This window comes from Jaculus jaculus, chromosome 1 (genome assembly GCF_020740685.1).
Source record: "Jaculus jaculus isolate mJacJac1 chromosome 1, mJacJac1.mat.Y.cur, whole genome shotgun sequence".
In the NCBI taxonomy this organism is placed as follows: Eukaryota; Metazoa; Chordata; class Mammalia; order Rodentia; family Dipodidae; genus Jaculus; species Jaculus jaculus.
The window spans coordinates 41,986,502-42,058,590 of NC_059102.1; the positions used below are offsets into that span (position 1 = coordinate 41,986,502).

Sequence of the window (72,089 nt, forward strand, 5' to 3'; positions counted from 1 at the left end):
TCTGAGTTCAATTCTGTCCTCTTTCAGATAAAAAATATTACAATATGAGAGAGAGATAGAGAGTGAGAATGGGCATGCCAGGGCCTCCAGCCACTGTAAATGAACTCCAGATGCATGTGCCACCATGTGCATCTGGCTTACGTGGAACCTGGAGTCCTTAGGCTTCACAGGAAAGCACCTTAAGCAACCTCAAGCTAAGCAATCTCTCCAGCCCCAATATTCTCTCTCTCTCTCTCTTTTTTTTTAATGAGTGAAGGAACACCTCACTTTTATTATAACTTTGCTGACAGAGACAATGTGGCAGGATTGCTTCATTTTATCATTCAGAGATGTGTGACTTCACTGACTCAGTAAAGAGATATTCTTTCCCATAGTGTTCCCTGCACAGATACAACCACTGACCACATTTCAACAAAAGCAAGTTCTACTACAATAGAAGTAATCAATGCTCCTCAGGGAGAATGCACCATGAGTTCTGCTGTATTCTGTGCTGGGGAAGAGTGCTGTTGGTTCTCTGCTCTGGGCATTTGAGCACTCCCTTACTGTTAGACTCTATGCTTGTAAGGTCAGAATCCCCTGTGTTTTTGTTCCACCTCTTCCAGAAGCCTGCAGACATCCTCAGCAGCCATAGAGCATGAAGAGATGGTACACAGGCATCTTCTTCCTAGCCCTGTGGATTGCTGCTTCTACAAAGCAGTCCACCGCTGGGTAATTTCACCAACTGAGAGAAAATAATGGAGTGGGCTAATATAGCTCCCAGTCAGACTTGCTATCTGTATCTAAAATGGAGGTTTTGAGAATAATCACTGTTTCAGTTACTTCCTTGTTGCTGGGCAAACACCCAATCAGAAGCAGCTTATGGGAAGAAAAGGCTTATTTCAGGCTGATGGAATCCAGGGGAAGTTCCATTAGGACAGAAAAAGCTGGCTCACTTCCACAGATTTTCAGCAGAGGAACACCACCAAACAGCCAGCACACCTGAACATCCAGAGCTCAAACTGCTCTGAACATACTTTAGAGTTAGATTACTAGATGTGATCCCAGTTACACCTTTTCCAGCAGGCTTTTGGAGGCTCAAGTAAGAAGTTTAACCTTAATCAAAAATCCCCAAGGCTGGGGGCTGGAGGGATGGCTTAGCAGTTAAGGTCTTTGCCTGCAAAGCCAAAGGACCCTGGTTCAATTCCCCAGAACCCGTGCTAGCCAGATGTACAAGGGGGTGCATGCATCTGGAGTTCATTTGCAGTAGCTGAAGGCCCTGGCATGATCATTCTCTCTCTTGCTCCCTCTTTCTCTGTCAAATAAATAAAAATAAAATATTTAAAAAAATCCCCAAGGCTGTGGAGGACATACACTCACATACAAACCACCATAACCACCTTGTGGGATGATCCTTGGGCTTTGATTCAATCTACCAACCTGCTCTGTAACTATCATTACATTTTGTAGCATCACACTGATTAAATTGTATATGGTCATAAAACTAGTAAGAATCCATATCAAGATGCAAACTCAGGTCTGCCCAATTCTAAAACTGCATGTTACCACTATGTCTTCTGCTTCAGAGAGAGAGAAATATTTGGGACACTGTAGTAGTCAGCTTCAGGTCACTGAGAGGAACCTCCAGACCAGATACAGTTATAGGAGAAAGAAGGGATTTATTTGAAGCTTATAGATCCAAGGGGAGTCCCATAATGACAGAAGAAGCTGACCTGCTTTCAGAGACCAGAACTGAGAGAGAAAACACCATCACCAGCACAAGCAAGCACACTTCAGGAACTCTGGGCAGAGTTCAAGCACTCTGTACATTTTCAGCCTGGAATTCCAATCCACTACCACACCTTAGGGCTAGATCCTACTATCAACCCAGTGACACCTCTTCTAGCCAAGTGGCTGCAGATCTAAATTACAAACTTTAATAAAATACTGAATATATTGGGGGCCATCTATTCAAACTACCACAGATACCAACAGAATTCGCAGCAATAAAAAAGAACGGGTTGTGATGGTTAATACTGTCAAGTTGACAGGATCTAGAATGATGTAGAACACAAATCCCTAGGCATAACTGCAAGGGAGTTTCTGGATTAGGTTAATTAAGGTGGGTAGAAGACCCATTATAACTGTGAGTGACACCATTCCATGGGCTACGGTCCTAGACTGAATGAAAAGGAGAAAGGAAGGGCTGGGGTGATGGCCAAAGGACCCAGGTTCGATTCCCCAGGACCCATGTAAGTCAGATGCACAAGGAGCGCATGTGTCTGGAGTTCATTTGCAGTGGCTAAAGGCCCTGACATGCCCATTTTTTCTTTGTCTGTCTGTCTTCTATTTCTCTCTCTCTGCTTACAAATAAATATATAATATATAAAATTTTTTTAGAAAAGAAAATAAAAGGAGAAAGGAAGCTAAGCATCAGAATTCATTGCTTTCTGCTTCCTGACTGTGGATTTAATATGACCACCTGCTTCCTGTTCCTGCAGCCTTGTCTTCATACCATGGTGGACTGTCTCCCCTCAAACTGTAAGTTGAAATAATCCCTTCTGCCCTTAAGTTGCTTATTTTCTGACAGCAACTAGGAAAATAACCAATACATGAGTCATGACTCACCTCCATAGAACTTATTTTTACCTTGTAAATCCATATTTTACATGTTCACATTTAGAAATAAGCATAACTAGCTTGTGAATCCTTGAAAGAAAGGAACAACATTTTGCTCATTTTGTTTTCTTTGTAGCAGCTACCATAGTGCTTTGTACATAGTAGATGTCCCATGAGTGTCCTCCCTGAGATTTACCTTGTTGTGTTCATAGGCATAATTACTTACCAATAGTCCTGTGTTATCGGGGACACTTTATGTTACTGAGTGTATGTCTATTTGGCAGTTCTGAATGTAAAAATAATTTGATTCATTTATTTATGAAAGAAAGAGAGAATATGGATGCATGCCAAAGCCTCTTGCTGTAAATAATAAAACACTGAATATAATGTGGGCTATGGCTATCTATTCAAACTACCACATCTATTATACTTAATTCTTAAAGAATGCATCCTATGTTATAGATTTTTTATTTAGAATCATTAAACATATATAGGTATACAGGGTGAAACGACAAAGGGCAAATATTCCAGTGCCTGGGATGGGGCACTATTAATGACATGGGAATTTGAGGTGTCTTTCAGATTGACAGAGCCATTCCTAGTGCTTGGTTGGGCTTCAGCCAGGAGTTACAGTGCCACACAGTCATACTCACACAAAACTTACACTGACTTAGTGGCCTCCAGGACTCCATTAGGGAAAAGAGATAACAAAAAAAAAAAAAATCATATTTTTTAACTGGACTTATGTGTGAGTAGGAAGAAAACTCAGTAGCAAAGGCCAGTAAGCTAGAAAAGAGCTATAAAGGGAAGAGAAAGGAAGGGAGAGGTGTATTTAATAGGATGGTATTGTATATATGTAAGTAGAAGAATAGATTAATAGGGTAAAAAGGCCCAAGTGAGGTCAGGGAAAGAGACTGAGTACAGGAAAGGTGGAGGGAGGGCTAATCAAAATCTAAGAGGATATAAATAAATCATATGGAAACCTTTTTTTTTTTTTTTTTTTTTTGAGAATGGAACACTCAGGAGCCATAGATTGTTGCTAGAAAAATTTCAGTGCCAGGGATGGGATAACTTCCAGTGAATTGTTAGCCAGGGAGGTCCCTGATGCCCCCAAAACATTATAGGCCATTGCTGAGGCCCTTGGCTTCCCACCAGGAATAGATGGTATGACCCTATTGCTGAAGACTCCACATACTTGGGCTGCAAAGCCACTGAGAAATCCTGCTGGAACTGAGCTGATAAACTCCTCCATGTAGACCAGCTGACAGAAAGCTGGAAGAAGCCATTCTGCATGCTGTTCAATGGGAGAAAGAGAAATCACCAGTGAAGATACTCAACAGTGGACACTGTAAGCCTTATATTTAGCAAGCCAGGCCAAACGAGCCAATGTATGCAATAGTGGCATGTCTGTCATGGTGGAAACCAACTGCCCTATAATTGTACTGGAGGCCTGCTCCATGGGAGGGAATACATCCCTGATACTGAAAACTTAAAAGAGGGTAGTCATGAGCCCTAAGGGCTAATGTCTGCTGCTATCTAGCTAAATGTATATACTATGCTCATCAAACTGCCCAATAAGCACTTCTCTTAATGTTTATATCCATATATTAATGCTACTCTCACTTTTGGCAGAGAATCTTCTCTTTTCAGATGGCAGTGACCTTGGGATGACTCAGAAGGCATAATGGTGCTGGAAAGAAGTGACAGGAGTGCTCAGCACTGCAATGTCTCTATCACACCTTCCAAGGCTCAGGGTCTATTGCAGAAGAGTTGGCCAAAAGAATGTAAGAGTTAAAGGAAGGGTAGGACTCCTTGCAAAGTGCTCCCCCAGACACAAAATGGCCTGGATATCCATTACCTCACAGTGCCTGACACTACCTACACAAGGCCATCATAATAGGAGGAAAAGATCATGACATCAAAATAAAAGTGAGACTGACTGAGAGGGGGAGGGGATATGATGGAGAATGGCGTTTCAAAGGGAACTTGGGGGAGGGGGAGGAAGGCATTACCATGGGATATTGTTTACAATCATGGAAGTTGTTAATAAAAAAATAATTGAAAAGAAACAAAAAAATCAGATTATTTTTTTCCATACAGGCTCAAGGACATTTCCCACTTTAAAAATAAACTAAACAAGCTGTGAGTGCAAGGCTACCCTGAGACAACATAGTGAATTCCAGGTCACCCTGGACTAGAGTGAGACTCTACCTTGAAAAAAACAAAAATAAAAATAAACTATTTACTTTGTGTGTATGGGGATGGATGTTACTCCGAGCTGCTTAGCCAATTTTTATCTTCTATTCTTTATCATTGCCCCCACTGAAGAGGCAACCCTATATGCCTCATCAATAAGACAGATTGCTGGGACTTGTTTTACAGACCCTCAGCCAGTGATGACGCTGCCTTTGGCCTCTTTCTAGCTGAGCATGGATTTATGTTCCTCTCTGGGAATAACCATTTTGGAGGACATAGACTTTCTGAAAGTGCCTTTATCAAGTTTCCTAACACCTCTGCTCTCTGTGAGTTTATTAAATTTTTCATTTTTCAGTTTTCTACACCAGGGTGTAGGTAGATATATAGTATTTTCTTTTGTTGTTGTTGTAATAAGGATTGTCTCAGGAATTAAACTGTATCTCTTTTTCCTTCCAGTCTATTTTGTTTACCCTCAGGGAGCCTGCAGCATGCCTAGTCCCGTTCTTTTGGGAATCCATGGCTAGTGTTCTCTGAGGGGCTGAGAACTCACTGTAGGTGATATGGCTGTACCTTGTCTGTGCCAACAGGAATGGTGAAGCTTCTGGGCTTCAGCTATTTGACTTCTGCCAGCTTTATGGACTTTCTACCAACAGTACCACTCTGGGGGGGTTTAAGACTGGTGGTGTGGCGTGAAAATGTCCTAAGTGTTTAGGGCAGTCTTGACCTCGGGCACATGAAGCCTGGTGGGAAAGATGGATATATCAACAACCAAACATATGCAAGGCTAGCTGAATAATGAGTCTTGCTCATAGTAAAAGCCATGGGCTAGGAAAGCTGGAGAAAGGAGAAATCATGTGTAAAATCACTGGCTGGCTGTGGACTAAGATGTCAGAAGGTATGAAAGTGGGGTACTGGTCCTATAGACAGTTGAGTTGGGCAGCCTAGTCATGGAAGTGTGCAGTGCTTAAACGATCCTGGATTGGAAAATTTTGAAGAGCACTAAAATATGGGTGAAGTGGAGGATGCTGGGTAGGAGAAGAAATACCATTTTAGGTCTTTGTGGTGGTTTGAATTTAATATGCCCCCATACGCTCAACTGTTTGTGATTAAACCTCTTACTTAGGTCTCCTGCTGGTGGAGCCTTGGGGAGGTGTGTCACTGGAGTTGGACCTTGGGATTGTACAGTCCAGCCTGACTTTTCAGTGCTAGTTCACTCTTGATGCACCATCCCTGCTCATGTTTTTTTTTTTTAGCTTTTTTTCTGATTTATTTATATTTATTTATTTATTTATTTATTTGAGAGAGAGAGAGAGAGGGAGAGAGAGAGAGAGAGGATGGGTGCACCAGGGCCTCTAGCCACTGCAAATGAACCCCAGATGCATGCACCACCATGTGCATCTGCCTTACATGGGACCTGGGGAATTGAACCTGGGTCCTTAGGCTTTGCAAGCAAGTGTCTTAACCATTTAGCCATCTCTCCAGCCTCCTCCCTGCACATGTGACAAGATGCAGTGCCTGGCTTTCTGCTCATGCCATGCCTTCCCTGCCATGATGAAACATCCCTGGAAGTGTAAGTCACAATACACCCTTTCTTTTCATGAGGTGTTTTGTCTCAACAATGAAAAAGTAACTGCTGCAGTCTTCAAAACATGGCATCCATGGAGGACTAAATGCCTTCTGAACCAATCACATTAAAATGCCCTCACAGATGACTTAGCAGTTAAGGTGTTTGCCTGCAAAGCTAAAAAGGACCCAGGTTCGATTCTCCAGGACCCACATAAGTCAGATGCACAAGGTGGTGCATGCATCTGGAGTTCATTTGCAGTGGCTGAAGGCCCTGGTGCGCCCATTCTCTCTTTATATATATATCTGCCCCCCTCTTCTGCTTTCTTTCTCAAATATAAATAAAAATAAACTATACATTTTTTAAAAAAGATGCTCACAATCCACATGATGGTGGACATATTGCTTTAAGAGCTGAGCTGAGCTATAATTAATTGGCTACGGCAGTATGCCTGTGGATGAGCTCTGAGGACCAACGCAAGTCTGGAAAGAGTTTAGAATCAAGTTGGGCTGAGATAACAGCACTTGAGACATGACTACAAATAAGCACATGATCAATTTCCTAGTAATTTCTTTTAAATAGTAATTTCAAAAACAACTGGTCTATAATACAATTGAAAATGCATTCCTCCAAAATACATCAGGAATCTTTTCTTTTCCATGGCCCAAAATGTATTAATACATTAGAATTTGGTTTTTAAGTTTGAAAAGCTCTTGTCTAGTTTAAATAATAATTTTTTGAACTAAGTTTGAGAGGAGTTAGTGAACACAAAGGCAAAATAATAGAAATAATATATCTTGAACTGCAGATAAAATAATAAATCATACTATCTGGTACCTCCATCACATTTACATTACAGCAAATTGCATGTAAACACTCTTAATTGGAGCTAATTTTGTGAAAAGTACAGAAATCCTTTCAAACTGATCAAAAACAGAACAATGTGTGTGTGTGTGTGTGTGTGTGTGTGTGTGTTTGGGGGAATTAGTGTTCTAATTCATAATCACATAAGTACCTCAAAGACCTCAAAGACAGGAAGTACCACTACATCTGAGAAGCAGAGCAGGAAATATATAGTCACTAGGAATCAAGGCAGCTGCTGTCTTTTCCTTCACCCACTCTTTCCTTCTCTGTTTCTTCTCTCTCCTCTCTGTCCTAGATATATCACATTGTTCATGGTCCCATTCAGAAATAAAAGATTTATTTTCCCACCTGTCAGGAGTGTAGTCAGAAGATGGGTTTCAGCTGTGTGTTAACTTGGGGAATTGTTTTAATTACGCACCAGCCTTGCCAGAGGCCCTGCTTCTTTCCAGGAACAGCCTCACCTGTGCCTTGGGAGGTCAGGCCTCTATGAAGGCTGGTCCCTTTGCTCTAACCCAGGAAAAGTGAAAAGAGACATCTGGGCCCCAGAGCTGCCTGAGGCTTTTGTTGGGAGTGTGTCACAAAGGAGTTGCCCGGCCTTGTTTCCCGTTAGCTTATCAACTGGTTCTCAGGCTGTAGGCACTGGGCATCTCCTCACCTCCCTAGCATTGGCCCTTCCCGCCTGCCCCTCCGTCTTTTGTGCCCACCCATTTGCTCTTTGTTCCTCCTTTTCTTTCCAGCTTCTTCTTTCCCTTTTTAGCTTCTCACCTCTGCCTCTTTCTGGATGTCTACTTCACTTTCTTTTCACTTTTCTGATCAGCTTCCTCTGTTTTTCTGGTAGCTTGACTACCATAGCTGCTCAAAAATGCTGTTTTCAGGGCTGGAGAGGTGGCATAGAGGTTAAGGTGCTTGCCTTCAAAGCCAAAGCATCTAGATTCAATTCCCCAGGACCCACGTGAGCCAGCCACACAACGTGGGGCATGCACCTGGAGTTCATTAGTAGCAGCTGAAGGCACTGGCACACCCATTCTCTCTCCCTACCTATTTCTCTCTCTCAATTAATACATAAAAAGTTAAAAAAAATATGAAAAAATGGTGTTTTCAGTCACCTTTATGATGGCATATGTTCCTGACATTCCACGGGGACTCCCTTTGGTGGTCTGATGCCCTCACCCCACAGCTGCTTGAGAAGTTAAGCCCTCTGGTGATGAGGTACCCCAGTCTATCCTCCATGCTTTGAGGTACAACTCATGCTCTTGAGTCCCCTGGGTTCAGGCTGTGGCCCAACTTCTCTGTCTTTTCTCAGTATCTTCCCCAGCTTTATACCACTCCTCTCACACTCTCAGCAGATCCCTCTGCTTCTAGAGAACCTTATTTAAGAACATCACCTTCAAATCTGTGCTTGTGCTGAAAGGCCAGCCTCAGCTGTCATAACCCCAAGTTTCCAGGAGAGAACTGGCTGGGCTCAGGTTAGCTGAGGTTAGGTTCTGGCTGTACTCCTAGACTGGATTTTGCCCCAGACTGATCATCAGTGGTGACAGCAGAGTAAGATTGTGTAAGATAGAACAGGTGATGGGCACATGGAGAAGTGGTACCTTCCCAAAAGGCTGGTCTAGGACTGCAAAAGCAGACTCTATCTCAGGTCGTTCCCCTCAGTGTTTCCTGGATTTATTTTCTCTGTTTGTCTCCCTACTCCTCTTGCCCCATCTACAGTCTTAGGTTGTGGCTGGAAAGTAAGTTTTTGAAAGATAGTACCTTGTCACAGAACGAGGGCTGGACTGAGTTTCCAGAAGCCTGACTCAGCCAGCTTGCCTCTTAGGCTTCTAGGTAAATTAGAGTGGGTTTGCTAACATTGCATTATCAGTGGTTCTATGAAAACTACTGGCAAAGTCTAGGCATGTAGTTTCTGTCTCCCTGAACTCAGCACAGTGCCCAATATAGAGTCAGAATCATATTAATAAAAGGAGTGACTCTCTTAAAATGGAATGAATTGCATTGAAGACATAAGGCAGAGTTTGACCCAAAAGTGTACAATACAATAGGATTGGAACATTCTATTAGCAATAACTATTTTGGAGAGTGATCATACATATCAGTTCTGTGGTAAGTACTTTATGAGCTTTTCTGATTACTGCTGCTGTGTAACAAATCACTCCACAACTTAGTCATTTAAAACAACTATTTTATTATGCTCATAGAGTCCATGGGTCAGGCATTTGGACAGTGACCATGAGATAGCTTGTTTGCACTGTAATGGCTACAGCTTCTGAAGAAGGCCCGATGTCTGGTAGTAACTTGACAGTATGGTATGGAGTCACTATAGGCTTCATGGGACTGGTGGTAGATGATGACTATTGCCTAAGACACCAGCTGAAACCATTGACCAAAGCACTGTCATGTGATTTCTCCATGTGAGCCCGGCTTCAGCACAGATCAGTGGCCTTGGGGCTCTGCAAGCTACTATCCCAACAAAGCAGGAGCTTATGGTTTTGATGACCTAGTCCTGTAGGTCAAATTGTATCCTTTCCAACCCATTCTGTGGGTAATAAGCAGGTCTCCAACCATCCAGATTAAGGACAAGTGAATTAATACCACCTGTTAGTGAGGTGGGGGCATGGTCTCGCAGAGCATGAAAGGTGTAGAGAGGCTGTATTTGAAAAATATCATCTTCCACAAATGAACTCTCAATCCTCTTCACCTTGGAAGTAAGTATTATTGTCCTTCTAATCAAATGAAGACGCCAGCTCAGAAGACGTAGAAACTTGTCTGTGGACAAAGCAAGTACATGGCGGAGCTGATCTCAGCCCAGTTGGTCTAAGGCAGGAGTTCTCCAACATCACACAATACTGCTTGTCAGAATGACGGAAGGCATTCCAAGGCCAGCTCTCCTATGTGCAGGATCCAGAGAAGGTAAGTTTTGTCTCTACTGTATCCCTTTGTCAGACCTAATATATGATTAAAGGAATCTGGTTCTTATGGCCAATGCCCCAAGATGCTTCTGGAGACTGTGGACCTCTGCTACCTCAGTCCCACTAATGTCATGGCCTGCCCACCCCCACCCAGTGGGGAAGACTGAGCAAGCCCTGAGCCCCTCTGGAAAGGCAGGGTCCATGGTCAGTTTGTGCCAGCAATATCTTCTTTTGAAATCACAACTTCCCTTAAATTTTAAGCAAGGAGCCCATCTTCCTGAAAATCATCCTTTGGACTCCCCATAATACACAACATCAGGAAGATTCAGGTGAGTGCTGCCACTTATTAATTGATCTGTAGATTTTTATATTTTTATTCCTGCTTGGTTAGCATTCCAAGAGCCCAGAGGGCAAGCAATACTCCCTACACTGCTTCACTAGCTGCCTCACAACCACATCTCATTCTGAACAAGTATTCAATAAATATTAATGAGGTCAGAAGGCCTCATAAACTTTATTATAAGATAAGGATCCATAAACTCTTTCAAAAGTAGTTCGTGTGTGTGTGTGTGTGTGTGTGTGTGTGTGTGTGTGTGTGTCTGTGACACTGGGTATTGACCCAGGGCCTCACACAATGCTGTTCGAATGTTCTGCCCCTCAGCTATGTTCCTGGTCCTTCAAAAGCAGTTTTTGAGAGCCCACTGTGTGTGAGGCATCATGCTAGATGATATGACTCATGTGATCCAGAAGCAGGAATCTAGGAAATCAAGGATGAGCTTTCTGGACCCTGTGCAACAAGCCAGTAACATCAAAGCTGGTGTCTAAAAGCCAAGTGTCCTCTGTGAGATTGAAAGGCCTCCAGAGCAGGTACTTATGAGGCAAGTGCTACATATAAAGTTACAATCTGTCAGCTGTCAGATGATTCTAGAGTCAGATATTTAGAAAGTCCCTGAATAGGGGCCATTATACCCTAAAATAATTTAAATTTCTCCTATAAAATGTCTGATAACTGGGACTATCAGATGGAAAGGGTGGCCTGTCTCTTCTTCATTACAAGTTCATCTTAATGTAACAGGCAGCATTTCTCTCTCTCCTTTTGTCACCATTTATTTGAAAGAGTCCCTAAAAGTCATGACTTCTGGAAACATCATTGACTATTCAAGATAAGCTGATATAGCACAGATAAACCTATTAATAAATTATGGGGAATCATTTTCATTGTTTCAACTTACTCATTACCCACACTATAAATCCTTGATCCAAATATAATCCTATTGTATAAAACTATTTCCTCAACATACAACCAATGAGAATAAAACAATTCTTGTAAATAATTACCTTTGGGATATGAAAGAAAATGTAAACATTTTATTTGGCAGTTGTTTCCAAACACATGAATAAATAAATGGAAAAGTACATATTAATATTTCTTTTTGGAGTAACAGATACCATTAAACGCCTATTTACATATCTTCACTGCAAAGAACAGTTACACAATGGAATTTTGTCTTAAAAAAGGTAACTTTCCACACCACTGGACTGGACAGTTAAGGATGGCGATACTGGTAGTGCTTGCTTCTAGCAGTCTCAGTGTTTGAAAGGCATTCATTTGCAAATGTGATAAGAAGAGTCATCATGCATTGAGTTCATCCAGGTCACGTATTGTAGAAAGTTTCTGATGGCAGCCATGGCATTTGGTGTCTCATGCGCTTAAGTCAACTATGACATGTTTGTAAATCTGTGTATTGCCCTTAAAACTAGAAGCAAAAAGAAAATTACGCTTATTAATGGATACATGGGTGAAGGATCTTGGTGCCTGAACATTTAATTCCTGAAATTTCACAAATTTGGCTTTCTCTGCATCCCAGTTATACACTTGAGTAAAGGAATAATCACTCCCAAGAATTGCATACTGGTAGTTATTTATCTGAAGAGGCTGGAACACCATGGATCCTCGCGATGGCATCCTCTGAATGTCCTGGAACGAGGAGCCTCCCCACTTCATGACTTTGGAATCACCGATGAATCTGGTCAGACAAATGTATACGTCACCTTTTACCGAGAAGTGCTTCACAGCGTACACATCCTCCATGTTAGGAATGTCAGTTTGGTTAGTGAATAACTGTGTTACTTTGTTCCACTGGTAAATGACAGGACGCTGGGAACTACTGGACAGGATTAAGTGAGGCATTCTGAGGGTGAGAGGTGTTCTGACTATTTCTAGATATTCCACATCAGTGTCCCTGTACCAGGCATGTAAGGATTGGTGGGAGTAGAATCCATTTCCATTCCACTTATAAATGGTAGTAAAGCCAGCTTTTGAACTGTCAGCCACGACAAAGTACCAGTTGTTCTCAATCTTGAATGTTTCAATGTCATTGGGTTTTCGGATTTTGAGAATTTCAATATCCTGGATTTTTATGAATTTGTTTGCAAAACCATCTCGCTTATAGATATGAGAGCCACCAAACAGCTGGGCCACAATAACATAGAGCTGAGTTTCAATGACTATGGGCTTGCACACCACAGTGGACGTGCCTGGGAAAAGACAAATGAGAGGTTAGAGGTGTGCCCATCCTCTTTGGAATGTGTCCATACAACTTCCACAGATACCAGCCTGAAACAAGAGATTCCCTTGCTTTATTAGGCAGAGCCCATCTCCAAGGCAGGTGGGAGCTGTGTCCTCAGGCTCTGTGCCCTTTCTCCTCACAGGGATTTCTTATGAACTGGAAGTTGCCATATCAAAAATAACCTGTTCGAGATATTTGGGACATACAGATATACTGACTGAATTTTCTCCTTGCAAAAAGTGCTGCTTTCCTTGACATACTGTAAGTTAATCACAGTAATTATAATTTAAAAGTATCATTGATTGAGCATTTACCATGTGCTTTGTTAAATCATTTCATAAAAATTTCCCAACAACCTCAAGGCACAAACATTATTTTCTCTTTCCTTTGCTTCCTTTTTCTTTTGTGTGGTTTGTGTATGTGTATGCATGCTCATATGTGTGTAGGTACATGTGTGGCAGGTGTGCATGTGTGTGTGGAGGTCAGAAGTTGATGTCAGATGTCATACTTACTCTCTTTCCACTTTGCTTTTTGAGACAGCATCTCTCGTGGAACCTGGAGCTCACTGAGTGGACTAGACTAGCTGGCCAGCAAGGCCTGGGCATCCTCCTGTCTCTGCCCCATGCTGGGATTACAAGCCTGTGCCACCATGTGGCATTTTCGCATGGGTTCTGGAGATCTGAACTCAAGTCCTCATACTTGCCTAGCAGGTGCTTGTCACCCACCAAGCCATCCCCTCAGCCCCCTTCTTTTCATTTCATTTTTCCTTGCTTTTCTTTCTTTCCTTCCTTTGAGAGGGTCTTTCTATGTGGCTCAGGCTGACCTCTAACTTTCTATCCTCTGGCTTTTAGCTTCCTTAGGATTAGAGGAGTGCACCCCCAAGGTCTGCTTAAAGACCCTTTTTTACAGATGAGTAAATGGGAACTCAAAGGGGCTAAGTTCTGGGTAAATTCTGCTATCAAAAAGCAGAGTTGGGGTTCAAACATGGGCCACCAGAGTGTTTAGGCTGAGGCAAGCTAAACAGAGCCGGGATCCCACACAAGGTTCTGGAAGCATCATACAAAGGTAGAATGATGTTGTGAGATCTACCTGCAATTGTTTTGCTTCAAGTATGCCTGCTCCTAGCTTTAGGGTAATTGCTTCTTATTTGAGAACCCCCATGGAAGGAAGGAAGGAAGGAAGGAAGGAAGGAAGGAAGGAAGGAAGGAAGGAAGGAAGGAAGGAAGGAAGGAAGGAAGGAAGGAAGGAAGTGGTCTAGGCAGGTACCCTTTAGCTAAGAGTACTGTATCTGGCAAGAGAGTATGTTCTCCTAGAGGGAGTTTATCATCAAGAAATCCAAAGGTGTACAGAACAAATATATGTATCCCAAACTTTTCTCACTACAGCTCTCTGGGGTTCTCAAGCAAAAAATTCCACATGAACTCTTCCTCATAATTGACCAAATTATGTTATGTGAGACTCTTTTATGTTGCTTGTGTGCATGATGTGGCATATATGTGTGTGGTGATACACATGTATGTGCCCACACAGTGCCACATGTGCTTGGCCGCTGCTGCAAGCTTGTGCTCATCTGTGGTGTCTGTATCGGAACACTGGGTTTCCACACCATCACTCTTCTGCCCCCCACCCTTTTTTTGAGGTAGGGTCTCACTCTAGCCCAGGCTGACCTGGAATTCACTATGTAGTCTTAGGCTGGTCTTGAACTCACAGTGATCCTTCTACCTCTGCCTCCTGAGTACTAGAATTAAAGGTGTGCACTACCATGCCTGGCCTGTTCTGTCCATTCTTATTTGAGCTGGAGCCCCTTGCTGATCCTGGAGCTTGTTGGTTTTTTACAAACACAAGTGATTCTTGAGTGTTTGCTCCTCTGTGGGGCTGGGGCTACAGACATGCATGGCCGTGCCTAATGGTCTCTCAGTCCTTTTCAGGCCCTCATACTTATAACAGAAAGTGCTCTTAGACACCGAGCCATCTCACTTGCTCTCATTTGAAACTCTTAAGAACTGAATTGATCGTGTAACCTGGGGAAGCTCAGTTTCTCTGGGGTTAGTTTTCTATTGTGTATGATGAGGAATGGCCACTAAGTTTCACCTTAGGGTCTTCTATTTACTGACTGACTGACTGATGGTGGTCACCTAAGGGGCTTGTGTGGAGGACTCTGGCTACATTGGTGTTCTGTAAGAAAGAACACCACGATTGGGTAGAAATGTCACATATGAGAGAGAATAGTGACCTTATGTATGACATATTATTGTCATCCTATATGGTTTGGGTATTTTTGAACCTCCAGAATTCATGTTGCAGTGTAGTCCCAATGCTATAGGATTAAGAGGTCTTCAGGAGGTGATTATGTGAGGAGCATGGTACTCTCATGAAAGGTCCTCAGGGAGGCTGTTTAACCCCCCTTTTTTTTTACTTTTAAGATTCAAAAGGCACTTTTGACTACATTAGGACATGCGTTTATTGCCAAGTTTCCCCAGAAAGATTATTTTTGATTACCCCAAACAAAAAACCAAAGTAACAAACACAGCCGTTACTAGATCCATTTACATGGTATAAATAAATATACAGTGGGTAATAAACTTGGGTGACCATCTGTAGAGGCATCTTTTACCTGAAAAGAGGTCTTAATTCTTTATCTGCCAGATACTCAGCACTGTAAATTATGTTTTTTCTTAGCTATTGTATGTTTGTCCAACCAATATAAGCTGCGGATGCCCTTCAATTTCTGATCCTCCTGTCTTCACTTTCCAAGTGCAGGGATAACACACAAGTGCCACCATGCCTGCTGAGGACCAAATTCAGGGCTTCGTGCATGTTGGGCAAGCACTCTATCAACTGAGCTATTTGTAAATTCACTCCAGTTTTATCTTATGGAACATCAATACATCTGCATTTCAAGTTCATAATAGCATTGGAAATAACAATGGCCCAACATAGGTGGCACCAGACTACTCTTCAAATTCATGTGCTGCAGAAGTGCTAGCAAGGCTATCCCTAAACCAAATGAAAGACATCTTTCATACTTTTTATAGTTTGATGAATTATTCCAAGTCAATCTTGATTTATTTGAGAGAAAGAGGCAGATAGAGAGAATGGGTACACCAGGGCCTCTAAGTCACTCACTGATAATGAACTCCAAATGCATGCGCCAGCTTGTGCATTTGGCTTTACATGGGTGTTAGGGAACTGAACTTGGGCCCTTTGGCTTTGCAGACAAGTACTAAGCCATCTCTCCAGCCCCTAAATATATTTATATTTACCCTTGGGTACAAAGCAAGCTACAGCATTTAAAAATAACCATTTCATGACATTGAGGCTGCATAAATTATTTAAGACATAACCTAAAATGGGAGTTGCTTTATAAACAGAAATAGTCATGCCTAAACCTACCAGCTACCTGAGAAAATCCAAAACTGTACATACAGCTCCATTTATTTACATGGATAACAGTGCCATCACTGAATATCACGTAGGTGTTGCATTCTGGAGAATGAAAAATGCCTCATGTTGGTGTCATGATAACTACTTTGGATCTTGAAGACTTCCTTGCTCTTAGACAGCCAGTTTACAACCATGAACAAGCACTGTCCTCCCCTCAAGGAGCAACCTTCAGCTAAGTGTGGTGGTGCATGCCTTTAATTCAGCACTCAGGGAGGCAGAGGGTAAGACAATTGCTGTGAGTTCGAGGTCAACCTGGGCTAGAATGAGGCCCTACCTACCTGAGGCTCTCTGAGGACCAGCTGTTTAACCCTTTTTGGGGCCATCTTCTTACGAGACAATGAATCTATTAGCATCTATATCTTGAGTTTCCCAGCCCCTGGATCTGTGAGAAATAAATTTCTATTGTTCATAAATGACTAAGTCTAATGCATTTCATTATAGCAGCAGGAGCAAACTAAAGCTTCATTTTAGATAGACTAAGCTCTGGAAATAAAGCCTCTGGAACCTACAAGAGCAGGATTCACTTCTTCCAAGTAAGAACTAAGCTGAAGTGTCACCCAGAGTAAGCTTGTTGGCATGCCTCTTATCCTAGCACTTGAGATGAGGCAGGAGGATTATGAGTTCAAGGCCAGTCTGGACTACAAAGCAAGAATCTATCTAAAAATGCTTAACCTTAGAACTATGGTAAATAGTTGGTAAATCCCAGGCTCAGAATTGGGTTGACCTCCACAGTGAGTGAGCTGTTAGCTAAGGAGATCCATAATGTCCCTAAAACAATGTAGGGCATTTCCAAAACACTTGATCACCTGCCAGAGCTAAAAGGTAAGACCATATTGCTGAAGACACTACAGGACATCTGAATAGTCATGGGACACCTGAATACCATACTGGAACCAAAAGGGAAAATAGCACCCTCCTGGCTAGCCCTCATAGCGCTGGAGAGCCCTATGGAAGCTGCTGGAAGACAATGCTCATTCACCCTGTGGGCTATGAAATTAACCAGCCACACAAGAAGTACACACTTGTGTAATAGTGGCACACAGCCTCTGTAGGAGACAAACTGTTCTCTAATTGGCCACAAGGCCCACTCGATGGGAGAGAACTCATATTTGGTACTGGAAACTAAGTCAGAATTTCATGGTCAGGAATCTCAGACTTCAGAGAGAAGTCCTCACAGCTCTCTGGAGAATAAGAGTGGGCTTGTACACCAAAAAGTCTCTCAAATAATTTTGCAAATCCCCTTTAACCCAAGCTACTCTCAGTTTTGGTTAGAGAATCTGTTTTCTTTTACAGAAGGCAGAGAAAATGGAGGAGAACCAAGATCTATCTATTGACAAAAAGATAGCCGACTGCCCACCACAGAGATATACCAACTCTACCACATCTTCCAGGGCTCAGGAGAAATTGCAGAGGAAGTGGAGACATGATTACTGCTCTTACTGCTCACCTGACAACCAGCTCCACAGTGATCAATTAGAATCCATCAAAGCAGAAACTCAGAGGCTACAGAGAACTTAACACTAAATCAGATGCCAACAGGTCTGCTATGGCTCAGAAACATTGCAGAAGAGGGGACAGAAAGAGTGTAAGAGCTACCCCACAGGAACTGACTGAGACATTCATGACCATGCAGTGAATGCCATAACCCCACTTAGGAGGACCCCAGGGAAATGGGAGCAGAAAGGAGGGGATAAAAGTGTTTAACCTTGGGCTGGAGAGATGGTTCAGCATTTATGTTGCTTGCTGGCACAGCCAAAAAACCAGGTTCGATTCCCCAGTGCCCATATAAAGCCAGATGCACAAGGTAGCACACATGCATCTGGAATTCGTTTGCAGTAGCTAGAAGCCCTGGTGTGTCTATTCTTTCTCTATCTGCCTATTTCTCTCTCTCCTTCTCTCAAATAAATAAGTATTTTTATTTATTTATTTATTTATTTATTTGTTTTTTGGTTTTTCGAGGTAGGGTCTCACTCTGGTCCAGGCTGACCTGGAATTAACTCTGTAGTCTCAGGGTGGCCTCGAACTCATGGCAATTCTCCTACCTCTGCCTCCTGAGTGCTGGGATTAAAGGCGTGCGCCACCACGCCCGGCTCTAAATAAGTATTTTAAAAGTGCATATAGATATATTGTATGTATGTATATATATGAAATATAATATAATGTTTTTTATAAAGGGTCATCCAGAGCAGCCAATGGACTGTGCACATGTCAGAAGAGAAGAGCTGGTTTGGGTTGCATAGAACCCTGCTGTCACCTGTTAGAAAACTTGGAGAAAGGGAACTATGACTTCCATCCTTGAGATGCAAGGGAGCTTCCAGAAGAGTCTTAGTTTGGATGGATCCTTTCATACAATCCCAGTATCAAGCAAACTCTGGACTGTTTTGATTCTTTTATGAATGGATGGGCTGAAGGTCATTGACCTAATCTGATTATGACTCTCCATTTCTTGTTTAATGGTGACTCCTAGCCCTTCCCACACTCAGTCTTGATCTATAGCCCCGACTTGCTTTGAGTTCATAATCTCCTTATTTTAGCTTCCTGAGAACTGGGATTACAGGACTGTCTCCACCACATTCAGCTAAATTACTTTTATGGGAGGTTGGGTTGGTTTTAGGAACAGATTAAAAGGTGTTAAAAAATCAAGTTGAGGGCTGGAGAGATGGCTTAGTGGTTAAGCGCTTGCCTGAGAAGCCTAAGGACCCCGGTTCAAGGCTCGGTTCCCCAGGTCCCACGTTAGCCAGATGCACAAGGGGGCACACGCGTTTGGAGTTCGTTTGCAGAGGCTGGAAGCCCTGGTGCGCCCATTCTCTCTATCTCCCTCTATCTGTCTTTCTCTATGTGTCTGTTGCTCTCAAATAAATAAATAAATAAATTAAAAAAAAATCAAGTTGAGATGGCTGGAGAGGTAGCTCAGAGGTTAAAGACACTTGTTTGTAAAGCCCGATGGCTTGGGTTTGAGTCCCCAGTACCCACATAAAGCCAGATGCACAAACTGGCTTATGCATCTGGGGTTCATTAGCAGTGAAAAGAAACCTTGGTGTGTCCATTTTCTCTCTCTTCTTTCAAATAAATGAATAAAAATACTTTTAAAAAAGAAACTCAGTTACTATAAATATTTAGGAATTGTTCCAATTTATAGTTTAGGATTAAAAAACCATTGAATTGGGAAGGAAAGTTAAGAGATCACTAAAGAAAAAAATTTGGAGAAAAAATTGGATTCTGTAGACAAATTAAGAAAAAATGCTGACAATAAGATTCTTCATTGTTGGGTCTTTCATATTCTCTACTGCACTTATTATGAATTTCCATGAAATATACTTTATGGATTTATTGGACTTCAAATCCCTTTTTGTTACAAGGTATAAATTAATGTATTGTAAAAGAAATGTTTGTGTAGCAGAGTTTTGAGACTTGTAGATCAAAAATAGCCTTTCATATTAATTTATTTAAAGTCTAAGCAGACATATTCATAAACATAACTGCTTCTTACATCATGTCTAATCATTTGTATGTTTGTGTCTGCTCACAGTGACATACATCAAACTCCTTTTAACTAGAACCAGAAAATTCTGTTGGTTTCCATTTTCTTTTCATTCTCCTCTATTCCCATTTAAAGAGTCATGCTTGTCCAGCTTGCAGTAGAGCCTAGATTAGAACTCATTTTAGCTCAATACTTTACAACCTAGATAAGAACTCATTACTGTGTCTCAATACTTTTTTTCTCTGAAGAGAAACAATACACCTTTTAATATGTATTTAATATGCTGGGTCCTATACTAAGTTTCTTGACTATATGGTCATATTATCTTATTCATGACCCTGTGAGTTAGATATTATTCTCAATGAAATGAAAAACTAAAAAAAATGGTTTACCTAAAGTGGATCAGTGAATGGTAGGTGGGGCTGAATGGTTTATTCAAAGCATTGCATTGCTAATTGTCACTCATCTTCTCCTGTCACCTTTGGCCATGGCAGCTTAACTTCCCACTCAAAATTTTATTAGGCTTTTTGTACCTGTAATGTTGTCATAATTCCGGAAGGTCTTTTCTACATGGTCCCATTCAAGGAAAATGCATTTTCCAGTAAAAGGCTGAGCGATGACTACATATTCATCGTTCATATAAGAAAATGTATCTATGGACAGTGATTGATAAGGCAGGTCTTGAGATTTTGCAAATTCTGCAAAAATAGGAAATGGTGGGTGAGTGGGAGGTAATATTAATACCTTTTCCCTTGGATAGATCTCAAATAGCTATAAGAAACACATATATTTTAGCAAAACAAATGGCAATTTCCCTTAGTTTTTCAAGATAAGACACATTTAAGGTTCCTGATTTTAAAAAATACATTACTCAGATGGTTCATAAGATTTTAAAAAATCAGGTCTTGTACATATATAAAAAAAAGTAGCCTTATTTTAATTTTCTGCTATACAGTGATTTTAAGTACATTACCTGTAATGATGCAATCAAAATCCTTGGAGGAAAGACTATTGATTTTGCGTTTCTTGTATTCTGGAGGCCCTTCACAGTAAATATCTTCAACTGTTGCATTGGTATGGCCAAGCCATTCCACCAGCCACTTTAGTTTACAGTCACAATTAAATGAATTCCCTCGCAGGTCCCTGGAAAACAGACCTCTGCTACTTTTGCAGTACAAGGGCCCTGGCATGATGCCAGCATGATTTCAGTCTGTAACATGCATGATGACCCCACCTGGCTTTACATCATGCCTTATAATCTAAGTGACCAAAGAGCATCCTTAAAGGCTACCCCAGCCAGTGAAACCTCATACCTTACTCTTGCTTAAATTCAAAGGTCCCAGTCTAGAACAGTGCTGTCAATAGAAATAGCATGTGAACCACATATGTAAATTAAGTTTTTTTATAGCATCCCTAAAAATATTAAAAGAAACAGGTATATTTAATTTTCATACTATGGTTTATTTAACTCAACACATTCAACATTTTATCCTTTGGATGAATAGTTAACATATACATGATTGACATATTTTTACACTTTCACTAAGTTTTTGAAATCCTTTGAAATTATACTTTATCTCAATTGAGATGTTAAATTCTCATCAAGGGCTGGAGAGATGGCTTAGCGGTTAAGGCACTTGCCTATAGAGCCAAAGGACCAAGATTTGATTCCCGAGGACCCACGTAATGCATAAAGTGGCACATGCATCTGGAGTTTGTAAGCAGCAGGTGGAAGCCCTGGTACGTCCATTCTTTCTCTACCTGTTTCTCTCTCACAAATAAAAATAAATAAATAAATAAATATTTAAAAAAATTCTCATCAGAAATATGGAACCTGCTTTTAGGTCATATAGTTTAGAGTTGAAAATAGATTTGTATGTCCAAGTTGTTACAAAAATAATTAGAAGTTTCCTACTAATTGAAATGAAAAAGTTTTTAAGACTTCTTTTTTTAAAAATTCCGGGGTTGTGGTGTAGCTCAATGGTAGAGTGCAGGCTTAGCATACTCAAAGCGTAGGAGATAGAAACTGGCTGGTCAGTTTAGGGTGACAGGACCCCAGAGGGAGTAGTTTTCTCCTTGACTGAATGTGGGAATTGTCCTTGAGCCTGTAGGGGGATCGAGGTTATCACACTTTACTACAGGTCAGACAGTCAGAAGGGTCTGGCCATTCCTGTTTTCTTCCCCCCTAGGGAGTCCTACTGTCTTCTGAGAAAGCCCTCCTATAGAGTTAAGATTTCTGAGATTGCCCTTTTCCAGAGATCTTGACTCCAGATACCTGATGATAGGACTAGACTGGTGAAACCCAGCTGCCCATCCATGAGCTTGTAAAAACCCCACCTGTGTCTTGAGCTGGGCTTCTCGAACCCCCTCTTGCCCCCCTGGGTAGGATCTCTGCCTTGCTTCATTCTCTTGTATTCTAGGTTTGAGCTCCACTTCTCTCACAGCTCTCTCTCTTGGAAATCTAAGCTATCATAAAATGTCTCTGAACATTCTCCTGTGGTCTGTAGATTTCATTCTTTGAATTTGTAAGACGAGAATCTGGGACCACCCCTGAATTATCAGTGCATTGGTGTATATTAGTACATTGACTGAGGAACCCCAAAATTCCTGGGTTTAAAAGGTCTGGGTTCAGTCCCTAGGACAAATAATTAAATATTTTAAATGAAATAAATAAATAAGTAAATGTAAAATTTAAAGGACAGTGCCTCAATTACACTAGCTGCATGCTCTGCATACCCAGTGACTATGGCTGTCGGTCAGCAGCCAGGTTGTTCAGCACTGCTCTAGAAGGCACATTGTGGTGAGAACTGTATTTAATTAAATTAATTCTTATATTTAATTAAATCCCATGAGCCACTGCTTTTTCTTCTTCAGACATCATTAATCCTGATCCTAATCTTTGGTCCATGAATTCTGTTTTAGTAGGATATGACTTTGCTCCAGTAGAGTTCTCACAGACATACAATAGCTCGTGTCTATAATAAACGACACAGAACAGTTTAAATTTCCATACATGACCCCAACTAACCACAGTTCTGTTTAGTTACACTGATTAGGCTCAGGAATTCCATCTTTTTCTGGTCATACAGAATTCCTAAAATAGGTGCTACCTACTCTTTATGTAGCATGTAAATGTTTTCTTAAAATACTCAAGTATTTAAATTTATTATAAGGAATACACTTTAAAAAACTACAAGAAATCCACTAAAAGGCAAGTTGACATGGCTCCTTGTACTTCTAAGATTATGGGATTCCCTAGAGATACGAAGCCAGTTTCAAGTGTTGATTGACACAGGAAGGCACATAGGCCCCACAATGAATTGCATCTCTAGTATGTCATGAAGCACCCGTTAGCTTCCAGAACATTCCCAGAACTGACCCCATCTCCCAAGCATGCTTTGACCTAGAATGAGGGCCAACTCTCTTAGGCTACTGTGGACCACAGCAGGTAACTGATCTGTTGGGCTGTCTTGGAAGTGTCTTGATTCTAGCACTTGCCTGGAAATAGACCATCATTCAGGAATTGGGTTAGTAGGCATGGAGGAGGGGCTGGGGAACTGCTTCAAAAAACAAAGAAAGTCTTCTTCATCTGAAGTTAAATACTGGGCTTGAAGGAAATTCTTGGCTCAATTATTTTTTGTTGTTACTGGAGAAAAGTTGTTTTGAATTTATATTCTATAGCAAAATACTTAAATATTTAAAAAATTGTTTTCACATATCCTTTCATTTGTTCCTATATCCTACTTTATGACTTTTAACTACTCTGCCAATGTTCTGTGAGGCACTGAATGAAATGAAATTGCTTTTGAGAGGGTTAGATGTATAGCACTTGCTTGCTTACAGCAAAATAGACAAATTCCTTGCAAAGATCTTTCACTCTGAGGCTTAAAAGTCAAAGTTTGAAAGCTCTTTTGTTTGAAAAAGGGTCAAAAATAATTAAATTCATTCCCTTCCTGGGGTTTAAGCCAAATTCCTAGGGATTAAGCCTAGAGTTGTTCAGTCTAATGAGAGAAAAGGCAAATAGTTACTCTCCCTTCCCCCACTTTGTGCTCCATTTCAGTTGACTGACCAACCCATGGGTGTAACCTTTCATCTTATTCTGTCACTTTCCCAGACTCCTTTATGTTTTTCCACTTCTAACCCTATTTCCTGGACCTCATGAGCAAAAAAGGGACCTTGAAATTTCTATTGAGTTTTTTCCTCTCCTCACTCCCTCAGCTACTCTTAATATCACCCCTTACAGACAGACACACATTTTGTCAAAGTAATGCTTGGGCACTGTGTATTCAAATTTTCCCATGGTAAGCTGTAGAGAAGCCCATATGTTATCTATGCAAATTGAAAATGTAAACATATTAAAAATGTTAATTTAATTTTAAAGCCAATTAAAATGCTAATCATCAATACTATATCTGCTAATCAATTACTGCCAATTAGTCAGTGATTTCTTAGATCCTCTTACACATTTGTTAAAGAATCCAGGCCTTTGAAAATATCTTTTGGGAGTGTTTGAAGATTGTTGTTTGCCAGGCTCCTGGAAAAAAGAAAAACACAAGAGTCATATAAACTGTAGTAATAAATTTAAAAAATACATTCATGATAAAGCTTTGTTAGGAGCACCTTTTGTCCTTTCCATTTTGTCTACTAAATTATTGGAGCCCTTATTTTTTTTCTTCTACAATATTACTTGGATTCCTGTTGGCATATTTTCAATTTCTGACTTCTTAGCTCCCACATCCACTTAGTATTTATGTAACACTTCACATTGGTTCAAGGCTGTAGCAACAACAAGCCAGCATCAGAATGCTGCTTGGACATCTCGCTGTGTATAACTTTAGATTTCCAGTCTCAGAATCCAGCCTAGAGGATGTCTCCCAAATGATGACTTGCTAAACCAGTGGTGGTGTCCATCTCCAAATACCCCCTCTCCTATCGTGGGGACCGGTGCTTTCTTCCTCCTCATTTGCTCCAGAGACCAGCTAAACCTCCGATCAACAGTACCTATAGTTCTGTCTCTCCATCCTCATACCCATCTTTCCAAAGTACATGTCCCCTGTTCCCCTTCCTTCCTTCCTTCCTTCCTTCCTTCCTTCCTTCCTTCCTTCCTTCTTTCCTTCTTTCCTTCCTTCCATCCTTTCTTTTTATTGCCTTTTCGCTCCAGTCATTCTATCTCAAAAAGAAAAAAATCTTTTTCACAAATACTCATCTATACATCCTCTTTAATCATGTCCTTTATCCTTTTTGTGGTTTTTGCCCTTTGTATGGGGGAGGTATATGTGTGGGTGGGTGTGTTTGCATTCTATGTGTATATAGACAAAAAGTTGACTCTCTCTACCTCATCATTTGAGACAGGTTCTTTCACTGACCTAGAGTTCATGGTTCTGCTAGACTAGCTAGTCAGTGAGTCTCTGAGGTTCCTTGTCCCTGCCCCCGCCCCCGGGATTCTAGACACACCTGTATTTTAGTGGGGGCTGGGGATCTGATCTAGGATCCACATCTTGTTTGGCAAACACTTTACCATTGAGCCATCTTTCCAGCCCCTTTTACCTATTTTTCACAGAATTTGTTTTTTCTTTCTCTTCCAATTTGCTTATTTGTCAATCTTGAGAATGATTCTGATCTGGGTCAAGAGGAGGAAGTGGTTCTCACAGCATCAAGGGAAAGGAAATGCACACACATGACGGAAATGTGGAAGGCGGAAGTGCTGGTGCTCTGCCATCATCAGCAAAGGGCAGCAGGAACCGAAATGGTTTGTTTTATCCCTGCTCACATTATACGCTTCTCTTCCTCAGAAAACAGCCTCTGTTGTTGACTTCCAATGCCCTTGAAAGCCTCTCAATTTACTTTACAAAAAAGTGTGTGTGTGTTGGGGAGTGCCATGGTGCATGGGAGGAGGTCAGAGGACAACTTTGAGGTGTCTGTAATCCACCTTCTTTGACACAGGGTCTGTTGCTGTTGCAAACAACCTACCAGACACCAAAGGATGTCAGCAAAGCTGGCCTGCAAGCTTAGGATTCTCCTGGCTTAGCCTCTCATTGTCATACATGCTATGGGACTACAGATACACGCACCTCTTCATCCAGCTTTAAATGGGTGCCAGGGAATCAAACCCAGGCTAGTAGACTTTGCAAGCAAGGGCCTTTAACTGCTGAGCCATGTCCCCAGCCTTTAATTTTCCTTTAAAATACTCTTAAAACTTCCGTCTTTTACTTCCTCTAATTAAATATGATGCATTCCTTTTCTTTTTAAAGTTTTTATTATTTAGTGTGTGCTTGTGTGTGTGTGTGGTGTGCCAGCCAGGTCCTGTCCTTTGACCGCTGCAAATGGATTATGGATCTGGCTTTACATGGGTGTCTGGGGAATTAATCCTGGGCAGGCAGGCTTTGTGAGCAAGCATCTTTAAGTGCTGAACTATCTCCCCAGCCCTCAACTGGCTTTTAACACACCCTTAAAAAAAAATCTATGTCTTGGGCTGGAGAAATGGCTTAGTGGTTAAGGCGTTTGCCTGCAAAGTCAAAAGACCTCAGTTTGATTCCCCAGAACCCACATAAGCCACACAAGGTGGCACAGGCATCTGGAGTGCATTTGCAGTGGCTGGAGGCCCTGGCCAGCCCATTCTCTCTCACTCCCTGCCTCTTTCTCTCTCACTCTCTCAAATAAATAAATAAAAATAAATAAAACAAAACAAAACAAAATAAATCTATATCTTTTACCTCTCCTAAATGAAGAGATTTTTCCAAGTGTAAATATTCAAAACTTTAAGAATTTACTTATAAGTTACTTATGTTGTTTTTATTACTTTTAGAAATTATCACTAAATGGGTAGACTTTTTTTTTTTTTTCAATGAACCTTAGAATGGGAGGATGGGAAAAGAATCAGAAAGTTAAGTCTCAGTGACAATGGATTTTGGGATGAAAGGCAATTTTGGAGCCATTCTGCACTGGAGAGAAACCCTGAGGCTGTCACTTATCGGCTATGTGACTTTGTTTATGTGTCTTCTTTAAGCTCCATGTTGCATCTTGGATCTGAAATATCCTGCAAAGGCCCATAGCTTTGAAGGTTGGTCTCTAGTCCCCATGGTGCTATTGGGAGATGGTGAAAACTTTAACAGGTAAGGCATAGTGGTAGGGATCACTTGTGATGTGTCCTTAAAAGGAGACTGTGGGACTCTGGTCTCTCTCTCTCTCTCTGTTTTCTGGCTATGAGGCTAAGCAATTTGCTCCTCCACACACTCCCACCATGATGTGTTGCCACAAACTCAAAGTAATAGGGTCAACAGATTGTGGACTGAAACCTCTAAAACAGTGAGCGAAACACATCTTTTCTCTTATAAGTTGATTATGTGAGATTTTTCTTGTAGTGGCAGGAAACAGACTAATAAAACTCAGTGTTTTTATTTTGAGGTAGAGAAAGCAGTATCTAATCTCAAAGATTATTAGAAAAATAAAATGAGATAATTCAGGATGGTGCCTGGTATCTGAACTACTCTCAATAAAGTGTAGGTGGTAAGGTGAGGAAAAGATACAATTCCTGGAGACACACTGCCCAGGAAATAGTATTCAGAAAACTGACCATATGAATGAACTGTCAGGACTGCCCATGTATAGTGGTACTAAAAAATGTTGCTGAAAAGACTTTTAGTAGAAAATAGGATGGCACTTCATATCTTGGTTTGGTGAGCAATAGGTGTAAGAAAACTACCCAGGCTCATAGAAGAAGAAACAAGAGGAAGTAAGTCCTAGAAATCAGAAAGACATTTTCCTATACCAAAGATCCTGGATTGAATTTCTGATAGCTTCCTTCTGTGTCAGGGAGATCCCAGTGCTACTGGGTCACACTTAGATAAACAAAAAGCTTGGGTAGAGAATCGCATGGGAGGCAATGCTATCAGGGCCTGGGAATTATTATGCAAAAAAATGTAGCATGTTCTGGTATAGAATAACCTCGTGTAGGCTGACTGATTGGGGTTGAAGGATATGTCAGGGACATGTATTTGGATCAGCCAAACATGGAAGGTAAGAGGAGAAATGAGAAAACAGATCCACAGGAAGGAACTGAACCTTTGATATGGCCAGCTAAGAGTGGCTAACAATTCCCAAGTGAAGAGAACTTAGAAATATTAACATTCCAGTGCATTGAGAAAGGAAGTTATTTGATTTAGCATTGTCTACAGCTGCAAAGCACTGGAAATAACCCATATCTATATCAGTAAGAGATTATGTAAAAGCATGATGGCTCATGGTTAGTGTGTAATATTTTGTAGATGTTTTGAAAAGGGGGAGATGTCTTATGTCTTATCATGCAGTGAGACCTAAGTAAAAAGAAACATGGAGCTAGTACATAAGAGTCTAAATCCCAGGTAGACAGGGTAAATGACTGTAGAGGAACAAAGAAAGCTCTAAAAAGACATAAACTCTTGAATTAGGGTCTCCTTTGGAGTGGTTATAACTTGAATCATTGTCTATGTTGTGAGAATTTTTATTAGTAAGCATTTATTATTGTTATTGTTATTGTTGTTGTTGCTTTTGGCTTTATTTTATTTCTTTTTATTTCTGAGGTAATGTCTCACTCAAGCTCAGGCTGACCTGGAACTCACTCTGTAGTCTCAGGCTGGCCTTAAACTCACAGTAATCCTCCTACTTTTGCCTCCTGAGTGTTGGGATGAAAGGTGTACACCACCATACCTAGTCATTAATATTTTATACACTTAAGAAACAAAGAATGAAGTTGCCTTTTTTTAAAGAACCTTGTTGCTTTGTGTGTGTGTGTGTGTCTGTTTGTCTGCCTGTCTGTCCAGTGAAGATTCAGTCATTGTAAAGCAATCACTTGGTTGCACTCATCAGGTCCTAAAGCTAAAATTCTAGTGTGGAAGTAACTGCCAGCATCATGGACAGCATTTGGTGCCAGAGTGGTCAGGTCATTCAGATGTTCTTTATGAATCTCCTCAAGGATGGAGCAGCCTTGTATCCTCCCAAATCCCTACATGTTTTAGGGCCTCACTCTGCCGAGGCTGAGCTCTCTGTTTTGGTTAAAGCCGGAGGTACAGAGGACCTGGAGCCTCCAGAATCCATCATGGACACCTGGAAACTTCAGGGAGCTTCTCCACAGGGGACAGATGCTGAGGGCACCAGGCCGGGGTTACCAGGAAGGAAAAGATTCCCAGCAGCTGGCTCCACATTTGGTTATTACACAACAAGGGTGATGAGAAGGAGATCTGGTGCCTGTTAGGTTGTGCAGACAGCTAGCAAGGCGGAGACAGTACTGCTGGTTTTCAGATTAACTGAGGGGGCCAGGTGTGGTGGCACACACCTTTAATCCCAGCACTCAGGAGGCAGAAGTAGGAGCATTGCTGTGAGTTCCAGGCCACCTTGAGGCTACATAATGGAATTTGGGTCAGCTTGGACTAGAGTGCTACCCTACCTCAAAAAAAAAAAAAATGTATTAATTAGGGTTGATATCAGGATTATTTCATTCTTCTGATTCCAGCTCTGTTCAAATTTTGAAACCTGGATTAAATTTTCTCAGTCCCTCCCTACCCAGCTTCCCAGAGAAACAATTTCACAGGATCATTTTCCTCAGTAGAAGTTCTGGCTGAAATACCTGCCAGATGTTTCGTCTGTAAAAGTGGCTGCAGCTTTCACTCCCTGCATCTCTTAGTACAAATGTCGTGGACTAGAACCAGGGATTAACCTTGAATTTTACCGCTATCAGGGGTGTTCCCTTGTCAACTGTGCCTCTCTAGGTGTTTTTGTTGACATCAGCACAACTGAGTGAAGAATGTGGATTTTATGATTGTGAGAGTGAACACATGGAGCTATTAGTAGTTTTTTTTTTGTTTGTTTGTTTTTTGGTTTTTGGTTTTTCGAGGTAGGGTCTCACTCTGGTCCAGGCTGACCTGGAATTAACTCTGTAGTCTCAGGGTGGCCTTGAACTCATGGCAATCCTCCTACCTCTGCCTCCCGAGTGCTGGGATTAAAGGCGTGCGCCACCACGCCCGGCTTATTAGTAGTTTTATATACATTCTTTTGCTATAGAGTTTAGGAAAACTGCTGTATCTGCGAGTGAAATTTTAAGGCTTTTGTATGTCAAAGTCCCAGTATGAATCTTTTTGTTGTCACCCAAACTAGTGATATTTAATACCTAAATCCTTGAAAATGTCCAATTCAAGAGGCTGAGAACATCTGTTTTTTCCTTCTTGGTAGAAAAAACTTGATGCCTGAGTATTCCAAAATGTCCATCTTTTACTTTGACTCACACATACATACATGTTACACACACACACGCGCGCACACAATTATTTCTTTAGGTTAAGGAGACTTTGGAAGTAAACATATATTTTTTCCAAATAAAGGAGAAACATCACAGTCATGCTAGTAGTGCCTTCTTCCTGCCATTAAAGAGTTCTCTTAGAAAAGGAGGTTCCAAGAAGCCTCTGGTCCTCTGTCCTCTGCAGATGATGGCATGCAGGAATGTCACCATGAGCTGGAGTGGGGCCCTCCTTCTTCCTCAAAGGTCTTTTCACTGGGATTCTCTGGCAAGTTCAAGGGTTTTAAATCAGAGCTAGATTTTAATACTATGAGATTTTTTACTTCTTGAGGATAAAAGGAAAAAAAAATTAAGAGGCTTAAAGAGAAAGAGTCTTGGAGTCAGATGTGGCCATCAGAGTTGACTTTCAGCATGGGATGATTTAAGGAGAACCAGGCTCTTGCCTCTGCCTAAGCCAACCTTCCCCTGTCAGCTTTAGGACTCCCCCGGTCAGCCACAGAGTACAGGGCAAATATGTGGGTCAGCAAGGCATGTCAGGGGTTGCGTTTTGGCTGTTTCATATGAACTGAATGGCTTCTTGGTCAGAATGATTTCCAAGTTCTATTCTCTCTTTTGAATCGCATGTTTATGATGCTCACTGTAAAAGGCTCTTTAATGATAATCAGATGATGCTGGAAGCAATATCATATGCCACATGGTTAGGAGTCATTGTGTTGGGCAGTAGGTTTTTCTAGAGGGTAGAGAGCACCATGGACCCTCTGAGGGGGGTGGGCAAAGCTGACTGAGAGAGTAGTGAAGACAGGACAATGAGAGGCTGTGGGAAGCCTTTCCTCACTATTAACTCTTTCTAAGACATTTCTGCCATGGCTACTCATAGGATGTTTTTGTGCCTAGCACAGCGGAAGGCCTCCATATATACCTTTAGATCAATACAGACAAGCAGGAAGGAATGAAGGAGGGAGAGTAAGGAGCCAATATAGACAAAGAAAAAAGAGGTGGATACTTCTTGAGGCTTCTGTGTCAAGACATAAAATTAGGGAGAAAGCACAGAGCCCTGTGAATTTCCATAGCTTGTAATGCCACCAGCACATCCGGTGGACCTGCCTTCACAGAGCCCTCCCACTGCTCAGCTTCAATGTGGTGCTAATTCTACAGTCTTGAAAGTGTGACTTCAGTTGAGTGTCTGCCTACAAATCATCCCTTAAAACAACCAGGATAGGAAGCTATGGAGATGGATCAGTTGGGAAAAACGCTTGCCTTACAAGAAGGAGGACCCGACTTCAAATCTACAGCACCCATATAAAAGATGGGTGTGGTGGTATGTGCCTGTAATCCCAGTCCTGGGAGGTAGACACAGGATGATCCCTTGGGGTTACTGGCTAGTTAATCTCAGCAAATCAATGAGCTCCAGGTTCAGTGAGAGACCCTGTCTTAACAAATAAGGTGGAAAGCTGTTGAGGAAGACACCTGACATCCACCTCTGGCCTCCACCTGCATGTGTGCCTTCACACACACACACACACACACACACACACACACACACACACACACACACACCTCACATAGCATTCCCTCACCTTGGTACTCTGATGGTTTTCCTGAGAAGACTCTGACTACAGCTATGGAACCTACTGGAAAGTCTCCTCTAGAGCAGAGCAGACTGGCTCAGATAGCACGTTTGTTTCAGTGCCACGGGGCTGTGCTGCTAAGAAAGCAACGCCTACAACCATCTGGGATGTTCCCAGCCCCCTGCCATGCATTCTCAGTTTGGGTTTGTGTCTCACGGAACCCGCAGTACTTCAAGAGCCATTTTTATACTTTTATATGAAATGTATAAGGGACATTTACAATGCTGATCCAAAGATGGAAGATAGAGATCCTTTTATTTTCTCCTGCACAGGGGTATTTTCCAGGCTCTGTTCTAAGCACTTTGCTACGGTTTCTTTTTATTCTATTTTTGGCTCCCCCGCCCCCCAGGCTGCTTTGGCGTGGTACCTATGCCACCATCTTAACCGGAAGTCTCTGTTCTAAGCACTTTGTATCATTTAGTCTCCAAACAACCTGGACAGCTAGACACTCCTGAGTACCTTGTTAGCCTTACTGCCACTTTCCAGATGACTAACATCCCTGTTTTACATATGAACAATCAGGAACATAGGGTCAAATGCCCCAGCCAAGGTCCTCCAGGCTTTGAACCCAGGGAGACTTGGTGTCAGAAATTCCCTCTTAGCTGCTACATCATGCCACTTCTTTGCACACATGTCAGTGCTAAGGGTAAAATGAAGAGCTCCTGATTGGGTACACATGACCATCTTTAGTTTTGGGATTGTTGCATACATTCTTCATGCCTCTACACAGTGTTGAGCAACCAGCAGCTAACCCACAACATGTAGATTCATGACAATTTCCCTCTAATATTTTGTTTTGTTTGTGCAAACAGTCCTGGTACCCAAGGCAAAAAGTTTCTTTCCTTATAAGTTAGCCTGCCTCAAGTATTTCATTAGAGTTATAAAAAGCTGACTAATATGCTTGCATAATATTAGGACAATCACTTAGAATAAAGTAGTTGAGAGGATCTCAGGACTTAAACAGATTTCATAGGGACTTTAACTATAAGGAAATCTCTATTATGTTTTTATTTTTTTTTTGAGGATCTTGTCTTATAGGTAGGCATATGTATGAAGTTGTACGCTGTCTGTAAATGCTCCAGTAGAAGATAAACCTAGTGAAGCAGATGTATAGAAAGGTGACATATGTTCATTGCTTCTTTAGGCATGGGTTGAGCCCCTTGGAGGTCTCTTGAAGCAGATTTAATTTTAGACCAGAGTGGAAATTAGTGGAGTTTAAAGTGTGCATCTCACTCCAACTCTCTGCATGTGGAGAATATGAGCAAGGGCAGGGCTCTTGTCTCCAGGATCCCTTTCTTCTCCAAATCGTCTTTGCTCTTTAGCTTGTTTAACACAGTGGGGCAACCATCGCTAGATGTCCTGCTCATGACCCGGGATGCTCTGGCTTTATTGCTGGGAGCTGGGGAGCAGCTTATTCTGGGGGGGGAGCACTTCCATGAAACACTGGGAGTAGTCCCACTGCCCTTCTCTTTCCTAAGGACACCTGGAGGGTACAATGAGGGCAAGAGCACAAAACAGCTTAATAGGCTAGTGGGTGAGCTCATGACTCCTTACTGCTTGGATGCTTGCCTTTCAATTGAGGAGAATTGGTCAGAGGTGAATAAAAGTCCACTCTGATGCCTAAAATCTTAAAAAGGAAATTAGTGGCTCAAACAAATGCCAGACTTATTTATAAGCAGTAAATAGTAGGGAATGAACTTGATGTACTGAGCAGGCACAGAAAGGGACATTTGGTTTTAAATGGTGCCTGCTCCATCTCTCCTTAAAAGGAACAAAGGAAAGAAGGACATACACCTTGAACACAGCATAATTAGTAAGAGGACTAATAATACTATTAATACTTATTTGCCTAATTTCTCTTGCTTTGATGAGCTCCTCCAAAGTGGGACTGAATGTCACTCATCCTTGTGAGTTCTATGCCTTAATGTAAGATTTAAGTCACTTCCTAGAAATGGTTTAGAATGAGCCACATGGCATGGCCACTTTTGTATATCTAAACAATGGCAATGCCGTCAGTACGTGTCAGGTGAAGATTTCAGAGAGCGAAGAGTAATATTCGCTGGTTTCCCGTCACACCTACTTTCCACCTGCAGCAGCAGCTTGGAGAGGCAGGTCTCTGTAATGTCTGTGTTAGTGTAAACCTTAGATACATGCCTCTCATAGAAGACTGCTCTTGGTTCTCCACTGAGCTTGAAAGTTTGTAGAGAATCATCTCCTATTATATCAGGCTCTTGTCTTTAGAGTCACCATGCCCCTAAAGTAGGTATACCATTTTCACCTAAATTGAAATTCCCATTTTATTTGATGGACACACAAGGGACTGTAATCAAATCAAATGTTTGTTCTTCACCATGGTGTAATAAACAATATATTTTTCTTTCTCCCTTTCCCAATCTATGCTTCTCACTTTCTTTTCTTTCTTTTTGGCTTTTTGAGGTAGGGTCTCACTCTAGCCCAGGCTATGTAGTCTCAGGGTGGCCTCAAACTCACAGTGGTGCTCCTACCTCTGCCTCCCGAGTGCTGGGATTAAAGGTGTGCGCCACCACACCTGTCCTTTTCTCGCTTTCTTTTCTCCTCCCTTCTGTATTTTCCTTTCCATCCCTGCCTCCCCCCTTCCCCCCATTCCTTTCTGGCAAGATAGGGAGAACATTTTCTTCTGTTCTATGTGGGGAGGCTGAATGAAGCCCCAGGCCTGTAGACTAAAGCAGAAATTCACCTGAGCAAATCAAACACAGCAAAGCTTGTGTCACAGGTTCTTGGAGAGGTCAATGGCTTTTATGTGCCTTGGGCAGCATCCCTGATGCTGAGCAGTGCACAGAGGCCCTGTTGACAGGTGTGTGCTGTAGACCAAAAAGCAAGACAGCATGGGTCCTGGTAGATGTAGCCAAATGACTACACAGACACACTAGAAAGTACATCCAAAGGGCTAGCATTTAGGTGCACTGTACTCTCTGCTGCATCTGGGGTCTAGAACAGAGCTGGGTGGAGGTGCTGTGAGGGAACAGGTTAAGGCTGACAGAACCACCATGGCACTAAGCTTTCCTCCATCTTTAGCACTACCAAGTCACATTTTAGGCACCTCAAAAATAATCATGGAAGGGATGAACAGCCAGGGCAATTTAATAATTGTGTTGATATTTCTATAGTTCTATAACTAACCAGTATTAAACTGGTTATGAATGTCCTTCAAGATTTTGTTTCTGAGCTGGGTCTGGAGGCAAGGCCTAGAAGCCCAGCTATTTAAGAGGCTGAAGCAGGAGGAACACAAGTTTAAGGTAATCCTAAATTAGAGAGCAAGTTCAAGGCAAGCCTTAGCAGCTTAATGAGAATTTGTTGCAAAATAAAAACTGAAAAAAGGGCTGGGAGTATAGCTCAGTGATAGAACACTTCCCTCACATATGTGGAATGGTTTGATTAAGGTGTGCCTCATAAACTTAGATGTTCTGGATACTAGGTTCCCCAGTAGATGGCAATTGGAAATTAACACCTCCTGGAGGGAGTATACTGTTGGGGGCGGGCTTATGGTATTACAGCCAGTTTCCTCATGCCAGTGTTTGGCATACTTTCCTGTTGCTATTGTCCAGCTTATGTTAGCCAGGGGGTGATGTCCACTCTCTGCTCAAGCCATCATTTCCCCCTGCCATCATGGAGCTTCCCCTCAAGTCTGTAAGCCCAAATAAACCCTTTTTTTCTCCACAAGTTGCTCTTGGTTGGGTGATTTCTACCAGCAATGTGAACCTGACTGCAACATATGTGAGGCTTTAGGTTCAATTTCTAGTAATGAGAAGCAAAAGTCTGTTTCTTTATCTTTAACATCGGGAGATGTGACATCTCTAACCATATTTTCCTTAAAAAAATGCAACAGTGTGTATATATGTGTGTGTGTGTATGTGTGTGTATATGTGTGCATGTGTATGCATGTGCATGTAAGAGTTGGAAGAAGTCATGCAGTTCCTCTTGTCCCAGTGTTCTCACTGCTTCCTAATGCACTTCAGGCTGGTTCCTTCTGACTGCAGGGTGTCCTGTGAGTTCAGATTAGTGACACTGACAAGCAGCCTCTCCCTCTCCATATTGACGCCAGTTGCATTCCCTTACTGTGACAATCAAGAATGACTTGACATACCACTAAATGTTCCCTAGGAAACAAAATTGCCCACTGTTAAGAGCGACTGCTGTAGCTCTAATCACCCATTGAATAATTAAATACCTCATTTTGAAAGAAATTGTTCAAGCACTACATGGACACTGCCTGTGACTGCATTAGATTTCAATGCAGCTAGAGTCGGGGCTTACTCCAAGCAAAAAACCCACAGCTGATATCAAATTAAAGGATGTAGTCAACCCATAATTATCTGTGAAGTGAGTGATGATGTAGATAATAAAAAAGTTATTTTAGTCATATAATTTCCCTGCATTGGATTTCATTTCTAATTATGGTCCATCTAGGCTAAAAATACTAACTGTAATCAATTTCCTGAGCACATGCTGATAGATGACAGAAGGTAGCAGGTGTGCATACAGAGAAATAATTTGGGCTTTTCAATATTTATGGGCACTCATACAGTGGGTGCTTTTCATCTCAAGTGTCAAATTGCATTAGCAAGCTCAAAAAGAGGGCCCAGTGGTAGCTAGGTTTGCTCTCCAGGACCATAAAGATATAAACACACACACACACACACACCAAACAAAAGAATCCAACAAGAGAGCTTAAAAAGAATAGCAACATCTGTACTTACAGATGAATTAAAGATTTCAGTCCCCGGAAAGTATGTCTTGAAATGGACTTGATATTGTTATTTTCTATGAATCTGCAATAGGTGACAATATTTTGGGTCAGACAGCCGTAGGAACTTGAGAACACCTGTCCCAAACCATCATGGGAAAGGCTTTTCTTACTTACAAATACTCTAGATGTGGAAGACCGATGAAGGCATCATCGCTGATCACATCAAAGGAGTTCGATGTGAACAACCTGTCCAGGAAAAGTACACAATGAAAACAGCTCAACTGACAGGTTGCCAATCCTTTCTGCTTTTATCTGTCTGAGAAACAAGTGGGGGTAGATATAGAGCAATATCTGGATGTCTGTCTTCTACAGTGTCATTTGTGCAGAACATTTTGGTAGCTTTTCTTCTCTTAGTTAGCTCCTCATGAAATGCTCATTGAAGGGGTGCTTGCTTCCCTTCTCTTCCCCATGACAGTTGTCACATACCTTGGGAAACATTTTGAGATACAAGAAGAACAGGTATGATAGCAGATGCAGCTAAATCAATCAACAGTTCACATGCTTCCATGATAGAAACTCTAACAGCTTTTTTTTTTTTTTTTTTTTACTTGCTCTAGAATCCTCTAGAGCATTCTAACATTTTGGCTAACATTGTAGTCAAAACAATAGAGTTTTGGAAATGTGATCCTGGGAGATATAGAAAAAATTACTTCCCTACCCTGTTGTGTCACCATACTTCATAGCAGCAAGCAAGCCATTGACAGTGGTTTGGTATCAAGTTCATGACCGCCTACTTTGAAAACAGGACGGGCTGATGATGGAAAGTAAGGAGCCTTAGGATGGATTCGCGGCCATTTCATTACTAAATAATTGACAAAACACTTTCACTTGGACAAATTTATTTCCAATTTCAAAATCCACAAGGGTTTGGTTGCGAAATCACTAATGAAAAAGGATGTCAGCTGACTGTCCCCATGCTCCATTGAACCTTTTAGAGTTCTAGCCAGTTTTCTAACTGAAAGGGCTAAAAAGAGATATTTTTAGGCCAACTAATAGGATGGTGTGCCAGGTAATTTAATAAACACTATAATTAAGTTAGTCAACTTTGTATGCTTTACTTTTGAAGTTTAGGGATTAAGTATACCTGCCAGTAATTGGCTAAGTGACTTATCTCTAAGTCTGTTAACTAAGGGGATTCAAGCCAGGAGAGTTTACTTTCTGATCTAGCTGTGAAGTGAGTAATTTGACATCTATGATTGTTTCAAAATAATCCAGGGAGGGGGATATTAAGAGGTTAGAGATGAGCTGGGTGTGAACTGATAATTTTTGGAACAGCAAGATGAGAACATGGGAGTGAATTTTACTATGATCCAAACAAAATGAAATGATATCTCATTTTTTCCTAAACTACCAATTCTTGTTTTTATTTTTGAGATAGTATCTCTCTCTATATCAGGCTGACCTGGAATTCACTATGTAGTCTCAGGGTGGCCTCGAACTCATGGTATTCCTCCTACTTCTGCTTCCCAAGTGCTGGGAATAAAGGTATGCATCACCACACCCGATTTAAGCTATCAATTCTTGTCACCCCTTTACCCTCTAATGTTGCAGCTTGATTGACTGATTAGGTGGTTGGCTGATTGAAACAGGGTCTCATGTAGCCTAGGCTGGCCTTGAATTCACTATGTAACCAAGGGTGATCTTGAACTTCTGACCTTCCTATCTCTTCCCAAGTGCTGGGATTATAAACCTGTGGCAGCATGCCAATTTATGCAGCATAAGGGATTGAACTCAGGACTTTGGGCTTGCTCCACAAGCATTCTACCAACTGAGCTACATCCTCAGCTCCCTAATGTTGCAGCCAGAAACTGGAGTAATTCACTAGGTTCTGAAAAGCCAACAGTGAGTGAGATGCATATTACAGCCTGTACTTATTAAAACAAATTCCAAGGTTCATGACTTCTATCACAGTTCTGGTAATTGTCTCTTTTCACTTTATGGTTCTGGAAAGTAACATGATGCTCAGCCTTACCCTAAAATAAGCTGATGCCCAAAGGCTTCCATAGGCTTCAGGGTTTTGGTTTTCTCTTTAAGGGCAGCATCAGAATGCAGAGAATGCAAAAAGGCAGGAATGGTATAGAGAAGTACTTTTACACTCAAGTGTTTGTAAACTGCCCTATAGTTGACTAGAATGTCATCATCCCATATGCCAAGTTCCCTGATAAAGTAGTATTTGTCACTACTATCCCTTATCGTATTTATTTATTGTTTCTTTTAAAAATATTTTACTTATATATTTATTTAAGGTAGAGAGAGAAAGAGGCAGATAGAAAGAAAATGAGCATGCTAGGGTCTTTAGCCACTGCAAATGTATGCACTGCCTTGTGCATCTGGCTTTACGTGGGTACTAGGGAATCAAACTTGGGTCCTTAGACTTTGTAGGCAAGCACCTTAACTGTTGAGCCATCTCTTTCCAGCTCCTATCCCTCATTTTAAATCTGATTCAGAATGGGTAATGGATATTAGTTGGTATAACTTGCCTATGCATGTCACAGAAATAAAGGTTTCCATTAGAATTTTTGTCTGCTTGCTTTCTGCTTACCCCTAGAACCCGTGACCATGCCTGTTCCACAGTGAACATTGAAGAAATATTTGTTGAACAAAGAGCAATTCACTTTACATTGAATTCCAGTCATTCCTAGATCACTACATGACTATTCCTTAGAGTGGGGACGTCTCCCTGCTTGTTTTTGCATCCCTAGCTCTAACATAGTTGCCGATTTAAAAAAAAAGTGTTTAATTAGATGTTAAGGACTAAAGCCTCCAATTTAAACCACAACCATATGTGTATGTGTATATCTATCTATCTATCTATGTATGTATACTTTTTTAAAGGAAAGAAGCCATAACACAATAAAGTGCATCCTATATAATTTGACTTACATAAAGAACAAAAGCTAGCAAAGTGAAACTATGTGGGGAGAAGTCAAGATAGAGGTTATTCTTAGAGACTGCTTCAAACTGGTAAGGGGGGGCTCTCTGGGTAATGGTAATAGTTAGATTCTTGACTTGGGTGCTCATTTTATAAAAAACAATTAATGAGAAATATACTTGTGGTGTATGTCCATATATATATATATATATATATATATATGTATATATATATATATATATATATCAATTAAAAAGCTTCTTGTAGGAGCTAAAAAAATTCTTGTAGATAATATAATAATGTCACTGTCGTTTAATTCTAAACTCAATAGTACTTTCTATGGACAAGAAGTATAAAAATTATACATGCATTTAAAATACAGCTGAGTGGGCTATACATTTTATTATACTGTGTATATTTAAAGATTTAAGCATATATCATATTCTATAAAAGTAAAACTCCCATCCTTAATATTTTATGGATTCTTAGGTATAGGTTTGATTTCAGTATTAGATTTTTGATTGAATGAGATATATTCAAGTAGCTAAAAGTCCATGTTAAGAAAATGATGCCTACTCTAGCCCATTATCTTACACACTAGACCTGGGGTAGGAAAGAATGGCTATGTTTTATGGTCCATAGCTCTCTTTCTATGGTTTGGGGAAAGAAAGACTTAGCTCTTCCCTCAGAGTAGCCAATTCCAGGGTTAGGGAGCATCTCCATGACACAAATAGCCTGGTTCAAAGAGGTGAGTTTGGCTAAGATGATGCTCTTCTTGGATATATGGAATAGGCATCTGAAAAATAAAATCATCCTTGCCAGGTGTTGTGGCACATGACTTTAATCCCAGCACTTTAAGAGGCAGAGTTAGGAGGATCACTGTGAGCTTGAGGCCACCCTGAGACTACATAGTGAATTCCAGGTCAGCCTGGGCTAGAGTGAGAACCTATCTTGAAAAACCAAAAATTAAATAAAATAAAATAAAGTCATTTTACAGAGGAACTAAAGGAGTTTTCTTAGGGCTGAGCTGGACCCATGGCAGGCAAGAGGTGTGTACACAGAACACATGGAAGACAACCGAACGTGGAGGTATCAGTAATGAAAGCGTGTTGGAGGCTAGCGTGGAGGAGGTGGATAGATCTGTTTCAGACCCTAAACCTGAGCTTTTCAATCTTTCACATGGAATCACCTGCGAGCTTAAAAAATACTGGCAACTGGGCAAAATATACCTGCAGGCGTAATAGTGGCATGTATGTTATGGGGAAATCAACTGCTCTCTGACTGGATATGCAGTCTCTTCAATGAGAGGGAATTCATGCCTGGTATTGGGAACCAAGTCAAAAGCCTATGGCTTAGAGTGTCATAGACCCCTTCTAAATGTATATTTTTATAGCCTTTAATTAAGGCTGTTCTCTCTTTTGGTTAGAGAACTTTGTATTTTATTTTATTTTATACTTTTACAGATGGCAGAGAATACTGGAAGACTCAAGACTCATCAAAATGACAAGAAGAAGGAGTGGATGAGACAGCTGCACACGCAACCAGAGCGTAGGGTCTATGGAGATGGCAGTAGATGTTGAGGAGACACAAAACTCATCACAGTAGAAAATAAGAGGCTGTTAAGGGTCCAACACAAGGGCTGGAGAGATGGCTCAGTGGTTAAGGTGCTTGCTTGCAAAGCCTGATGGCCTGAGTTCAATTCCACAGTACCCACATAAAGCCAGATGTACAAAGTGGTGCATGTGTCTGGAGTTCATTTGCAGTGGCAAGAGGCATGAATGGCATGCCATTCTCTCTCTCTCTTTTTCTCTTGATCTCTCTCTCTCCCTCCTCTGCTTCCTCTCTTTGCAAATTAATAAATAAAAATAAATTTAATAAAAAATTCAACACTAAAGGAGATTCCCATCACACCTTCCAAGGCTCAGGGTCCATTGAGGAAAGAGGGTGAAAATAATGCATGGGCCATAGGATGTGAAGGCATGCTTTGGGGCACTGTCCTCACAACATGAAGATGAACAGACCAGTGCATTCATGACCCCACAGTGATTGGAGAAGAAGGGACAAAAAAAGATATGGGATACAAATATAATCAAATTACAGTATGTTTATATGTTAAAGTTCTCAATAAAACATATTGGCAACTGATTCCTACTTTCAAGCATTCTGGTTAAATTCTACACTTGGAGCGTGGTCTACATGGTTTAAAAGCTCCTAGCATGATGCATGAAGTCTGGGTACACACAAAATGCCTTCCAGGTTACTTACAATACCCAGCTTTGCCTACAGGGACCAAGAGGACACTCTTTTTGCAATTGCTGTGGGACATGAAGGGGTTGTGGGTTTTCCTATTTTTGTAGCTACACATGGAAAGAGTCTGTCAGCATATAAGTCAGATTTGACATCCATCCTCACAATAGCTATGTCCGGCAGGGATCGCTATTGACCAGTGTACAGTTGGAATGACCTTGTTGCCCTGAGCAGAAATCAGAGATCTGGGCCCAACAGATTTTCCAGGAGACAGCCAAAGTTTACAGAGGCCATGGAAAACTTGTCCTTTGCTCGATTCCATGGGGTCTTCTGAAGTCTCTGTTAGTTGCTCTTTTCTAGGAAAGGAGAGAGCCAGGAATCTCCCTCTAGTTCTGGTGGAGACAGAATCAGAACCAGGACTGCGTGCTAACTTTTCTAACTTGCCCCCAAGAGCTATGCCTTTTCGAATTCGAGAAGAAAAGCGAAGATTTTTTTTTTTTTTTTTGCAGCTCAGGGAGTGTACTGTTTTTTGTTTTGTTTTAACCAGGAAGGAGATGCAAAGAATGGTAGATATCAATTATAAATCTCAGGCAGGCATCAGCGCATTTTGAAATGATGAGTATTTTCTTCACAACACCCCAGATGTCACAGCCTCCTGCCTGGAATATCTTGTCTAGTCTTTAGAACAACACTGTGAAAGTGGTAGAGCCAGTGTGGCTCTATGGGACAGGGAGATACTGAAGCTCAGAGGGTTACCTCAAGACCATGCAGTCCAATGCCATCCTCACATATTGGGTGTCCGCTCAGTCTAAGTCCAGGTCTCATCATTATGTAACATTTGCATCCCAGTGAACAGCCACAGTAACACTGCTTAGCTGCTCATGGAGACTTACAGACTATGATTATGTAATATCATTTTTGAAAGGAATTAAATGATCAATGCAGGTAGTCATTAAGATCATATCTCATCAATCTATATTTTCGAAGTAAAATATTTTAAGTTTTTGAATGCAGCATGTAAATAGAATAGACTTTTATAGAAGTGCTGGAGAATATAGAAAAGCTCAAAAATAAAGAACATCATTACCATATTACCCAGACACTGAAGATTCAATAAAACATATATAAAGATTCATAAAACATATATGACACACACATGTATATAATTGTATATATTTGTAAAATTGAGAAAATTGTTTTGCATCCCTTTTTGTGTGCCCCATTTTTGTTTTTGTTTTGTTTTGAAGACCCTTTCTTGCCCTGTTTGCTGTGTGGCACAGTCTGACCTCAAACTGGTGAGGAATCCTGGTGAGTGCTAGGATTATACATGTGGATAACCACTCCTGTCTTGTTTTGTGTCCTTTTTACCTGTTTATTTTACCATGAACAGTTTCTCTTGACAGTTTTTCAATCATGTAATTTAACAGGCAAATAAATTTTGGGTTGTAGATAGACTATAACTTTTTAAAACTTTTTAAAAAAGTTTTATTATGAGAGAGAGAGAGAGAAGATGGGGGGGGGGAGAATTGGTGTGTCAGGGCCTCCATGCACTGCAATTGAACTCCAGACGTGTGTGCCATTTTGTCCACATGCACAATCTTGTGCACATCCATCACCTGGGTACTCTGGAACTGAACCTGGGTCCTTAAGCTTCGCAAGCAAGCACCTTAACCACTAATCCATCTCTCCAAACTCAGACTATAACTTTTTAATGTGATTTTTACTGCTATAACCATCTTCATATAGCTAAGTTTTTTCCATCTATATCTCCTTAGGATAGATTTACAGTAGATTTCTAAATGTGGACTATAGAACTATGGATGGCTTTTAAGTCTCTAATTTTTTTTTAAATCAAAGCTTTACCAAATTATATATCTAACTCTGAATATGAAAAATGCCTATCTGAGCACATTCTTGGTTTATCTTTTTTTTCCTTTCTATGAAATCATGACTTCTTTATTTTACCTGAGACTTGCTTTTATATATAATGTGAGGTGAGTCACTTCTTTGATTCTTTCCTAAGCCTTCTTCCAAGTTTCTCTAAAGCCTTTTGTTGAATAATTAATGGATCCTTGAATTGTGAGTGTTGCTCCCTCCAAATGGCTGCTATTTTATTGGTTTTTCCAAGAGTCAGATCTTGGTTTTATTGTTATCTCTTAATCCATTAGTTTATTTTTTTCTTATTGTTCATTTCTCCCTGATTTCCTTCTGGTTTTTATTACATTTGTACTCAATCATTTGTTTTCATTCATTCTGTTTAAAAATGAAATCATATAGAACTATAACTTTACCCTTGTGTAAGGATTCCACCAAGTTCTTCATAAATAACAACATTTTAGTACCAAGAATATAATGTTGTTCTGGAGTTCCTCATTTGATGAAAAGCAGCACCAAGGGTATAAGGCTGTCAAGGGATTCCTCGTTGGATGAAAGCTAAGGCTGGCAGAAATCACTTCAAAGGGAGTGGAAAGCCAGCGGTGTTAGCAGGGAGTTTGAGTTAGGAGGGAACCTGCGATGGGCCACAGAGTAGTGAGTGAGGCAGGAGAGGATCTGAGGAGGAGGATCTGGCTCCAGAGGCTCAAGGCTAAGGCTTTGCCAAGAGCAGCCGAGAGGCCAAAACGGGGGTCCTTCCACTGAGGAGACTGAGCAGGCCCATGCATTGGTGTGGGTCTGATGAGCCCAGGAAGTGGCTTCTCACTTCTCCCCAAGGCTGGGAGAGGAGCACTGCAGAAGGAATCACAAAGTTAAGCCTTAATTCTCACCTGGCCATAAACCCTCTAGGTGCCCTCCCTTGTGCCTGCCAGGTTTGTAAAGTTGCTGGCTTAGTTCATGGAGGCACGGCAAGAAGAGAGGGCTGCAGATGGCAAGATGTGTGGGGGTGCACAATCCTTGCTGAGAAAATCTCACTGTCTCAAATCAGGCTGCTCAGCTGGCTCCGTGCCAGGTCCCCTGGTTCTAATGACACACCTTCAGACCCTCTCCAGTACCTGAGTGTCTTGACTGCTATTGGAATCACTGATCACTGTTTCATGAAAGACCTGCTTCCCCTCTTCCACCCAGAGCAAGTTCTGCCCACATGGCGGGGGTGGGGGGTGGGGGGGGTGGAGGGGTGGACGTGGGGCTTGGGAGGGGTTTTGGAGGCTCTTCGGTATAATTCCTCCCCTGTGAAGACTTCTAGATGAAGAAGAGAAGAGTGAATAGCCAGCATCTTGTTGTTGCTTGGGGATGGCATTGATAGGATGTGGAATACAGTATCTGGCTTCAGAGCTTGTAGCTGTCACTAATGATTGTATGTTAACATAGGTGACTCACTTCCATTGTCTGTTCAAGAAAGAGTTAGAATAACACAAAACCTTCCTGAATGATCCTCCAAAATCATGGGAGACACTGTAGATCAGCGAGCACACCTCCAGTGCTTCTGCCAAAGACTATCCAAGCAAGGAGGAGAGATGTACAGTGTCAAGGCTAGAAGAGCCCTCAGCTCCAGTGAAAGATCTTAGTTGTACTGCTGATGAAGTTCAGATTCCCAGCGGTCATGCCTGCTCCACAAGACTGATGGGTGTCATACAGAGGAGTAGGCCTCCCTGGGTAGTGCGTAAAAACATGACTATGTATACACCCAGGTCCCTGTAGGCTGGGTCTATGTACACTGTATATGAAAGAGCCCAAGCACTCAGACCACGGCTGTTAGAAGCTATAGATGCACAGCTGCAGGGGCTTGTCAACTTGCTCAGAGCCTGCTCAATGATTCAGATCCTCTGTTTCTACCATTCACCATCACAAGGGCAGGGCTGGTTGAATGATAATTAGTAATGGGCTGATGATTCACTTCAGCTAAAGTCGCATATTCTGAGTTCATGTGCCATGTGAATAATTTACACGTGAATATTTTAAGATGTGCTCTTAAGACAAAGAGGCATTAAAATGGGAAGCATCACACAAGAGCACATCATTTGACAGTTATTTTTGACTCATCTTTGGAAAACATTTTCGATGTGATTTAGTGAATCCTCAAGTAGACTACCACCTCTTCAATTTGAAATGATTGGAAGTATCTTAATTGGGCTCCACATAAATCCTGGGGTGTGGGGGGGAAGTACCTAGAGAGACATGTGATCTAATTCCTCTTTTTACAAATGAGGAAACTGAAGCCAGCAGAGGTTGTGCAACTTGACCAGGAGTCATTTTTATTTATTTATTTTTTTATTTTTTTAGTGGTAAGCCAGGATTAGGATGAAGATTTTATATTTGCAAGGACTCCCTCTGAATAGATCTGACCCTTGGCTTTATAGTTCATTACCTCTTATCCCAGGACAGTCAAATTCCTTCCTTTCTAGATAGTGTCACAGCTGGCCAGCAGCTCCTCCTCCCCACGTTTATATGAAGCCATTCTCTTTCTGTTTGGTCTAGAACACCAAGAAGGTATTTAAATTTTATCTGCAGCTTATTCTGTGCTAGACCTTGTCTTCAGCAACCTGAGATCATTCCTTAATCCTCAGAGGAATGCTGTTTTCTATGTTCTACTTAAAATATAAAGGTGGGAGAGGTCAAGTAATTTGAAGCTTGTAAGTTGCAGAGCTGGAATTCCAGGCTCGGACATGATCTGATCATCCCACCAGAACTGGTTAAGGTCCACAAACACAGCCAGCTACCTCAGCTCAGGCCCACCAGCTCTGCCCAGCTGCTGCTCCAAACCAGAACAGCCTTGGCCAGTATTTCCTAGGCTATAGTTCCCTGGAAAACAAGACCTTTAAGGGGCTGAGAGGGTCACCTGCAGGAAAAATGGCAGACAATTTTTGGAAGAGTTAATTGAAGACATTATTCAGAGTTTTTAACTCTGTAAATCTTCTTTGTCCTTAAATTGGTTGATATTCTTCGAAAGGAAATTAATCATGCAGGGTCCCAATGTCACTGATGATGGAATCCTCCATCTTTGAGTTCTACAGGGTGTGAATATTACCCTGCACACAAGTTAGAGGGCACTGGTCTAAGGTGTAATTTTAAATAAGGGCCCCCTTTTTGGTATTTTATTTATTTATTTATTTTGTCTGTCTGTCAGTCTCTCTTCAAGCACAAAGACTAGAGTTTACACATGCAAATGAGAGTTGGAACCTAGGGAAACTAGATGCCCTTGCCAGCAATGCTGCCATTCTTTCAAAGGGCTTTTGAAACTCCTTTTCCGTCATTGTCTCCAGGAATCAGGGCACATTTCCCCTGAATAACCTCGCGAATGGCAAAGGTTGACCCTGTGAGAGGAGACTTGACTTGGGGAACAAAACTGCAAAGTCAAGCTCAAACTCAAGATCATTGGTGTCAGAAGTGGTTAGCGGGGAGGGTAAAGGTTTCAGCCCCACCTCTGCTAGGTGTTGGGAATGGGGCACTGAAGAGGTGGCTTGGCCTCCTGGGCTCAGTACTTCCCTGCAATGTGGAGAGAAGCATTTGCACCTCAAACGAAATCATGATGATGAAATGAAAATACACACACACATACACAAACAAACACACCCCCCCACAAATGGATCACATACACACCACACATCACACACACATATACACACAGATATACAAAGGGATTAGTTACAGGCAATACAAAAGTGACTTTATACAAATACAAAGCTTGCCTGGTTTTATTGCATGGCTTGTATCCATCAATGAAGGAGGTAGACATTTTTTTGCCATGGAAGCATGGGAAAAATCAATGGCGTTACGCAAGGAATTTTCTAAGGCCAGAGTTATTTGTACCTATACATTTTAGCTTTTATATTTCAGAAAACCATTGGTTTTTAATTTGATAGGAAAACTACTGTCATCTTGCTATGTAAATGGGTCCAACAATTCTTTCCACCCTGACCTATGAGAGGGAAACTAAAATATTATCTTATTATCAGCCTATGGTTAGGTCCCTCTGGAATATTTGGGAGATTGGACACTGCATCATTTATCTTGTTTTATTTTTGATAGAGATACTGGGGATCAAACTGAAGGTCCTATGGGTGTAATATGCTATTATCTTAATAATAATTTTGTCATAGCCAATTCTCTATCATGAGATAAAATTAATTTATTTATTTGTAAGCAGAGAGGGATAGAAAAGAGACAGAATGGGCATGCCAGGTCTTCTAGCCACATTGCAAATGAACTCCAGATGCACTTTGTGCATCTGCTTTATGTGGGTACTGGAGAATCGAACCTGAATCATTGTTACGCTTTGCAGGCAAGTGCCTTAAGTGCTGAGCCTTCTCTCCAGCCCCCTTTGAGGCTTTTTTTAGTACCACTTTAATTTGCTGATTTTTTTAAAAGAATTAATATAGTTGTTGACCATCTCCTTAAAAAGGAAATTTTCTGTATTATATTGAAATAACTGTTCATAGGCTAGAACATAAAGCAATTAAATATTAAGATAGAATTAGAACTTATACGTCAGTGTGAAGGTCTCTCAATGCCAACTGATGCTTTTTTGTTTTGAGTTTTTATCCTGCTTAAAAATCTGCTCCCAGATTTCTGCCTTTCTCTAAAAATGTGGAGGATAATCACCCCATGTTCATGCACTACATTCCCATCAACAATTATCAGTTGGAGCCAAGGATGCCATTTTTAGGTGATACATATCTTCTCTGGTTTACCTCAGTTACTACCACTTCTTACTGTCTCACACCTAATTGCTTCCCTCATTCATCTTGCCACCAACATTTATTAGCCTTGAGTTGGAAAGCCATAATTTATTCTTTCTGTGGTATTTTTTGCATATAAAGCATAAGGCCCAGCAATATGTTGAGCCCTCTGAAATTGTAAAGTCCATTAGTGGCCAAACTGGATTTTGGACCCATGTATCCTATATCTTAGTTTAGCCCTTTCTTCATCATACCGTAGGGTTACCCATTTGAAGACTGGCTGATATTAATTCTTTTAAACAAAATCTGATGTGCTTTACAGCTTGTGGTACCGATTCATTTATTCATGAGGAAAAAGTGAGAGAATTATGATTTTTTTAAAGATAAATTACCTACATTTCCTGTGAGCAATGTTTGAGGGAAAGACTTCTTAGTGGGATCTGATATAGACCTGTACATAGAACCACAAATTTTAAAGCTGGCATTGCAGACAAACCCAGATTACACAGACACTAAGGTGATGCCACGGTAGTTTCAGTGAACAACTCAACTACTATAATACAGCTAATGATCACTGAGTTATAAGAGCCATGCTATCCATGAATTGGTTTATTTCATTCTTACTGTGATCCTGTAATAGGTACCATGATTGTTTCCCATTTTGCCATGGCTCAGCTTGCCCAAAATCGCAGAAGTAAGCAGCAGAATTGGGATGGGGAAACCATGTTTGACCACAAAGCTTCTTGTCACATGGCTAGCTGACAGCAGCAAGAACCTCACAGCTGATGTTGCAAAGCTCCTCTTCTGTCATTGGGTAGCCCATGTTAGCCACAGTATCCACAACCAGCCAACAGCATCAATACGCCAAGCAAGTGAATATCATTGTGAACACAGATTATCAAGATGACCTTGCAATACATTCAAATACAGCGAAACGTCATTTACCTTCTCAGGAGTGAGCACCTGCTTAGAGCTGCCATGTTAGGGTGGGGACTGACACTATGCTACGCATTTCTGTGCCCCTCACAAGCCCAACATTGTGAAACCCCAAAATGTATCTGCTGCAATGAAAGGCTCTCTCTTTCGTTTTGTTACTCTTGTAACTTTATAATAAGTACTTTTTCTCTCTCCCTCATGCCTCTCTAAATACCCATTTTAGCTAAACAGAGGCAATTCAACAAGGAAATCATCTTTATGTTGATGATTTTTTTTCATCTTAATAATATTTCACTAATATTTCCTTTTAGATACCTGTTTAGATAGGGTAAGTAGAATTTTTGCCTTGTGTGGGAGACTAGTCAGAACCTGCTATCAAACTAAGAAGCTAGAAAGCTAACCATGAAAACCAAAGAGCTTAAAACAGTGGGTCTCAGAGATGCTTAATTGGTTGTCTGTGAAGTGCTGGGATTCTCTGCTGAAAAAATTTGCAGTTATAACCTTGTGAACAAATATATGTTTTGTTTTGGAAATTTACCTCACTTCCTAGATCTCTACTTTCTTAGTTCATAAGGAAGTATATAACCATGACCAGATAGCAAAGCAGGAGGCATTCGCAGCACATGTATGGCTATGGGGATTGGAATCAACAATTTATGGAAAGCAATGTTTGGCCCCTAGAATCGTGGCCTAATGATGATCTTTCAGGACAGACACTGGTCAGATACAAGCATGAATAGCTGTGATATATTGGCAGGCAATACTAGAGACATCTAGAATGTGAGAAAATAGGTCACAAAGGAGACTTTAGTCTGGTATAGATGGAACTTGTGTGGATGGAGGAGTAGGGTCAGTGTTATGAGTGATAACTATGGGTAAATAGGAAAGAGCCAAATGCTATTAACATCAACAGAGGTGCTGCTTCTCAGTTCCTAGGAACCAGTGACGCTTGCAAGCACATGGATGATTCAATGAGAGCCATGTTTCAAGGAGGCAATGCTAATGGAGATGGCCAGGAAGGGAGTGAGAAGCAGAGAGCACAATGGGGAAGCTTGAAGGCCCCTCAGTCAGGAAGGGCTCTGGGTGAAGAGGAGAAAGCACATTCTTGGGTTGTTTGAGATGGGGCTTGTGCAGGTGGACGTGGTCATCAGAGCAGGAGGGAAAGGTGACTCTCAGGTGTTTTTATTAGACAGAAACATGCTTTCAGAAAAAAATATCAGAAAAATTTGGTATACAGAGCTAGTTTGCACAGTTCCATGAATAAATTAATTAAAAGTTAAAAATCAGACATAGAGATCAAATGGAATAATAGTTCCTCGGTGACTGAAATTTTTATTTATAATCCATCATTGGGAGGGCATCTTCTGGCTACAACCAAAACATGCCCATGGGCTGCAGAGATGGCTTAGTGGTTAAGGCGCTTGCCTATGAAGCCTAAGGATGCAGATTCAATCCCCAGTACCCATGTAAGCCTGATGCACAAAGTGGTGCATGTGTCTGGAGTTCACTTGCAGTGGCTAGAGGCCTTGGAGCACCTATTCTCATTCTTTTTTTTTCTCATTTGCCCCTTTCTCCCTCTCAAGCAAATAAAATATTTTTTTAAAACATGCTCATTTATATATATATATATATATATATATATATATATATATATATATATATCTAGCTAGCAAGTCCTCACAATACCCTCACAGCAGACTCGTCTGGGTTGAGTAATAGTTGAATATTACCATTTTTTAATTCTATTACTTGTTTAAAAAAAAAAAAAGCAGTGCCTGTGAAAGGGCAAGATTGGCCAGGGATATTTCTCCTTAAATGAGTGCTTGAAGGTCTAAATGATTGAAGCCTTCATTAGAATGGGCTTCACTGTTGCCCATGTCATTTGCTTTCCTATTTGTTTTTATTTTTACATTTCTTATAGACTATGCTCTTATGTGCCAATTGTGGATTAATTTTTTAATCTATGCTAATTACCCCCTTAAAAAGTCAATTATGTGTTTCACATGAGGCCAAATCTCTTTTGAATAAATAGAAATTTTTTTCTGTCCCTTTTGAATTCTATTTTGTTTTGTTTCTGAGTATGATACTAAAACTAACCCTGGAATCAGTCCTTTCTAATAGACCTGTCTCCAGAATTGCAGGAACTTAATTCATTAAAATGTTAGAAGCGGATTCAATATGGCCATATTTTATCTTCTTCACTCTGAATCTTCTGTCGTGAGCCTGCATCACTGGGGGTTTCTGTGTTGAAAAGGAGCAGGGCTATAATGTGTGAAAACACATTTCTCTAAATTGCATTCACTGAAAGTATCACTCTAAGAGCAGGCTAGAATGCATAATCATTCACATTGGTTGGGTTTCCGAACTATCCTTGTGATAAAAACAGAAATAAAAGGGGAAAGGGTTTTTTTTTTTTTTTTAACCATAAGTGAGATTAAAAAAAATGTACAGTTAATATGGTGAATTTCTTTATTTTTTTGTTTTTCTGAGGTAGGGTCTCAGTTTAGCTCAGGCTGACCTGGAATTCCCTATATAGTCTCAGAGTAGCCTTGAACTCACAGTGATCCTGCTACCTCTGCCTCCCAAGTGCTGGGATTAAAGACGTGCGCCACCAAGCCTAGATAATTTGGTGAATTTTTATTGGATCATTTTATTCCTCCTCTCTTTTCTAGAAAAGTGTGGGTTTTTCTTGTTCTCCAACACAAACTGCCAGCCACAGATTACCAGAGTCATTCCCCAAATACTACATCTAACTTGAAGCACCCTGTCTATTTTCTGCAGCACCTCAGGCTGATATTTTGAACAGTACTTTTCATTTCTTTTGCAGGAGCTCTGAGGAAGCATTTAGGGAAATGGCAACTTTATCAGACTTTTTCTGTCGATAGTAGAAATAGTGTATTTCTTTCTTACTTACTTCATTTCTTTCTGGCCAACCTCTCACTATGTAGCTCCAGGTTGGCCTTGAATTCTATATCCTTCTGTCTTAGCCTCCTGAGTACCACGGTTGTAGGTTGTAGGTACTACAGATACAATGGATCATTTTCTCTCAACAAGGAAACCAGTTGTTTCCCAGGTGGATCACATAGCACTGATTTGAAGTTTATTTCTTCACAGCAATATATAATAGGCCTCCATGGTGATTTATGGTCACTAATGCCATTAGAATTCACTAACCAACCCCAAGAAATGGCTGGAGACCCTTCGCTGTGTGTGTTTCAGTGGTGGCAGGTTTTCAGGACATGGGGCAATGCTGTCCCACAGAAATACAATTTCTGCTTGCAAGCCATATATTTCCACAGTTGTTATGTTCATGGCACAGTTCAGATCTGGAGCCTTATCATTTATTTCCTACTGAGTGAAAATGATCTTTTTGACATTTTCTTGAGAACAGGAGGAAGCAGAGAACATTAGGGAGGAGGGATGGAAAATAGTCCTTAGGAACAGGGATCTAGAGTCGAGAGACAAACCTTGGCCTCTGATAATTTTGCATAAGATCAGTGTGGCACAAATCCACCATGTTGAGGTCAGCTAACATGAGTTAACCAAGGACATACAGGACAAGGCCTTTTGTTATTTCTGAAACTTGAACTGCTTTTAGAAATGAGGGCTGGAATGTTCCATAGGAACTCGGAGCATGGGACAGAGGAGCACAGCACACACTCGGGTGTGGGCTATTTAAAACCAGCCCTTTGGCTTTCCTCTGTGATTCTAAATACGTGTAATCACATTACTCTGCGGCAGCCGGGAACTATTTCTATAACACTCCCCAGCATCTGGGCTTGTTGTGGCTGGGTTCCCCCCAACAAAAACAAAGTGGAGATGTCGTAACTGAGTAGGTCGATCTGCCCAGGCTTTGAGTGTCATAGCTCATGCCCACCTACTGCCAGGCTATGAAAGTAGTGATGTGACCAAAACTTCTCTCCAAATTTAAGGACTGATCTAACTATCCTAGGGGGAGGGAGGTGCCATAGCACACCCAAAGGATGCATTGTAAGTGACTCATTTATTTACTTAGCCAATGAAAAGCATAAACACCATTTATCACTTTCTTTCAGTATATTCTTATCCTATGGAAGGAGCCCAGCATCGCAGACTTCCCAAGACTCTCTCTTTTGTGGATTTGTTTGAAGTGCTAACACTTCCCTTAATTACACTGTTAGCCATCAGTCAAATAGATAACCCCTAAGGAATTGTCTACTCAATTGCCAATCACTCAAAGACATTAACAAGAGAAGAAAATTAACCAACATTGTTACGTAATTTCAAAACACCCAATCAAGTCTGTAAATTCAATTAAATAATCAAACCATTTTTGGTATTTTATAGGAACTGCACAATATATCAACTAACGTTTTATTTTACTCTAATCTCTTTATAAAAATTTACAATTTTATAATTTATAAGACATATAAGACTTTACCATATCCTATGTCAAAGTTTTATCTAAGATAGTTGTGATAATCTCAGTACCTGAGGGGTGGAGAGAAGAAGATCAGGAATTCAAGGCCAGCCTGAGCTACATGAGACCCTTTCTCAAAAAACAAAAATAAAAAGTTTTATCTACTTGAATTGTATTTATGTCTGATAACAACCCTTCGAATTATATGTTATCCCCTCCATTTTACAGATACGAAGTCCGAAGGCCAGTGAGATTCGGGAAATTGCACTAGATTACATGATTAAGTTCTAGTGAGTGGTAGGGTAAGGTTTAAACACAGAACCCCCACTTTTCAATTCCATGCTACTTTCTTATGTATCTATACTCATGTCAAAATAGCCAAGCAAGGCAAGCAAACAAATAAAAATCTTAGGTTCTAAACTGGGCGTGGTGGTGCGCTTGGGAGGCAGAGGTAGGAGGATCACCATGAGTTCGTGGCCACTCTGACACTACATAATAAATTCCAGGTCACCCTCTTCTAGAGTGAGACCCTACCATCAAAAACCAAAAACTAAAAAAAAAAAAATCTTGGATTCTAACTCATACAGTTAAGATACCTCAAATTCAATCCAATATATCGACTATTGACTGATTCTCCCTTGGAGCTGTCTGGCTACCAACTGAACTCTGATACCTGAGCATGGGAGATCTCTTAACCACCATATGATACTGCTTAAAGAACCAGAACTCTAATTGTCTAACATTATACATCAGAACAAATCATACATGTTATTCTATGCCTGTGAAGAGATCTAATTTCTTAGTCAAATATTATTTTTTGAATATTTTCAGGCATAGGCTGAATATGTAGTTCCCTTGTGACCAACTAAAAACATGCAGCAGTGAGTATTTATGTATTAATATTGTCTTTTCCTCCCTGTAAGGGGACTAGTTATAAATTTGATAGGATGAAAAAACAGTCTCTTGAGAATTTATATTTTAAGGAATTACCTAGAAAGAACCAACTTTTTTTTAACTCCCCCTTTTTCTCCCCACATGGTAAATCAAACAGAGCAGCAGACTGCCCCAGACCCCTGGAGACAACATCTTGAGTGCATATGTTCTGCTGGACTCTGTAGTGACAAATGCAGAAACTCCAGTGCTAAATAACCAAAGTTCCCAAGTTCAAAATGAAAGTAAAATAATGGAATTGAGATCCTTGTTGCCACATTCCAACAACTTCATACACAGCCATTAAAGTGGACAGCATTACAGATCAGTCAATTTCCCATCAAGAATCAACCTGCACTGTTGGCGTGAAGTTGCAAGCAATCCCATCTACCTCTCACTTTATTGATCTTCTCCTTCTTTTCAGAAATATCATCACATTTAACAAAATTAATATTGAGCTCATTTTACTAGATGGCTTATCCAAATACATGCTACATTAAAAATAGTCATGATATAAATATTTCTCACAAGAGCTGCAGCGATGGTGTGAATAAAAAACTCCCTTCTGAGATTTCAGTAAAACCAGATCTCACAAAGGATCTGAAAGAAAACAAAACACACAAAAACAAACAGACACACACACACACACAGAACAGACCTTATGTTAATCCAGTTTAGCATAACAGTCACTATTTTGACAGTATTTTATACAGTACAGTACTGCTCCCTGTCAGATGAAGCAGGAGAGAGATGAATCTGCTACAGGTTTCCCATAATAATGTCCAGGGGTGGGGGTGATCTAAGCATGTCCAGTAGCAGCTAATAAAAATCAAAAATTGTAAATACAGCAAAATGTCAAATGGCCAAGCAATGCAAGAAGAATCTCTCCATGCCCTTCTACCAATGCATACAAAGCCCCAAATACACCAGCTGGAATTTTTAAAATCGTAAATTAGATATCAAAATGCTTACGGGCCTTACAATGAGATAACATCAGGAGGCACGGTGCGTGGAATGGATCTGGCATTCTCACATAAAGCATTATCTTTGGTACAAGTACACACGGCAGGGCATTTTGGCTTCGCTGGTTTCTTCCCCTCAGTCAGCAAAAGCGCAGAAAAGAGACATAGGAAATAAGCAATTCTTTTCAGGGGGATGCAGGCATTTCCCATCCTTCTGCTCCTTTCAGATTCCACGCAGTCGAAAAAATATCCCCACACATGAAAAGGGCTTCTGGAATTCCGCCGGTGATGGTCTTGCTCTAAGAACAGGTCACATAGGAGTCCACCCTTTTCTCTGTCTCTGAATCTCTGCTTTTCAAAACAGGGACCTGCAGCTGATTCGTGAGCTGCTCCTCGCTCAGGCAGGGGGGAAGAGACCTGTGAGGTGCCGTGAGATGGGAGAGAGCCAACTGCTGGAGGAAGAGAGCCGACTTGCATCACCAGAAAACACTGAGCCCAGACCAGCCTTCGAAGGCAAGTGAAGTGATGTAACAAAATAAACAGCTTTCTGCTTGCACCGGGAGGCCCTTTAATTGTTACCAAAAATAGGACGGCATTATGTCTTATTAGTGGGTGGGCGGGCGGGCGGTGGGAGCAGTCATTTCGCATAGGATATGGGCAATCTTGGGAACCTCTGGGAATTTGCTTTTCATGTAGGAAACAACCTAGTAAGAAAAACTAGCTTGGGAGCCAGCCCTGGCTGGAAAAATGAAGTTAATTGAAACTGTGCTATATTGTTAAAACCTTGATATGTCACGCTGAGTTCACCTGGGTGATCAAAAACAAACAGGAACACATAGTCAGTGTGACTTTTGGGGGGTGGTGGGTTAATACTTTTCTAACACTTACCAAGTATCATGAATTTTTGATTTTCATCACTACCCCCACGGGCAACCCCCTTCCTCCTTCCGAGATGCAGGAGGGAAACAGAATTGTAGATGGCCTCTCGTGTACGCCACCCTCCTCCCTTCACACTCTCTCCCTTCTTTGGCAGCAACACCAGAAGCCTGGAAGGAGCTCCTTGCCAGCAGGAGGCAGCCAACTTTGACTTCCTGAGGCTTTGAAAGCGGCTTGGCTCAGCCTAGGAGGCTGTGATATAGCGGGGAAACGCTGGACTAAACATGGAGGCCTTGGCTTGGAGATCCCGGTTCTGCTGGGGGCTAGCCCATTTTACAGGCAGGGGGACTGTTTTGTCTGAAGAATGGGGATGACAGGGTAGATGGTCCTGTAATTGTGCTAACTAAATAAAATGGTAGGCTGTGCTATTGATACTCATAATGGAAGAAGGCATACAACCCTTGGGAAAGAAAAGTCATTTAAAGAAGCAAAATCAAGAGTCCTTGGACATGGTATGGAGTAGTCTAGTCCAAGAGAGCCAGAAGAAGCTTAGGATGGTGGGAGAGGGGTGAAATAGATGTCTGCTCCTCTTACCATGTTTGAAGCCATCTTTCCAGCTGGCATAGTCATCCTGGGTTGTCAGGCTGTGGCCCCTCCTCCCCCTTCCTTTCCTTTCCTTTCCTTTCCTTTCCTTTCCTTTCCTTTCCTTTCCTTTCCTTTCCTTTCCTTTCCTTTCCTTTCCTTTCCTTTCCTTTCCTTTCCTTTCCTTCCCTTCCCTTCCCTTCCCTTCCCTTCCCTTCCCTTCCCTTCCCTTCCCTTCCCTTCCCTTCCCTTCCCTTCCCTTCCCTTCCCTTCCCTTCCCTTCCCTTCCCTTCCCTTCCCTTCCCTTCCCTTTCCTTTCTTCTTTCTGAGGCAGGGTTTCACTCCAGCCCAGGCTAACCTGGAACTCGCTCAATAGCACCAGGCTGGCCTCAAACTCACGCAATCTTCCTACCTCAATTTTCCAAGTACTGGCATTAAAGGTATGTGCCACTACACCCGGAAGCCTCCTTCTTCTTAGACTGAAAGTATAAATAGGGTTGTTTAAATAATTGCATGATTGTGAGGTAAGCTAAACCGTATCAGAATCTGATGCATTACCTTCTACCCTTTTGCTCTTAGGCTAACTCTAGACCTACTTCAGTTACTCCATTTGGTTTGTCGTTGTTTGTTTAGAAAAGGGTCTCTCTCCATAACTCTGTAGCCCAGGCTGGTCTTGTACTGGTGATCCTCCTGCCTCAGCCTCCTGAGTGCTGGCATTACAGGTGTGGGCCACCATCCCTGGCTCCTCTCAGTCTGTAGGCTTTCAGAGAGGAGAGTGGGGTCCCTGTTGTTCTCTTATTGGATTAATGTTTGTTTCCTTCAGAGGGTTGACAGCACCAGGGAGGGAAAGACTGTGAAAACCCCAGTGCTTGGACTTTCCGGGCCTGCAGTGGGCAGCTAGTGTGCCTGTGTGAGTAACAGCAGAGTGCAGTCTGTTCACAGTAACCACAGACTCATTCAAGCAAACTTCAGATCGCCTCTCAGAGTTAGAAGAAAGGACTTGTTCAGAAGCCTTGTCAGTGCACTGCAGTGCTCTTAAGGGGACCTGCCCCGGTCAAGGATGTCAGTGGACAATTCTCTGAGGAAGGAATGGTTGGGGTGAATTCTAAGAAAAGGAGCACAAAGGGAATGTTCTGGGTGGAGGGAACATTATATGTAAAAGCTGGCATGCTCTGGACAGCGATGGGAAATCTATACAGTTGTAGGCACAGGAGTAATATTTTCTGGTGCGTGTTTCATAAGGGCCAGTTTGGGAGAAAATTTAAATGTTTTTAATGGAAAAAAAAAATTAAAAACCATGCTGGAGAGATGGCTCAGCAGTTAAAGGTACGTGATTGCAAAGCTCAACAGCCTGGGTTCAATTGCAATACTCACTTAAAGCCAGATGTAGTAAGTGGCATATGAGTCTGGAGCTCATTTGCAGTGGCAGGAGGCCCTGGCATCCCCATCACCTCCCTGTATGCCTCTCTGTCTCTCTCTCCCTCTCTCAAATAAATATATATATTTTTAAGTTTAAAAAGAGAGGGGCTGAAGAAATGGCTTACAACTTAAGGCACTTGCCTGCAAAACTAAAGGACCCAGGTTTGATTCCCCAGGATCCATGTAAGTCAGATGCACAAGGTGGTGCATACATCCGGAGTTTGTCTGAAGTGGCTTAAAGCCCTGACATGCCCATTCTCTATCTGCCCCCTTTCTCTTACTCTTTAATGAATAATAAAAAAATAGTTAAAGATATCCATTCCAAGATAAGTGATGATTTATTTATTTATTTGAGAGAGAGAAAATGAGAATGGCCATGCCAGGGCCTTTAGCCACTGCAGGCGAACTCCAGATGCATGTGTCATGATGTGCATCTGGCTTCTGTGGGTTTTGGGGAGTCAAAGCTGGGTCCTTAAACTTCATAGCCAAATGCTTAACCACTAAGGCACCTCTCCAGCCAAAATAATGAATTTAAAACATATTGTACTAATATTTGGGTGTTGAGGACTCTGGAGAAGGGAGTAAAGGATATTGCTCTTAGAAACCATGACCTATGTGCAAAACTCACTTTAAACAGTAACCTGTCACTTAAAAGTTGACCACAAGTCAGATTTTCTTATAAATCAAATCTTGCTGCAAGTGCATGATGGGAACTTGCTTCATAATGTAACTACTTGGTGAAAATTTTAGACAGTCATTTAAAAAATATTTTATTTTTTGTTTATTTGAGAGAGAGAATGGTCATGCCAGGGCCTCCAGCCACTGAAAATGAACTCCAGATGCATATTCCACCTAGCGCATCTGGCTTACGTGGGTACTGGGGAATCGAACCCAGGTCCTTAGGCTTTGCAGGCAAGCACCTTAACTGCTTGCCATCTCTCCAGCCCTGAACAGTCATTCTTTTTTTTTTTAATTTTTTTTGTTTATTTTTATTTATTTGAGAGTGACACAGAGAGAAAGAGGCAGATAGGTAAAGAGAGAGAGAGAGAATGGGCGCGCCAGGGCTTCCAGCCTCTGCAAACGAACTCCAGACACGTGCGTCCCCTTGTGCATCTGGCTAACGTGGGTCCTGGGGAACCGAGCCTCGAACCGGGATCCTTTGGCTTCACAGGCAATCGCTTAACCGCTAAGCCATCTCTCCGCGGACAGTCATTCTTATTCAAATAGTCAGTGCCTTAGTTATCTGACTTATACTTGAAGTGTTATATTTTGTAACTACAAAACATAGGCCCTGAGAACTTTCAGGGCCCTCAGTGGTCTTGGATCCAAGCTCTATATATTTCAGATGAGGAAACTGAGCACCAAGGAGATCACACCAAAGTCTGGTGGAGAGCAACCCCTCTGCGGGGGGTGAAACAGAGACAAGTACTTTGTGAAAGCAGCCCATGTGGTCAAACAAGATCATTCATTCCTGCCTGGTCCCTTTCAAACAGATCAGTGATCAGCCTGATAAGGCTCCTGGCTTTGTGCTGTAGACAGTCAGAGAGTCTCACTTTTGACATGGAAAGCCTGAGGGCGCAAGGAATGAGGGCGAGAACTTGTGCCCTCCTCTTTACTTTGCGGCTATCCTTGTGCGCCTTCTCAGTGTCAGTTCAAATGGAAAAAGAACCTTTCAGAGGGGTGACTCTAAGAACAAATTACAGTGACATTCTGAAAAAACAGTAACTTTTTCTTCTCCTAATGGCATTTAAAGCCCAGACTTGAATTGAATTCTCCCCCCCCCCACGCCCCAGGTAGGGTTTCGCTGTAGCCTAGGCTGACGTGGAATTCACTTTGTAGTCTCGAACTCATGGCGATCCTCCTACCTCTGCTGGGATTAAAGGCCTGTGTCACCACACCCTGCCAGACTTTAATTCTCTATCCAAAAAGACCACTACGACCAGGCATAGTTTTAACTATGCCATACCATATGCTGAGAGCCCTTTGGGAATAGGCTTCAGCATGGAATCTGTCCGGAGCCTGGTGAGACCAGGGCAGGTTGTTCCAAGGAAGTCCTGGATGCCTGGGGTTGGAAGGGAAGTCATCCCGCTGGGGATGCCTCTCACCCACTCCTCTGAAGAAAGCCCCTGGAGAACACAGAGAAGATGCAGGAAGTGGGCGGTGAAGGCCTAAATGTTTCCACCAACTTGGAGTCCTTCAGATAAGTTTGGCAATCTACCTGTCTACTGTGGTGGCAGTCTTTGGGAAAGAGGCCTAGAAAGGATGAAAGCCCACGCTGGCCGGGCTGAAGCAGGCTCAGTGCCCAGTCCCAGTTGCAGGGGATGAACTGAGCAGGAACCAGGATTGGCTCTGCACCTTGCCAGCCGCGTGACCATGGGCCTACTTAACCTTCTTCAGCCATAATTTTTCCTTCTGTAGAATGATGGTAATTAGTATGCACCAGAGAGTTGCTGAGACTTAAGTTAAAACCATGTCTCGGGCTGGAGAGATGGCTTAGCGGTTAAGCACTTGCCTGTGAAGCCTAAGGACCCCGGTTCGAGGCTCGGTTCCCCAGGTCCCACATTAGCCAGATGCACAAGGGGGCGCACACGTCTGAGTTCGTTTGCAGAGGCTGGAAGCCCTGGCGCGCCCATTCTCTCTCTCTCCCTCTATCTGTCTTTCTCTCTGTGTCTGTTGCTCTCAAATAAATAATAAATAAAATATTAAAAAAAAAGAAAAGAAAAAACCATGTCTCTACAGTGTTCAGTGTGAAGCCTGATACATGGGAAAGGCTGTCCATCACCACCATCATCATCACCACTCTGGTTGCAATAGGAGTTGAGTCCTGATCATGTGATTCCTGGTACTTGGGAAGAAACACTCTTTCATAAAAATGAGGTCAGTTGAATCCTATATCCACTCTAGGAAGCTGTTACTTCTAGGCAACCAGATAGGCTGTACTGATACCCAAGAGTCTGGCCATATGATGGAACCCAAATGCCTCTTGGAAAGGAAGAGTAACACACACACACACACAACACACACACACACACACACACACACACACACACACACACACACACACACACAAAAGAGTACCAAAACCAGGGTTGGCCTAGACATGGTCCAGAGCTGGAGAAAAAGAAGATTCTTCTCAGCCCACTGCCCTTGAGCACATGGAAGCTAGAGGGGTTTTAAGAGGAATCTGCTTTGGGGGCTCTCTCTAGGAACAGGCACCACCGCAGCGCACGAGGCACTAGGAGAAAGTACGCATGGGGTCTGGGGCTGCTGTTGAGATGGGAGGCAAATGCCAGCCCCATCTAGAGCCAAGGCTGAGGCATCAACGAGGACACCATTCTCTCCTCCAGGAGCTGCTCAGCCTAGGTGGCACCGGCCGCAGTAACGCCGGCCTCACAGACATCAGAGGACCTGGCAAACCTTCGCAGGGGAGCCAGAGCCAAGGGGAAGGGAAAGGAAGGACACGCACAATGTGTGGGAGCACGTGTGCGGGTTCCCCGGCCAACCTCAGAGGCCGACGGGGCTCCTGGGAGTGTGCTGGTGCTTCCAGAAGAGCCAATGAAAGCCCGGCGAGAGAAGAACAGCCTGTGCTTGTGGGTATGATCCCAATTTTCCCCTCAGGCTGGTGTGGCCTAGGAAACACACAATGTGCAAGTAAACACATCATTATTAGGAGCCTTCAGAGATGAAGCCTAACCCCCCCACCCACCCACCAATCCCAGACAAGCGATCCAGGTGTCATTTTAAGCAGCTTTCTTGGGGGAGGGGGTTGAAGCTAAGAGTGACATACAGTAGTTAGTTGGGAAATCAATCTGGTGGCTAACAAATGGGAATTTTTCAGGTGAATACAAATTTGAATACTGGATACAAAACTGAAGCTTTGATTCCATTTTCCCTCCCTCTTCCCTCCCCCCACTGTCTCTCCATTCTGCTGATAGAAATTGTATTTTCTTATGAAGGATTTACAACTAAAGTAAAAGAAGGAAGGCAAGCAGAAGGAAAGGAAATGAGGGAGGGAGGAAAAAAGAGAATTAGAGTTCGTTTGCAGTGGCTGGAGGCCCTGGAGCACACACACACACACACTCTCTCTCTAAAATAAACAAATAAATTAAATAAATTTAAAATAAAACAACAATAGAAGTACTTCATTAGAAGATGCTGAGAATCTTTGCCCACTCTAGGAGTGTAGGACATGAAAGGGAAAAGTTTCACTCACTGACCGAGGGCAGCATTTAGACCTGTTGGGATGTATTGTTTCTACTACTTACTGGCTCTGTGCACTTGAGCAAGTTACTTAGCTTCCCAGTGCCTCACTTTCCATATTGATAAAGTAGAAATAACAATATCATTTTTGCATTGTTGGTATTATGACTAATTAAAATGGACATGGTGAACATGTCACAATGAAGATATTCAACTACTGATAGTTCTGCCAGAATGACACGGGAGCTGGCTGTGGTTACGGCAATGAGTGGAGGGCAAGAACTCCGTGAATACTTAGGAATAGGGTCTCTTAGGACTCTCTGGTAGCAAGTGACAGACTGCCACTGGCCCTGCCAACCAGAGCGTAAAGGAACTTGTTTTCATGGAGATAGAAGGGCTCTGGAATTCAAGGAAAGGCTGAGCAAACAGGTTTTCAAGATGGAGGAACTTGAGAGAGTTTGGGGACCTCAGTGGCATTCTCTGGTGAGTTTTTATCCTCATGTTTCTCCTCAAAGGAGAGATTCTGAAGGATTGCTGGGGTCAGGTACCCATGATCCATTTGCCAGGGAAAATCAAGGGCCATGACTGGCAGTCACACAGAGGATATGTGGGGGGAGAGGGGTGGTTTTAGGAGGAAAGCTTGAAGCTGCTGCTGGAAACAGGCAAGGTGGCCACTGGGTGGGCTAAACCAAGAGATGCACACTGTAGTGAGCTATGCCAGGATGTTAGCTATAATTTCCCTTTTCTCCCAGCTCATGACTCCATACTCAACTCCATGCCTTTACAGAGAAATGACCAGAAGACAGGTCAGACAAAGAGCAATAGATAGTTTCTCAAATGGCCTCCTAAAGATGGAATCACCTATCAAACTGTCTATCAAAAAAGTAAGTGTTATCTCAATTTTCTAGGTGCTAACTCACTCTCCGTTGGAGAATCTGCTTCTCTTTTCCAGATAGATGCAGATCCTAAGAAGAGAGCTGCCCCAACATACCTCAGAAGGGGCCCAACTGAAACTAAGGACAACTGGCGAAATAAGCAAGGGTGATGTTTTCCTGTGAACTGGATACCAGCACAAAGGGGAAGGAGATCAATTCAGAGAAAAATCAACTCCTACCAAATCAGAGATCCAGAGCCTCAGAGGCCCCCAACACCTCAGCACTGAAGCAGACCAAAAATGAACCCAACATGGCTCAGGGAAATCTTGCGGAAGAGGGGGCGGAAAGAATGTCAGAGTTACATGTTGGGTCATGATTTTCAGAGACATTTATCATACTAATAACTGGGGGCTATCTCCACAATGCACGACCCATTTTCAATAATAAGGAGGGTCTAATGGGAGGGGGTAGATCACAGATGAGCCTAAATAATGGTACCAAACTGCCTGTATTTACTGAAAAGAAAACTAATAAATTAAATTAAAAAAAAAAAAAATAAAGATGGAATCAGGAAAGTTTGACATCTGCTGATCCAAGAGGAGAGCACTTTGGCCCAGAGGTAAGTTGAGAAGCACTAGTAAAAGAAAACAGACTCATATCATGCCCATTCTGTGCCAGTTGCCATTCAAATGCTCACTGAATCCTCATAACAATCTCACATACTATTGATGATTATGATTCCCTACCTTTGTTTCTGAAAGGGGCTGGTAAGATTTCCCCTACGGTGACAGAAAAGGAGGCTCAGGAGGGCCTGCAACAGTGACAGTGGGGCTGGGCTGTTACTCGGGGTTCCGAGCCTGACATCCCTAATATTAGCCACTGTTGGCCACTGCCTTTCTGAGGGCAGTATGGCGTGGGGGACAGACACTGCATGCTGATTTGGAGGTTAATGGTACCTCCATGGTGATGTACTGCTATTGGACTCCAATTCCCAGTACACGGCTGGGTTAGCTATCATCTTAACCCCTTCTTCACCAAAAGTTCCTCAGTCTTGGGAAGATCGTTTTCAATAACAAAATCTGAACTCCCTAGAGAATAACTGTGCAATTGTTCAAATGTAGTTCAGCACGCAATAGATAGGGGAGAGGGTGAGATTTTAGATTAAAATACCCCCTGTATTGTCCAATGTTTAAAGGAAGACATTAAAGATTAGCACAGGAGGGCTGGAGAGATGGCTTAGCGGTTAAGCGCTTGCCTGTGAAGCCTAAGGACCCCGGTTCGAGGCTCGGTTCCCCAGGTCCCACGTTAGCCAGATGCACAAGGGGGCGCATGCGTCTGGAGTTCGTTTGCAGAGGCTGGAAGCCCTGGCGTGCCCATTCTCTCTCTCTCCCTCTATCTGTCTTTCTCTCTGTGTCTGTCGCTCTCAAATAAATAAATAAAAAATTTAAAAAAAAAGATTAGCACAGGAGAGATTTTTAATTACTTTATTTGCTTCTCTCCCTCTCTCTCTCTCTTTCTGTGTGTGTGTGCGTTAGTATGGGTGTGCCAGGAACTTCTGCAAGCAAGTGTCTTTAACCACAAAGTAATCATCCCAGGCTCATAATAGAAGAGTTTAAAAAAATTATTTACTTATTTATTTAAAAGAGAAAGAATGAAAGAAGGAGAGAGAAAATAATTAGCACACCATGACCTCCAGCCACTGCAGACAAACATATTCATCACCTTGTACATCTACCTTTACGTAGTCACTAGGGAACCGAATCTGGGTCCTTTGGCTTTGCAGGCAAGTGCATTAACTCTAAGCCATCTCTCCAGCCCTAAGGGAGATTTTTAAACTTACAAATGTGAACTGTGAACACTCAATGTGTGTCTAGAACTTACCTCCCCTTTGGAAACACCTGCAGAATTAAAAACCCATGATGTGGGGTTCACTTGGTCCCCAACGTAAAACAGCAGAACACATAAAAGAAAAAAAAACACACTGAATGCTATCTTCTACCCACTCTTCAATAGGATGTAGCTGAGCGGCCTCTAATAGAACTGGGGACACTGGAAGCCTTGAGAGAGCTTCACTCAGAGTGGTGGTCTTCAAGGAAGGCACAAGAGGAAAGTAAATCGAGGACTCTAGCCATGGCTCTTTTTTTTTTTTTAATTTTATTTATTTATTTGAGAGCAACAGACAGAGAAAGACAGATAGAGGGAGAGAGAGAGAATGGGCGCGCCAGGGCTTCCAGCCTCTGCAAACGAACTCCATATGCGTGCGCCCCCTTGTGCATCTGGCTAACGTGGGACCTGGGGAACCGAGCCTCGAACCGGGGTCCTTAGGCTTCACAGGCAAGCGCTTAACCGCTACGCCATCTCTCCAGCCCTAGCCATGGCTCTTAACTCATCGAGATTCCAAACCCATTTCAGAGTGAAACCCAGGCAAAGGGGAAGGAAGGCAGTGAGTCTAGCTGCTTTAGAAAGCTTCTTTGGAGGCAGACACATCATTTATTTATCTTTCTGATTCCTTGAGGGAATGGTCACTAACCAGGAAAAAAAGAATGGCTTGTAGGAGAGAAAAGTTGACTTGGAGGTGTGGGCTGGGATTTTTGCTTACTGTAAAAAAACAAAAACAAGAAAAAATAAAAAGAGGAGAGCTTTTTTTGCTTAATATTTTTTTTGTGGGGGGGTTCAAGGTAGGGTGTCCCTCTAGCTCAGGAAGATCTGGAATTCACCCTGTAGTCTCAGGGTGGCTTTGAACTCATGGTAATCCTCCTACCTCTGCCTCCTAAGTGCTGGGATTAAAGGTGTGTGCCACCACACCGGGTGTGTTTTGCTTAATTTTTACAAAATATTTTTACTCATTTATTTTCAGGCAGAGGGAGAGAGAACACCAGGGCCACCTGCCACTGCAAATGAACTCCAGATACATGCACCACTCTGTGTATCTGGCTTTATGTGGATGTTGGGGGGATCAAACTTGGGCCTTTAGAGGTTTGCAAGCAAGCACCTAAACCACTGAATCATTTCTCCAGCCCTGCTTAATCTTTATTACTGAGTTTTTTCTTTATATTTTATTTTTATTTGTTTGACAGAGAAAGAGGAAGACAGAGAGACTGAGAATGGGTGCTCCAGGGCCTCCAGTCACTGCAAATGAACTCCAAATGCGTGCGCTCCCTTGTGCATCTGGTTAATGTGGGTCCTAGGGAGGCAAACCTGGGTTCATTGGCTTTGCAGGCAAACACCTTAACTGCTAAGCCATCCCTCCAGCACTATTACTGAGTTTTAATGTTGAGTTTATACATTTTGTTTCTGTCTTCAAGCAGGAAGTGAAGTGGGCATAGCTTGGATTGCTAAACTATTGCTATATTCTCAAGAGAAGAGCCAGTGCTGATTCATGCTGGTGGCAGAAATTGAACCAGCCTTGCTCTTTTCTCCCTCTGGCCAGGTTCCTTCCCAGGAAAGGAAAACAATGTTGTTGATCATGATGATGATGATAAAGATGTCAATGATGATGATAATAGCAGTTAACCTTCAACACAGGCTTATTTTGTTCCAGGAATTGTTTTGGGTGCTGTATAACCACTCACCCCACTTAGCCATTATGAAAAATACTTTGCTTATTTCTTTTTCAGTTATTATTATTATTATTATTTTGTTTTGTTTTGTTTTTCAAGGTAGGGTCTTGCTCTAGCCCAGGCTGACCTGGGAGGTCTCAGGGTGGCTTCGAACTCACAGTGACCCTCCTACCTCTGCCTCCCAAGTACTGGGATTAAAGGCATGTGCCACCATGCCTGGCTTCAGTTTTTTTTTATTGACAAATTTTATATATGTATATGTAATGTATTTTGGTCATAATCTTCTCACATGACCTTTCCTTGTCTCCCCTCCTAATATCCCCTTCTTTTTCCAACTAGTTAGTTCCTCTTCTATTTTGTTATCTTTAAAAAAATATTTATTTGCAAGCAGAGAGAGATAGAGAGAAGTGAGGAAGACAGAGAGAATGGTTATGCCAGGGCCTCTAGCTTCTATAAACTCCAGACACATGAACCACTTTATGCATCTGTGGGTACTGGGGAATTGAACCCAGGTTGTTTAGTCTAGGAATGCAAGTGCCTTAACTGCTGAGCCATCTCTCAAGGCCCCTTGATGTCTTTTGTTGTGTGATTATGTGAATCACTGAGTTTAATTAGGATTGTGTGCTTGAACAGAAATGGGGGATTATTTACCAATGGCCATACCACTGCTGGAAATGTCTCTGGCTTCTGCAACAACCATTAACTGTTAATAACTACTATGGTCTCCTTCTCACTGCTAATAACTCCTCATGCTCTCCATCATTCATGACAGAATGTTGATAAGGCACCCAACTTCTGAATCAGGAAACTGAGGTACACAGAGAATAGGCATCACAGTCAAGCTATCTGGCTGGTTTGAAACTAAAACACTGAGACTTTAGAATCTATGACCTTAATCTTTGCATGGCACCGTCTTGTATCATAGTGGTTTCTTAGAACCTCAACGCATTCATAAAAGAGCAAGTAAATGCTTTGTGAGCATAAAACCCTATGAGATGATGAGTGTTGAATCCTTATGCTAGTTGGGTTGCATAGCCAAAGTTGAATCTTGGCAAAGCTGTGAAATAAGGGAAGATTGTCTGTGGGATACGGAAGGAGGACAATGGACCCAGATCTGGTTCTACCATGGCTGACCAATCTTTCTCTGTCAAATAAATAAATAAATAAATATATTTTAAAAAGAAAACAATACTGATCCAAATGCTCGTAGACCTCTGCTTGAGAAGGAGCAAAGAGGTACTCGTGGTAGAAATCATACCAACCCTCTTTACACATTGTTCTGAATATTAATAGATTATCCATCAACTCAGAGAATTTGAATGCTGCTCGTAAGAACACAACACAAGTTGACAGCTCTCCTCTGGTCAGAACTGTGTTTTGGACAAGACAATTCCTGTCCGTGGGCTTCAGTTGCTCCAGCTTTATATTATAGTATTAGTATTCTTCATCTTCCTAATTTCTCTCCCCAGAAAAGATAAATAGTTTGTAAGAAACAAAGGCTTAAAAATAAATTTTTGTTTGTTTGTTTTGAGGTAATGTCTTACCTTACCTTCCAGGCTGAACTGGAATTGACTATGTAGTCTCAGGGTGGCCTTGAACTCACAGTGACCCTCCTACCTCTGCCTCCTGAGTGCTGGATTAAAGGTGTCTGCCACCACATCCAACAAAACTACTTTTTCTCATTTGTGTATGGAAGATACATGTGCTGTCACTAACCAAATGTACACATTAAGTTTAAACCAAAAGTAAACTGAACAGGTCATATGGTCGTAGGGAAATTTCAGTGAAACCCATTCAAGCACACAAAGTGTAAAGATTAAGAATTATAATAATCCGGGCATGGTGACACATTGTAATCCTACCATGTGATACATAGGCAAGAGGGTCATAAGTATGAAACCAACCTAGGCTACAAAGTGAGTTCATGGCCAGCTTGGGTTGTGTAAGCAAGACCCAGTCCACCAACCTGCCAACCCTCTCTCCCAGGGGGGAAAAAAACCCAAAAGCAAAATACAAAAAAGTAAACAGAATTAAGTGATTTCAAAATGTTTTTATTTTTGCATGTGTATGTGTGTGGTATGTATATGCATGGTCATATGTTTGGGTGCACACATGCGTGCATGTACATGTGGAGACCAGTGGTTCACACCAGGTGTCTTCCTTGGTTGGCCTCCACCTTATTCCTTGGGACAGGCTCTGTTGGTGAATCCTGTCTCCCCAATTCAGCTAGACAAACCCAGAACCCCATGTGTCTGCCTCCTCACTGTTGGCATTGCAGGAGCTCGCTACCACGCCCAGCATCTTTACAAAGTTACTGGGGCTCTGAACTCAAGGCCTCATGCTTTAGTGGCAAGGACGTTACCCACTGAGAGACCTCTTCAACCCCCAAAATACTGTAAGATAAAAATAAATAAAGTATGATCTTAACTACTTAGTATTTTCTCTGGGAATATACTTGAATTTTATCAGAACCAAGCACCAAAAATTCAACAACAGTGTATGTTTGTCACTCTTCCTATGAGCTATACTTGAACAGCAATCTACTCCACAAATGAAGGTTGTGTGGGAATAAAGGATGATTCTAAATCATGAGCAGAATTGAAAATAACATCGCAGGCTGGAGGGATGGCTTAGCGGTTAAGGTGCTTGCCTGCAAAACCAAAAGAACCTAGGTTCAATTCCCCAGGACCCACATAAGCCAGTTGCACAGGTGGTGTAAGCATCTGGAGTTTGTTTGCAGCAGCTGGAGCCCCGGATGCGACCATTGTCTCTTTCTCTCTCTCCCATAAATAAATTAAAATAAAATACTAAAAAAAACAGCTAAGCTGTATTTTAGAATGATACTAAGGCGAGCTAATGGCTCTGGGAGGTGTTGCCCCAGAGTGCGGCTAAGTTATTGAAATACAAAGCAGAATATATTCTTTCTTCAGCTTCTTGTTGCCTTAGTCACTCCCAAATAGTTCTTAGCTGTCATTTTTTAATGCTTCTTTGCTTTCAGAGGGAAAGAATTAACCGTCTCTCTCTTTTTCTTAATTTGTTTTGCTTTATTTTGTTTCAGATTGTGAAATTAAAAGGCAAATCATACAACTAGACTGTTGATGCTTTGGAAACTCGAACTTTCTGATGTTGCATTTCAAATGTTTTGTCTTTTGTTTTATTTCTGTAGAAGAGTTCTGTTTTGTTTGGCTTTATCCTCACATTCTAGAAGAACTGAGAGGTCCCATTGCTGCTTGTGACTTGTGGCCCACATCATCCCCATTAGTTTCAGAAGGAATGACGACTCAAGAAGCAAGGAATTTGACCCCCGAAAATATCAAGGCAATGACAGAACTGGTTATAACCATAGGATTTGCCCTGTGGGTTCAGGGTAGGAATGGGGTTTAACAGTGGAGAAGTACCAGGCTTCTGTGCCAGCCCTTGGGTTGACCCTATGTGTAGTACCACCCTATTGCTCCCAGCAGCAGAGGCAGAGAGATGGAAGAAAAGAGACTGTGGGACCTCCACAGGCCAGGCTCTTTGCATGCTTTGTCTCATTTGGTATTCCATCTGCATTGTACTTAAGAAATTCACAGCTCCCCAGTACAGACGAGGGTTCAGAAACTTAGGGAACTTAACTGACATGCTCAAGACCACATATTTTGTCCTCAAACTAATTTCTGTTTCTAAACTGTCTAACATGTAAGACACCAGAATAATATTGTTTATTCATATAATGTTTGGAGCATGAAAAGTAACTGACTAAGGCCTTACTGACTCCAGAGACTCTCAGGGAACACATGGAAGACTCCTTGGGTCTTAATCCAGGGATGCATCATGTGTGGGGGTTATGACTCAAATCTGGCTTAGCAGCTGCATGAACTTGAACAAATACTTCTGCTTTTCTATCCTTTGTTTCCTCATGGATATCACAGAGATAAGGATAGCTCTTTCTCCGAATTGCTATGGCAAGGAAATGACATGTAAGAAAGTGTTCAGCACATAACACTTCTCAGCTTTGGCTATGATGTACAAACTGTATCTCCTGAGCCCCAGAATGAGTCACAAGGACCCTTATTCTGGTATCAGGGTAAATCCCCAAGCCTCAGAGAAACACAGGTTGGGGCATCATTTCGTTTTGCCACCTTTGTGGAATAAAGTCAAGTTTCTGAGGGATTTTTTTTGGTAAAGGCATAAATCCATGGTTAGGTTTTCCAGAAATGCATCTCTTTCTGTTTCTCTTCTAGGCTAACAGTAATAGTAGACACAGTCTTGTGTGAGTGGTACGTTGACTGATCAAGGTTTTACTTGGTTATGTTGCTTAGATTATACCTAAGTGCCCCTGAATCTGGTCTTTAATTATTTAACTATAAACAAATTTCATTTCTTACTCAGTTTAGTTGTCTCAGTTCATTCAGTAAATGTACATGTACCATCTAGAAGCATGGTATAACACTAGACATTCAGAACAGAGAGACCCACAGAGTTCCTGCCTTCAAGCACCACATGCCACAGCCCTGTGGGGGAGACAAGCAATTGACCAAGAGGCACAACGTATGGGAAAGGAGAAGGCCAGGCTGAGGGAGCAGCAGAAGCCCCACAGAATCCTAAGTTGTTGGGAAAGTTTATACTCCAACCACTTTGGCTCTGCTTTCATCCACCCAAGCAGCTCACCAAAGGCCGTGGCTTTCTTGCATGTGTCAGGCCAAGGCACATGCCAGGTGATGTGGCAGTTGACAGTAGTCTGCCTCAGACACTTGGCCTCCTAATTCCAACAAGGATACCATAATGTGTTCCAAAACAGTTTCTAGGGAAAATTGGAGAACAAAGAGAATAGTGATAAATAAGGAAAAATAGTATAAGAAGAAAAAAGTGTCATGTCTAAGTTTTACATTGAGCATCATGCTAGAATCTCTATATGCATTACACTGTGTAATTTATTCTCATAACAACTCTATCATATCTGCATTATAGGCATGCTCATCTTCTCAAAGATGAATGAGGAGGAGGAATTTATTCATAAACCTGGCCAATGGCAGAACTAAGATTTGAATCCAAAGAAATATAGTTTCCTTTTTTTCCCCTGTTTCCTTTTGTATTCCTCACCCAGGGGCAAGAGTGAGAGATACTGTTAGTCCTAGAAGGGGCTCTGTGGGTAGATTAGGTAGATTAAAGAAAAAGATCCTTGTGGTTTGATTCAGGTATTCCCATAAACTTAGGTGTTCTGAATGCTAGGTTCCCAGCTGATGGAGATTTGGTAGTTAATGCCTCCTGGAGGCAGTGTATTGTTGGGGGCAGGTTTATGGGTATTATAGCCAGTTTCCCCTTGCCAGTGTTTGGCAC

General features: G+C 41.8%; 1 protein-coding gene across 1 annotated transcript; it reads right to left on the reverse strand.

Moving 5' to 3' along the window:
* Positions 1 to 9,381: 9,381 nt before the first annotated feature.
* Positions 9,382 to 55,769, reverse strand: Lgi1 (leucine rich glioma inactivated 1). Its single transcript, XM_004653220.3, has 8 exons — positions 55,278 to 55,769; positions 54,825 to 54,896; positions 36,416 to 36,487; positions 36,252 to 36,323; positions 24,083 to 24,154; positions 20,594 to 20,763; positions 20,154 to 20,318; positions 9,382 to 12,663 (listed from the first exon to the last, which is right to left on the reverse strand). Exons 1-8 carry the CDS (start codon positions 55,733 to 55,735, stop codon positions 11,828 to 11,830), a joined length of 1,917 nt encoding a protein of 638 aa, XP_004653277.2. The 5' UTR covers positions 55,736 to 55,769; the 3' UTR covers positions 9,382 to 11,827.
* Positions 55,770 to 72,089: the final 16,320 nt, after the last annotated feature.

Excerpts from the sequence above, each read along its gene's own strand:
- Lgi1 (XM_004653220.3), bottom strand. The coding sequence starts at position 55,735 with ATGCAAGTCGGCTCTCTTCCTCCAGCAGTTGGCTCTCTCCCATCTCAC. Across the intron at positions 24,155-36,251 it reads CTGAAATCTTTAATTCATCT|GAGCCTGGCAAACAACAATC; the intron begins GTAAGTACAGAT and ends TCTTTTTTCCAG. Across the intron at positions 12,664-20,153 it reads GAATTATGACAACATTACAG|GCACGTCCACTGTGGTGTGC; the intron begins GTACAAAAAGCC and ends GTCTTTTCCCAG.